Source organism: Rosa chinensis, chromosome 5, assembly GCF_002994745.2.
Source record: "Rosa chinensis cultivar Old Blush chromosome 5, RchiOBHm-V2, whole genome shotgun sequence".
Lineage (NCBI taxonomy): Eukaryota > Viridiplantae > Streptophyta > Magnoliopsida > Rosales > Rosaceae > Rosa > Rosa chinensis.
The window spans coordinates 88,112,173-88,173,120 of record NC_037092.1 but is presented as its reverse complement, the minus strand read 5'-3'; the positions used below and the strand labels follow the sequence as shown (position 1 = coordinate 88,173,120).

The window sequence follows — 60,948 nt, the reverse complement described above, 5'->3', positions numbered from 1 at the left end:
TTATCTCGCTGATGAGACTTAGGCCCACTGCACTCAGCGAGTGCCGCTTCCTCGACCTTGGCGAAGGGAATTTAGCAATTAGCTTCGCGTAGTCATCTCTCGCTAGAAAAGCGTTTGCAAAAATTTCCTCGCCAACATTCACTTAATATTTGGCCTCCTTCGCGACCCCCCTTCCGCGGCCATTACCTTCTCGGCCCTTAGGAGTTTCGCGGGTGTATGGCCTCACAGCTATTTGCGTCCCCCGTGGCGCTGGAACTTGAAACTCTTTTTGTATTTTTTTTTCAAACTAATTAAAAGAAAGATGTAAACTGAAAATTGACAGAAAATTAAATGCAAAGAAAGAACGAAGCTAGCGGCGATTCATTTGACTAACCTCTAGAAGGCCACGGGAGAGGCCACCTATGCTTCACTCCAAGCTCTGATGCATCAAAATTTATATCATGAAAACCCCTCTTGTGAGAGCTTGCAGGAAAGCAACAAAGATACTTCGCGTTAAAAACTTGGAAGAAATTTGGCTCGTGGGAGGAGTATTGCCCCCAAGTATCTTTGTTGGTTGACGAAGCATGATCTTCAATTGCAATTTTGGAGATGACGGTATCCCAAGATTGGCTTTGTCGCCAACTACCATGTCATAGAACATGGTGTCTTCAGAATAAGCCACGAATTGGCTTTTATATTTGACCACTTGTTGGTTTGAATTCTCATGATCAAGAGCTTCAAAGAACTTGAACTCCTGCATATGAATTTTGGAACCAATAATTAAATTATAATTATCATCATATTCATCATAGATCGGCTCCATGTTGAGATCATATTTAGAATCACCAAAGACAGGTGAATTGATCTCTTCTGCAAAGATAGGCATATCTAATAATTGTTTGCCTCTATTTTCTTTCCAGGCATCATATTGAGATGCCTCTATGGGCTGTATAGTATCATCATGGATAAATTTCTTTTGAAAGAAATTTGAATAATTGTAAACAAGAGTTAACTTATATTGATGATACTCAAATTTGCAGTCACGAAGTACAAATTGGCCACTAGAATAATTGTTCTGGCCATTCTTGTAACGTGGGCTGCAGATGTATCCTCCACCTATATCAAAGCCACCACTTGGCCTTGAAGCGTATATGAAGATCTTCAAGTTGAATTGATTAATAAAGCCACAAATTGGCTTTCCAAGACCACAACTTAATTGATAATTAAGTTGGCCATGATTGTGGCCACCTTCACCATGACATCCAGTAGCATGGCCAAAGCGTAATTGATGATAGTAAGGTGGGCCATGCCTCAATTGATAATTAAGTGGATCATGCTTTTGACCCCTTGCATAGCCATGACGTTCAGTAGCATGATCATAATTAAATAGATAATTATGCATCTGCTTCTGGTTATTAGGGGGATGAACCGGGGCACTATCATGCCCCTCAGGCATCTGATCAGTAGCCATGTATTTGGCCTAATCAGTGGAGAAATTAGATATTTGTTTAGAGACAATTATATTATCAGAAGAAGAATCTCGTGGATCATCTTCTCCATGCATAGCCTCTATGTAAGGCTGTGACTCATCAGTGAGGCATTTAGGTTTATTGCCACCTATAGGCAATTCAACCTCAGACACAACTTCCTCGTGTGCAGATTCTTGACTTTCCAATTAGCCTTGCTATGAACCGACTTGAGTGGCCAAGTTGGAACCTTCTTTGCGCAAGGTCGCGCACTCTGATGAGGTCTGCTTGTTTTGGTTCGGGATGGCCTCCATGGCTTGCTTTTGTCGCAAACTCTGCTCATCAGCGATATCTCTAGCATGTGCCCTTACTGCATTCTCTGACTGTGCAATTTGTAGCCTGGTATCCTCAGCACGCTGGGCAATGCGCTCGTCCAGTTCCCGTATGAGCTGGTTTGTCCTTGCGATTTCCTTGTCGAAGTCAGCAGCTACCTTTTTACGATGTCTCTCGTTATTCTCCATGATGATCGCGAGCTTTTCCTCGAAAGTCGCTCCCTCTGGAATAGGCTTCGGAACGAAGGCCTCTCTTGTCATAGTGTCGCCAATGGTGGCAACATTGGCCATCTTTTCAATTTAGGAGTTCCTTCGGTAAAGATATTCCCCTGGCATCCCAATGATGGTGAATACAAAAGACTCTAGTGTGGTCCTACCAGGTGTGCCAAAATGTTTGGCTCCAAAACTAGTTGGCGTACAAACTGTCTCTTTTGAGCGTGTGCGCAGATGTGCTAGCACCATAGGGTGCAGTTGTCGGGAATCCCTTGACCTGACTTCTTGAATCAAGCGCTGTGGACGAGGAGAGCACCAACCTCGTCACAAGGCTTTTTTCTCTGCCTTCTCGAAAAAGACTTCTTGCCTTATGGGTAAGGGCTTTGATTGTGATCTCTTCGCGTCACCGAATCGATACTCAACGTTGTAGGTTGAGCAGAGCAATCACTGGGAAGTTCTGAGAAAGCACAGGTTTTGCTAAAGCGTGACTTTAGCTTTACTGGGTTGCGAGGGCGTTACCCTTGCTTCGCTGCTGGTATCGGTGGCAGTGATACTGGCAGTCGGCTCCTGGGGACACTAGGACTGGAAGTACGGTCGCCGGGTTTCAACTAGGTTGAAGGTTTGCTCCTGGGAGGCCTGATAATCTATGCCATTAGTTGAGTTGAGAGTTGTTGTTGTGTCTTCTATATCGTCTTTAGCCTCTATATATAGGATGCCCGTAGATTCTCCTTCCTAATAGGAATAAAATACTATATTTTAGGCCACAGTTATTGGCCTTGAATCAAATCAAAACTCTAAATAGTTTTGATAGCTATCATAGGCAATAAGAGATTAACTCTGTCGTAGCTAGAATGTAGGCAAGGTTAATTGCCTTTTGAAGTCTTTGACGTAATCTTCTTGAATGCAGTAGGATATGCACATATATTAATTGCGAATATATCGTAGCGAGGACTCTGTAGCTTGCGGCATGCAATCATGAATGGTACTGAAAGAATAAGGGATGACACAATTAAGGATAGTTATCCTTCCATCCGCTCCACGTCCACTACACATTAATTGCATGGATAGCTTTGATTCCTTTTATATATATATATATATATATATATTGATAGCGAAGGCTGATGGCCTTCCTTAATTGTCTTTCCATGCTGAGCTACCATATATGCATTACATATATGTTCCTTCATTATTGCAATTTAAGGATGATTGATTACTTCCATACGCTGCACGTGCATGCCATCTTAATTGCATGGGATACTTGGTCAACTTGATATTCGCGAGCAAACCAACATGATCGCGCTCGCGTGCTTGATTATATATCTTCGCGAGGACTCATATGCACGTAACTTTAATTGCATGTATATATACATCCCTTTGATTCCTTAATCAATAAGAGCCCCTGCTTTTACGTCCACAACCTTCCCTCCTGCTCAATCTTAGTAAGCAAACCAGCTATCCTTAATTATCAAATATTTGATAATTAATAGTAGATCAAGGAATATTCAGATTTGCTTCAAGATTGCTTGGCTTCCAAGTAGGCTTTATTTAGCCTCTAAGCAATATTTTCCGAACTTGTCAGAAATAAATAGCTTGGGCCACCGATATTGGCCCGGTTTTTCCGAGTCCCCTTCGTCGGGAAAAAATGTTAATTTTGGTTCAAACAGTTCTTTCTTCTTTTTTTATTTTATTTTATTTTTTTAAGCCCAATTTTATTTCAAAGGCCTCACATTTTAGTTCTTTATTTATCTAATTATTTACTTATTTTTCAGTAGTTATGAATACATATATTTTGGTCAAAATAACGGATAACCTTTACTTGAGGAGATTGAGACCAAAGTATATATGTTTATTGATTTTTATAACATGCATTTAAGGGACAAAAGACATAAACCCGTAGCCGTAGCATCGCGCGCGGGCTTCATGTCTAGTGATTTCACTATTCATCTAAACTTCCTATAGACGGCAGAAGATGGGGCCGATTACTTTTTTGGTCTTTTGGAAATGGAGCTGATAACGTTCCTCCTGAATTGAACCCACACATACTGAACAATTAGATCATGGAAAAAGGATTAGAGCAACCATTGCAAGCCATAGGTCAAGTGCCAAGATTAAAATTGCCTCCCAAAATTAAAATTCCCGATAATTGCCCTTTTCGTACTCTAAATTGGGAATCCATTGATCATGTTTTTCTCCACTGTCCCTATTCGTCTGAACTCTGAAAATCATTATCCTGTTTTATTCCTAATATTCCTTCTATCAGATGCTATCTTTCCTTGGCTTCTTTCTAACTGATCAATCATATTCATAGAGTGCCTTGGAGAATCTTCACTCTTTTGGAAGATATTAGCTAGTCATCTTTCCGCTTATTTTGTCAATCCTTCCCTCACATTGACTCAACAGTAGCAGGCAATTTCTTGGAAAGAGCCCCAACGTAAAACTCAATGAATCAGACCTTGTTCCATACGCATCCCTGTCACGGAAACCCAAAGAAATAGCTTCTTGGCTTGAATCCCCGACACATCGGAAACAGAGTCGAAACTCAGCTTTCCTTGAATGTTCTTGTTCACTAGATGTAGTACACCAACTAATCAAAGTGAACATAATTCAACTGATCAAGGCACAATTCGTTTTTTTCTTAAAAAAAATTCTTCTTTATTTTTTTATTATTTTTATTTTTTTCAATATTAAGGCTATGTACTCTCTAAGTTAACAGTGACCAGTAGATAATTATATGAGCAAAGGAAGACAAGCTGAAAATGATGGCCTCTATCTTTCTTAGCCGTTCGGACTGGGTTATGGACTTGCTGATCCTTCTGGGAACCTATGCATGTGGTCATCAATTAAAGTGGCAATGCTGATCGACCTCATTTTAGTTCAATATAAATACATGAGTGAAATCTAATCTAAACAACAAACAGACTTGCTAGTGCAGCTTTATCACCAAATGGCTAATGCATTCCTTTTCTTGTTGCTCTTGATATTCTATTCCAATATCACATTTGAAAACATTCATGCTTGCAACCAAAGCGAACGCAGCTCTCTGCTGTCCTTCGCTCTTACTTTGTCTTCTCCTCAGTTGAATTGGACTTCCGCTGATTGCTGCAATTGGGAGGGCGTCACATGTAATCAGGGTGGTTGGATCACCCATTTGCAGTTACCTTCCAAAGGACTTAAACTCAAAGAAGGTACTTTTCTATCATCGTCACTCGGAAATCTCAGACATCTCACCCACTTGAATCTCTCCTACAATTCATTCTTTGGTTCTCTAGATCAAACTGAATTCTTCTTGTCCTTGAATGATCTCGAAATCCTAGATTTGAGCTTTAACCTTCTTTTTGGAGTGTTACCATCTTCTCTACCATCCAGTCATATTCGGATGGTGGATCTTTCCAGCAATCGTTTACATGGTGCAGTTCCATATTCTTTTTTCCAACAAGCTTGGAATTTGACTAGTTTCAATGTCAGTAACAACACCTTTTCAGGTCCTATCCCATCCTCTATTTGTCGTTCTTTTTCTTCCTCGTTACGACACCTTGATTTTTCATTCAATAATTTCACTGGTAGTATATCTTCTGGATTAGGGAAGTGTTCCAAACTGCAGGTCTTCCGTGCTGGTCACAATTACCTCTCAGGATCGCTTCCAGAAGATATGTTTAATTCTACCACTCTTGAAGAGATTTCACTACCTCTGAATTCATTGAATGGAGCAATGAGCGATGGAATTGCCAACCTCACCAACCTCACAACCCTTGACCTCTCCTATAACCAATTGAGTGGTGTGCTCCCTCTCCATCTTGAGAAGCTCTCAAAGTTGAAATACATACTCCTTGATTTCAACTATCTGGAAGGTTCATTGCCCCTATCTTTGATGAATTGCACAAACCTCGTTGAACTACGTATGGGAAACAACAACTTGGGAGGTGATATCTCCATGCTTAATTTTTCCAAACTTAGCCAACTTAGTAAACTTGACTTGCGGAAAAATAACTTCTTTGGTATCTTGCCGAGAAGCATCTACTCGTGCAAGTTCTTGAAAGCAATTCGATTGAACTATAATAATCTAGAGGTTCAAATACACCCTGAAATTCTTTCCTTGAAATACTTGTCCTTCCTCTCACTTGGTTGTAACAAACGTCTGACCGATGTGACAGGGTCCATAAAGATACTAATGGGTTGCAAACGCCTTGCATACCTATCATTAGCATCTAGTTTTTTAGGTGAGGAAATGCCGAACGGTGTTGAAATGGCCGATTTTCATGGATTTCGGTATCTTCAGATTTTAGATTTGAATTCATGTAACCTTAGTGGTATAATTCCTTCATGGCTATCGAAGCTGAAGAAGTTACAGATCTTGGATCTGGAACACAACAGAATCACTGGCACAATTCCAAGTTGGCTGGGGACTCTTCCAAGGCTGAATTCTTTAATGATGCAATTCAACCTACTTTCTGGAGAAATTCCAAAGGAATTGTGCACACTACCTATGTTAGTATCTGGACAAACTGCAGCTCAAGTAGGTCGTATTTATCTTGAACTACCTATTTACTACAGTCCTAGTGGTCATGCAAAACTTTTACAGTACAATTATATATTTTATACCCCATTTATACACCTAGGACACAATTGCCTTAGTGGGAATATACCTATTGAGATTGGCCAATTGCAGCTTCTCCACCAGCTGGATCTTAGTGCTAACAACTTCTCCGGCAACATTCCAGACCAGATATCTAACCTAAAGTACATGGAGATACTGGATCTCTCCATGAACCATTTGTCTGGAAAAATCCCGGCATCATTCAGAGGTCTTAATTTCTTATCAAGGTTCAATGTCTCGTACAATAATCTCCGAGGACCAATTCCATCAAGCACTCAGCTCCAAAGTTTCAATGCTTCTGCATTTGAGGGGAATCGGAAACTTTGTGGTGCCCCACTTCCAAATAAGTGTCAGAGAACAACTGGTGCTGATGCACCTGATATGAGCCCCCAAGATGCAGACACTAAGGAGCATCAAATTCCATGGTTTTATGTTTCTGTTGCACTTGGGTTCATTACAGGATTTTGGGGGGTCTGTGGTCCCTTGGTGCTTATGAGAAAGTGAAGGTATGCATATTACCATTTCCCTGACTATGTACAAGACAGCTTCCATGTGATGATAGCAAACTGTATGGCAAGCATGAGGAGAAAGTTTGTTTAGAAGTTAGATAGTAGACATAGTACTCTGCTACTCTTATTGTAATAATCATAATAAAACATTCCCACAAATTTTCATTAACAAGCACGAAATTTTCACATATATTTACTTATAATTCATAAGGTGTAGATCAGTGCCTGTAGTTGGCACAGAGGAAATAACAATACATTATTTCTTTTTGTGGCAACTAACAAGAAATTCATATGCACATATATTTGCTTCTGTACGCCACTTGTGTGGAGAGAACTTGAGAGCAACGAGCATAAAATTCTTGCAACAGATAGAAACATATGCACACATTATTCTTCTTCCAATGCCAACTCCATTTAGTTCTTTCCGCCTGCATCACCATTAAGGAAACTACATTAGTCCACCAAAGATTAGCATAATTCATTCAAGCCTAATCACACAAAGGAAGATGATAGGAGCCAAAAAAAAAAAGCACTTCTAACTTTTAAATGGGAACATATTCTCCAGTGTAAATTTGGGTTAAAGAATTTTCTTCAAACAGAAAACACTCGGCTAAGAAGCTGGGTGTTCATGCAAGAGCCTTCTACTCACAGCAAACAGCAACACGATAAAGAAGGTTTAGAGCTTAAAAATTGCAAAGTTGGTTTTGGTTTCACTTCAAAGGCATTCCGATCTACATATGAATATGAACCCTTGAAGAATTTGCTGATTATGCATGCTGCCAAAGTTTATAAACTCATAATTGTCTGCTCAGTGTTTAACAAAGGATCAATGACAAAATAACAATTTCAAGAACTGTTGGCATCATTATTTTTTGTCTTTTGGAGGGTAAAAATGGGGCTGATAACCATCCTCCTAACCCTGAACCCACCCATATGAGCATTGGCCTCAAGAATTAGATCATAGATGGAGTGAAAGTGTGATACCAAGTGAAATAGGATTTGACTATTCAAGCAACCATTTCAATACATAGGTCAAGTGCCTTTCTATGGCCTTCATAAAAAAATGCACACAGACATACATGATGCAAGTACGAAACCTGAGATTCCAAACCTTCAGACATGCATGGCTGGAGTAAAACACTACAAACTTCTCACAGACATTATCTTTATCAAAGCAAACAAGTTTTTGATTGGAAAGGAAAATGGAAAAACTTCTTTTCATCATAACCTCAGAAATATGGAAAGGAAAGACATAACATAGGTTCAACAAGATGATTTTAGCAAATAATTCATCAGAATTCTCCTATTAAAAATTTAAAATGACTACAAGAATCTCTTGGTCCTGCAATTGTTGCTCTAAATAACCTAAAAAAAAATTCGAAAACATTATCTTCCTTTTCCTTTGTTTTGATACTTTGATTTGGTTATCAACACAAATGGCATAAACATTTCAGACAAGTTCAAGCACTCAGAAGACCAAAATTTTTCAAACTTTCAAAGTTCCTAACTAACAGAATATGGACATAATTAAAACCTAAGCTCATTCTTCATGTACAATAACAACTTTTGTACAAAAAGAAACTCAGTCTTTAACTTGAAGTAGAAGTAAATGTTGGCTGTGGTTTCTTTGCTTATTTTGCCCAACCCTTCAAAGTAAAATTAGAAATCTTAGAAACACAAAATCCAGTCTTTCCCATATAATTCACACTCAAACAGCAAAGACATTATTTTTCTTTCGAAGTAAAAATCCAAATTTACCTCACATTGACTCCACACTAGGTCCTCCTTGACAAGCCTTAATTGCTCTTACATACAGGAATGTCCTCGAACTGTTTAGCAGGCAATTTCTCGGACAGAGCCCCAACGTAAAACTCAACTAAATCAGACCCTTGTTCCATATGCATCCCCGTCACGGAAACCCAAATAAATAGCTTCTTGGCTTGAATCCCCGACACATCGGAAACAGAGCCGAAACTCAGCTTCCCTTTGATGTTCTTGTTGTAGTACACCAACTGATCAAAGTGAACATAACATGGGTTTTCGAGATGGATCTCAAAGGTTCCATCGTCAGATAGAGTGTAGGATCTTACGTTGTCGGGTAACAGACCCCTTGGGAGGCCGTACTTGGGGAGGAGGTCATGGACGTCTGTGATTGATTGGAGCGAGGTGGATGGACGGTTGGGGTTTGGGTTTGAGGTCTCTGAGGGATTGAGATAATTGGCTTTCTGAGAAGAGGGTTAGGAGTAGAAGGTAGAGAGAGATTTGGGCGATGGATGAGCTATAGGAGAAGAAGAGAGGGGGGAATTTTTTTTTTTTGAGACAAAAGGAATTATATTAATGAATACGATTCAAATCGTACATGAGGGCATTCAGTAATAAGTCTGGAGCATTGACAAACCATTCATGATTGACATTAGACTCAAATCCGTAACTTGCTAACCTATGAGCTACTGTATTGGCCTGCCTAGAGACAAACCTGATACTAGTATCTGCACTAGCAGCTATTAATCCTTGCACTTCGACCACCAAGGCCCTGAGTGGAGATAAATCCTCAAGTTCACTGTGAATAGCCACCACTGCGACCTGACAATCGCTTTCAATGACAGCGTTAGTAACTTCCAGAATTTGCAATAGCTGTAAACCATGCTTCAGGGCCAGCAGCTCAGAATGTAAAGAAGAGCTTACAAACTCCACCTTATGTGCAAAAGCAGCAAGGAAGTGCCCTTGCGTGTTATGAACAACTCCACCTGTACCCCCATATGGAACATTCGGTAAGAAGGCCCCGTCTACATTCAGTTTCACGGTATCGCCGACAGGAGGATCCCATTGCTTCTTTATCTTCTGTCGACTACGAACTGGGCTAGCTACCAAATTAGCTTGCAGGTACTCATCATACCAGGCTAAAGCTGATGCCACTACACCTGAGCTAGACTGGGACTGATTCCTCCAAAGAATGGCATTGCGGTTTCTCCACAGACTCCATAAAAGAATGAGCAGCTTATCAAAAAGAGATGAAGATAACGAGATTGCTCTCTCCAACAACCAATCTTTCCAGGATAAGCTAGAGGGAGAATTAGAGAAGGGAGGGGCTTGCCATATCTCCCTAGCAATGGAGCATTCGCGAAACAGATGGTCAATAGACTCGGCAGCATGATTGCATACCACACATTGGATCTCACCTATATACCCCTTCCTTGTCAAAGCCATCCTAGTGGGAAGAAGATTGTGTGCTGCACGCCAGCCAAATATAGCCACCTTTTTTGGAACATTGGCCTTCCACAATGACTGCCAAAGTTGAATATAGGGATCTCCACTTGAAGGTGCAGCAAATACATGTCCAATGGAAAACTCTCGGGCTATCATATAAGCAGACTTTACCGAGAACCATCCCCTTTTATCATACTTCCAAGCAACCTTGTCGGAGCCGAACCTCCTGCTGAGGGGAATGGAGAGTACATGTATGGTGGTCTCAACGTCAAAACATGCATAAACTGCCGCTTGGTCCCATGACCCAGTACTAACCTCAATCAAATCCGAAACAAATTCAAAAATAGTGTCTGGTGGTCGAACTATGGAGTGAGCAGCCACATTAGGGATCCATTCATCTTCCCAAATATTAACTGAAAGACCATTACCAATGCGCCAAAATAAGCCAGATTGAAGTATTGGTCTGGCTTCCATTATACTACGCCAAGAATAGGACGGTCGATCTCCCAAACTAGCTGTGAGAAAGGAACCAGTAGGATAGTAAAGAGCCTTGAATACCTGAGCCACAAGGGAGCTAGGGTTGGACAGAAGCCTCCACCCTTGTTTTGATAACATGGCAAGATTATGAGCATAAAGGTGTTTAAAACCTAAGCCCCCACGTTTCTTTGGTATACACATGCGTTCCCACGACCTCCAGTGAATCTTGCGTTTGTCATCAGTGCCTCCCCAAAAAAACTGAGCACATAGTTGCTGTAGATCATCACAGAGGGATTTGGGGAGTAAATAACAATTCATAACATAATTTGGAAGAGCCTGAGCCACAACTTTAAGAAGAATTTCCTTCCCCCCTGCACTAAGAATCTTGGATCTCCAACTGATCAACTTCTTAGTAAGCCTTTCCTTCAAGTAAGCAAATATAGATGTTTTATCATGCCCCACGTGAATAGATAGGCCTAGGTACAGACCGTGTTCCTTAACACATTTAACTCCGAGAATAGATGCCAGATGATTTCGGGGACGGAAACCCACATTACCACTAAAAACCACGCTAGATTTCTCCAGGTTTATCTTCTGACCTGAAGCCCGAGCGTAGATTGAGACAATATTCTTAAAGGCTTGACATTCTCGAAAAGAAGCTTCCCCAAACAGAAAACAGTCATCAGTAAAAAGTAGATGATGAATGGTTGGGGCTGAAGGTGACATTTTAAGACCCCGAATTGCCCCAGTCTGCACAGCTGAAGAAATCAAAGCAGAAAGACCATCTGCACAGAGAATAAACAGATATGGGGAAAGAGGATCCCCTTGTCTAATGCCCCTTGTTGGTAAAATAAATCCAGTAGGGTTACCATTAATGAGAATAGAGTAACTTACTGACTTGATAGAAGCCATAATCACATCCACCCAAGCTCGGCAGAAACCGAGTTTCGCTAAGATAGCCTCCAGATAACACCACTCTAGCCTGTCATCGGCTTTTGAGATATCCAACTTCAAAGAAAAGAAACCCTCCGTCTGACAGCGAAGCTTTTTCATAAAATGAGCTACCTCCCTGGCAACTAACGTATTATCCGAGATGAGTCGACCAGGGACAAAAGCACTTTGGAGTGGAGAAATAATACTCAGGAGAAGCTTTTTCAACCTGTTAGCAAGCACTTTGGAAGCTATTTTGTAGACCACATTACAGAGAGCGATTGGACGCAAATCTGACGCAAACTTCGGCTCTTTGATCTTCGGAAGTAAAACAAGATGGGTGAAATTAGATTCCTGAGAAATCACTCCAGTATTAAGCACTTCTCAGACTGCTTTGCAGACGTCGAACTCCACCACGTCCCAAAAACGCTGAAAAAAACAGGGAGACATGCCATCCGGTCCCGGAGATTTTGATGGATGCATCTGGAACAAGGCTCGCTTTATCTCATCATCCGAGTAAGGAGCCATGAGTTCTGCATTCATGCTCTCTGTGACTCGAGGTTGAAAGCTATCCAATATCAAACCCGTAGCCACCTGATCAGACTGCTCAGCCTGGAAAATGTTCTCATAATAACTAAGAAGGGTATTTTCCACATCACTAGGATCACAGGTCCATTGGCCATCCTTGGTCATTATACCTTTGACTCTATTTTTGCTTCTTCGATTCGATGCTCGTCGATGAAAAAAACTAGTATTCCGATCACCCTCCTGAAGCCACTGAACTTTGGAGCGTTGTCTCCAATATGTTTCGTTGCTCGAAAGTAATTCATTAAGTCTAAACTGGAGGTTCCTAATCTCATCAAAGTGGGAATTTTGGTGATCTGTTTGCATAAGCACCTCCAACTTGCTTTGAACTAGCCTCATCTCAACCTGTCGTTGTTGGAAAGTCCCTTCATGCCAGTTGAGGAACAAGGTCCCCGTTTGTTTGATCTTACGACCTACTTGGGCCATCGTCTCACCCGTTGTAGGCAACATCCAACCTGTCTTGACAACGTTCCCACAATCTGCATGACTCAGCCACATTTCCTCAAACCGAAAGAGTTGAGGAGGGCGACCCACTGGAGGCCGTTCAGGATTAACCTCAATGAGTAAAGGGTAGTGATTCGACCGACTGAGAGGCAGAGTGATCACAAGGGAGAAAGGGTACAGTTCTCTCCACTGGAAATTCTGACATGCCCTGTCTAGGCGTTCTTTGGTGAATCGATTGGCCCATGTAAATCGAGAACCCATAAATCCCATATCCATTAAACCACTATCCACCAGAGCTTGACGGAATCGGTTCATTTGGTGGACACTCCATGCAGGGCCACCTGACTTGTCTTCCAGGCACAAGATTTCATTGAAGTCCCCCGCAATTAACCAGGGAAGGTGAACCTGTGCTGCTAGGGTTCTAAGTAGATTCCAGGTAGTTCTCCGATTTGCCGTTGTTGCCACTCCATATATGCCAGTGAAACGAAACACACCTTCTGAACCAACCTCTCCTACTTCTGCATCGATGTGGTTGTTCGAGTAATTCCGGAGACGTACAGGGATTTCATTCCTCCAGAAGAGACCCAGGCCCCGACAATAATCATCCCTTGGTGAACAGAGTACACCATTGAAACCTATACGGCTACGAATATCATTGAGGAGACATGGTGTAGCTAGGGTTTCAGACAAAAAAACAAGACTGGGGTTTCACTGGCGTACAATATTGACTAGGGCATCTTGGGTCTTGATATTGTTAAGACCCCGGCAGTTCCAAGTTAGAATTTTGAAACTCTGCATGGAGGACTCAATGCGGTAGAGGTTGGAGAAAACTAGGGTTTTGCTCGAGTCAAGAGGGAGGCTCTCTCTAGGTTTAGTCTGTTTGGATCTAAGAGAGGTGGGAATTGACTTTGGGAAGAACAGTGGAATAGAAGCGAAGTAATTTAGATGAGTAGGGAAGGGTAAAGATGGGAAGAAAATTATTTCATTGTTGGTAGGTACTCCTTGTTGGAGGGAAATTTCCAATAGAGAGCATATATGATGTAATAAAAGATTTTTTTTTTCAGTCAATTATATTTCACTAAAATTAAAATTTGGTTCTGTCTTGGTCATCCAATATCCAAATGATACATAGAAAGAGATCTGAATAATTTGCATTGAGGCAATTTGAAAGTTTGAAGTCTAGCTAAATAAGACCCCATCTAAATTCAAATTTTTTTGAACGCAAATAGGTCAGCCCTTTCATTAGATTCAGCAAGCAGTACAAAAACGAAACACCCCTATGGGGTCAACAGAAAGCAATCGTTCCTTAGAACCACCAAAACCCTATTCTAACAAATAGCATCCTAGATAGTCCCTAGTACACCCACCTTTTAGGAAATCCACGCACCATTATTCTAACAAAAACCAGAAACCTCGAAGCAGACATAAAAAGGGTAACAACTAAGGCACTGGTTTTTGCGACCCAAACAAAATTTAAAAAGTACTATATGCCAGGGAGACCGAAACAATCCAGCCCCGTGGCAAAAAGATAAGCCGTCCCACTTGAAACACTAGACCGGTGAGCCCAAAACTGAAGCCCACCGACCAGATCAAGGCCCAATAAGCCCCTCCACTCCAGATGCAGGCCCAATGAGTAGGGTAAACCAAATCCGTAACCCATTGAGCCCACATGTGTCTTTTCAACCCAAATCCATCAGCCGCACCGCCGCCGACATTCGCCGTCAGAGCCGCCGCTCCAACATCTTCGTCCTTCCCACAAAGGCTACCGAATACAGCCGTGTCCACAGTAATTCCTCGGCCTGAACCCGATCCCGATCTAGCACAGCCTCCGGGACGACGCACAACCCCTTCAGAGACTGCTCGATCCCAGCAATCCATCACTTCCAGAGAGCCCCCTCTCGGATCTGAAACCAGATAGCCTTGACCACAACCATCAACGAAACCCCATCCGACCTCGCCCAGAGAGAAAAGCCCAGCACCGCTTAACACCAGCAAAATGAAATCTTGAGTTTTCGCAGCCAAACTGACTGCCATCATGGGACATCGTCGAAGCCAATCGCCGACGTTGCCAAATAGGGGAGAAGAAAGACGAGCGCCGCCACCCTTCCAACTCCAAATTACCGAGCCACCAAGTGGCCGGACAACCTCTCTTTCGAGAGTCAAGACATTTGCAGAGCCACCGCCGCCCAGTAAGGCATGTTGCGGTCTTAGGGTTTTTCTCTCGAGAGAAAGAGAGAGCATGGTTTTTTGTCTATTTTCTATTCTTTCTTCCCATCTAAATTCAAATTGAATTTAAGTCTAGCTAAACTCTTGTTACTTTATTTTTATTTTTAAGTGGTTGGCTATTGATTTAGCTGATTTCTTTGATATTTATAATTTATTAGTTTAGTTCAGATGATAAGATCATATAAATAAAATATCTCAAATATGTACAATCCCTTAAATAAAAAAATAAATCTTGAGTAAAAGAACGTAAAAGAGATATGTTTTTAGAATATGATTGTCTTTTACATGTCTACAATATGTACGTATCACTTTTTGTGAGGGTCACATTGACATTGTCGATCTTGCTTCCACATGGTTACAAAACTTGGCTATAGATTCCATGACAATATATGGGCCAAATATCTTCCATAATTTGTCTATATGAAAATGATACCGATATGTCTTGATGCCGTTTGGACTGGGTTATGGACTTGCCGATCCTTCTGGGAACTTATGCATGCGGCCAGTGGAACTAGGCGATCATGGCACAGTTCGTTCTTATAATAATTATACCTTTTCTTTTTTTTTTCAATTTTAAGGCTATGTACCCTGACCAGTAGATAGTTATATGAGCAAAGGAAGACAAGCTACCATATGAAATTAAAACAAAACTTAGATATAGATTCCACTAGATATACGTATCGCGCAGGTTTGCATTTTTTTTTTCTTCCTCAATTTCTTGTATGTATAACTATCAGAACCATAAACTAAGAAACGTTTATTGGTGAATGTCATAACTCTACATATTACAAAAGTTGGTATTTAAGTAGATTTGTATATTTACATATTGCACATATGGAATTTTGGGATAGAAGCTTTGCCATCAACAGTTACGTGTGTATGAATGCTGCAGAAGAATCTCCCATGACTACAGTATTTCCTCATCAACATTCTGAACACAGTTGTGATCAATACACCAATCAAAAGCCATCCCACACGTTTTATTAACAGAATCAAAACAGAAAGTATAATATCAGAATCCTCCCCTGCTTCTGCATTATAAACTGCAAGTTTCATGAGAATGTGTCTTACCTAAATCATCATGTCTCCTGCCGTTCAAGGTTCACTACATAATCTTTGATTAAGATTTTCACAGCTCAATTTTGCTTCCGGCTATGCTTCAGGTAGGTGTCTCTTTTCAATACCAATGAGCATATAAGCCAGGTCAACTCCTAGAATGAAAAACCAGCTTAATTGCTGAAGTTGTAACAAAGAATTTGGACAGCAGGTCAACACAACAATTACCTCAATGCCTGCATTGTAACAAAAAAAATTTCAGCCACCAAGACCCGAGACCAACTCCATAAGTCATAACTGATAAGAAAAGAAGAATACACCTTTTGAAAAGTCCACAGCAGGATCAAAGATTGAGCCAATAATAAGTGGGTATTGTTTATCTTGTACGTCATCCCTAATTTTCATGTTATTCATCTCACTGGGCAACCGTATTTCCACTGCCGTCTCCTAATCCAGATGAAGGAGCCACACTTACAGAGGCCATGAGCACTATCAAGAACTGAGATAATTGTCTTCTAGATTCCCTCTCACCTCAATCAAAATAAATCAATAGCATCCCTACAGAAAACATATAAACATATTAGCATTAATGTTAAACGATACAAATTATGTTAAACCATTGATTACAGTGAACTCTTTAGATGCTTCACATTTCACAATTCAAATGTATGATCAATTTTATTGAATTTAGGTTTGGGATTGAAAAACCCTGGAGCAATTCCAGCGTTCCAGGGTTCTCTGAGTACGTCCTAGAACACACAAATAATATCGCACATAATTTCAATCTAATGAGCAAGGAACCATTACATCTGTACAAATTCTATCCCTATGATGGAGTTAAATTCCAAGGTTTTTGCATTCGATATAACAGAAGAATCTAGAAAAGTAAAATAGTCATAAATTTTCTAAGCATTTTCGATAAGCTGTGGTATAGTCTGGCTTACTTGGACATCCATCTCTGGAAAAGCTTATTTCTTTGGTTGTTCACTGATGTCCACATGTCGTCGTCCTACTTATTCTCAGCTTCCTCGATTAAAATCCTCCACTGCATTCTTTTCTGCCATCTTAATTAAGCAGAGGTCTTATATATTACAAGTTCAGCAGTAGGAAAAAAGCCAAATGTTATTTTCACAGCTAGGTTAAAACCCAATAAATAAAGATTTAATGTTACATTAAAAGATAAACAGACTTCATGTTTAACCCCAATCTGTGGAAAAAAAAAAATGATGTCAATAAGACCACTGTGCAACACAGCAATATTGAAGCACATTAGAGAAGAATCGATCACATTTGACATTGTGAGTATTTTGAGAAATGAAAGAAGAACGCATCACATTTGACACTGTATTTTGGCTAAATGCAACACAGCAATATTGTATAGTTGTATAGATCCTCGTCAACTTAAATTTTTTGAGTTTAGATAAGTTGCTGACTAAAATCAATACTGTGTAAGCTTGCTGGTATTTTGATATTGCCGTGAATTTGGTAAGGACAATGGGTTCCATTTGTCAGATCCCATCTGCAGAAGCAAAATAAGTTGCTGACTAAATATTGTTTAAGCTTGCTGGTTTGTGCTGGTTTTGGGTGAAATATAAACATTAAAATCAAAGAAATAAGCAGATTAGATCAGATTTCATATAATGCAACACATCAATATTGAAGCACATTAGTGAAGAATCCATCACATTTGACATTGTGAGTATCTCGGTTAGTTAGTTTACAGAATGGTCAAGATTGTGACAAATGAAAGAAGGGTCCATTTCGAGAAAGAGAACAATACTTGGTTTGCAGGAAGACAATTAAACTTAATAAACAGGATCTTAATCCTAACAAAAATGATCAAATAACAGACAATTGAGATAACCATATCATTTTTTTTTTGTCAGACAAATCATTTAATTGTGGGTGCTTTCATAATGAGCATGCCTATCATCAAAGATGTAAACCTTAGTGTGCAGATATGAGAGAGGAAGCATACTTGAATATGGTGTCAATGTGGGTCACATCATTGTTCCCTCATCCTTCAGAAAAAGTTTAGCTCTGTATATCCATGTGAATATGGCTGAAGCTCCTCTACTTCAATCATACTTGTGCTTCCATTTTTGGTCTATTGACCCATCTCCCATAGTTGGCGCTACATTGTTCAGATGAACACCAAAATTAAGCATGAACATTCAACTCATTAGATTGAGATTTCTAAGTAACAAAATAAGAGAACAAATCAAAGTTACCAATAGAAAGCGGATTTCCCCGTAAATTTTTTATGTCGTCGGCAGCTGAATTTCCATTTTCATCCTACAGTTTGATCAGATTGGAATCAAAAGTTCCACAATTTTAGGTTTATTGAAGAAATTCGATGATGTCATGATGCTATAAAGAAAAAGAAAATACCTGATCTTTGAGCTTCCTGTACTCCATGTTCACACTCACTCATCTTTTTCTCGTAAAATCTTGGGTCTTTTCAGACCTTGCCTTAAATTAAGATATTATTGTATAGGAAGTAAACCCAGAAACTGGGAAGCCGAAGAACATTCGAGGAAAGTGAGATTAGATTCCAGAATAATAGATCAACCAAAAAATTCATCAAATTTCATAGATAAAAAAGATTTCAGCAGAAAAAGAGGAGCATAGTTTATGCCAAATGCAGAAATTGAAGAAGCAGGAAGTGAATTACTTTACTGATAGAGAACGCAAACAATACTTCAAAAGTGTGCAGAGCAAGAATTCAAAGGATTACCTTTCTTGGTAAGCAGTGTCTCCAAATTGAGGTTTGGTTACCAATGTAGGCAAGTCCTACTTCAGTTAAATGAAATGGTTATCATCTGCACTATTTTGCAATTCTTTTTTTTCTGAACCAATTTTGTTTTACTTAAACTACAGATTGACAGTAGCTACTACTTATATGTTGTTCACATACAAATACACCAGCCTAACAGCAGTTTCAGATAGCAACACTGTAGCCTGAAGGCATTTGCTCTCTCAGCTATGGTGGCCTGTTTCAACACACAAAATCAACAGCGTCAGCTACTATATTCTATGACAAATAAAGATTAAACCTTTTGTGGACAATAAATACAGATTCCCAGAAGGCCAAAATGGGTTGGAGTGGGGGTGAATTATACAATTAATCCATATCGTGAATCGAACTTTCCCACATGTATAAAACTATCAAAATTATAACCATAAATCTAATGTTATATACAATGGTAGCAAGTCAAAGACATACTCACCTTGATAGATTGAACAGCCCGAACATAATCTTTCAGGGGTTGACATCGAAGGCTGGAGAAAGATTTGAGAGGTTTTGCTGTTGAATGATGCAGGAGAAACTCAAACTAAGAGAAGAGGAAGCGGTGGGTTCCAAGTCTTGGTGCAAACTTGGTGTTGCTGTACAGGTGAAACGGAACATCTTCCAAAACAAACCCAACCCTCGATTGTTTCTTCGCTCTCAGAGTTGCTGTGTGTCTATCTCGATCACCGTCTCTCTCTCTCTCTCTCTCTCTCTATCACTGTCTCTCGAAGCCTCCAGCGTCTTATCGCAAAATCGTAGTTGAGGCAAATAGTAAGGGCAAAACAGTCGCTCCATTTCTGACCAAGATGAACACTGACATACTATTGATTCATAAACAATATACAGTGCCAACCCAGCTATAATAATAATTGACAAAGTATCTTCTTAGAGGTAGATTCCATGACAAAATATATTCAATGTTTAGGTATAATGTATTTGAGAGAGATTGATGAGAGAGATGTGTTCTTATTATTGAGAATAGGAGCCCTATATATAGGGATTACAAAGTGCTAGTTCTAATGTTACAAGGAATACCAATCCGTGTAGGATTGAGAAATCTAGAACCTTCTCTCCTATTGCTACTCCTAGTTTGATAAGGCACACTAAATCGATATTCCTTCAACACTCCCCCTTGTGCCGCTTCAAACTTGGTGGTGACGCTTCATCCGTTGCCTCGTTAAAAACCTTGCCAGGTAACAAAAACCCTGTGGGATAAAAATAACCCTGGTCGAAGGACAAAAAGAGCACAACACGTCATTCACTCTTCGAGATCGAACATGTAGACATCATAACTCCCCCTGATGTCGATATCTCCCCCTGATTGCTATAATCGTGGGAGTTCGGATAACTTTCTCAATCCGATGCTCTTCACATGTTTCTCGAAGGTGGATTTAGGTAACGACTTAGTGAATAAGTCCGCTACATTATCCTCTGATCGGATTTGATTCACTTCAATCTTTAGAAGTGATTGTTGTTGCTGATTATAAAAGAACTTAGGCGATATATGCTTGGTGTTGTCGCCCTTGATGAAACCTAACTTCATTTGTTCAATACAAGCTGCATTATCCTCATAAATGCATGTAGGTTCATTTGTGGTAGACTTCAAACCACAACTTCCTTGAATGTGTCGAATTACGGACCTTAGCCATACACATTCACGTACAGCTTCATGTAGAGCAATAATCTCTGCATGATTTGAGGAAGTAGCAACAAGGGTCTGTTTTGTAGACCTCCAAGATATCGCAGTGCTTCCCATGGTAAAGACATAACCAGTTTGGGAGCGACCTTTGTGAGGGTCAGAGAGGTACCCTGCATCAGCAAAACCCATCAAGACATCATTGTCGTTTTGATGGAGGGAGATAGGAGAATGCCGGCCACCATGAGCGGTGGCGGCGCCGGCGGCGGCAACATGGCCGGCGGCCATTCCATAGACGGGGGCGTTTTGCCTCTTGGGGTCCAATCCCAATTTTCCGTCATTCCTTTTCTCTCTGTAGGGATAGAATAGGCCCATATCAATCGTACCTCTTAGGTATCGAAAGATTGTCTTTATACCAATCCAATGGCGGCGTGTTGGCGCAGAGCTATGTCGAGCTAACAAGTTCACTGCGAATGAGATATCCGGTCTTGTGCATTGAGCTAAGTACAATAATGCGCCTATTGCACTCAAATAGGGCACCTCGGCCTCTAATGGTTCTTCGTCCTCATCCCTTGGACGAAACGGATCTTTTCCGGGCTCAAGACTACGGCCGATCATGGGAGTACTCGTAGGCTTTGCTTTATCTTCATTAAAGCGCCTTAGGATTTTCTGAGTATATGCAGACTGATGGATCAAGATTCCATCACTACGGTGCTCGAGTTCTAAACCGAGACAAAACCGTGTTTTCCCAAGATCTTTCATCTCAAATTCGGATTTCAAGTATTTAGCAGTTTCCTTCAACTCATCTAGAGTTCCAATTAGGTTCATGTCATCGACATAAACTGCTACGATTGCAAATCCGGAACTTGTTCTTTTAATGAACACGCATGGGCATATTTCATTGTTAATATATCCCTTCCCAATCAAGTAGTCACTTAGACGGTTATACCACATCCGTCCGGATTGTTTAAATCCATATAGTGAGCGTTTTAACCTTATTGAAAACGCGCTCCGTGGTTTAGAGCCACTTGATTTGGGTAATTGAAGTCCATCTGGAACCTTCATATATATCTCTGAATCTAGATCCCCATAGAGATATGCTGTAACCACATCCATAAGCTGCATGTCAAGTTTTTCGGAAACTACCAAACTGACGAGGTAGCGGAACGTTATAACGTCCATTACGGGAGAATATGTCTCCTCGTAGTCAATTCCAGGGCGTTGTGAGAAACCTTGCGCCACAAGGCGGGCTTTGTATCTAACAACCTCATTTTTCTCATTACGCTTTCTAACAAAGACCCATTTATGGCCAACAGGCTTTACACTTGGGGGTGTCTGCGTTACAGGCCCAAATACCTGTCTCTTTGTTAGTGAATCCAATTCAACCTGGATTGCATCTTTCCATTTAGGCCAATCCGCTCTTTGTTGACATTCTTCAACAGAGCGAGGTTCGATATCATCATATTCTATGATTCCTTTTGCAATATGATATGCAAATGCATCATCAATCGCCATAGAATTTCTATCCATCATCTCATGTACACTAGTGTAATTTATGGAGATCTCTCTATTCTCTGGAGTTGGTTCTGACATTGGAGCGTCCCCCAATGATGTCTCTTGGACATAACCATAATCCGGAATATTCTCATGAGATGGATTATTTACATCGATGATTAATGGATTATTTTGTGCCGAACTCGCTTTCTTTCTTGGGCGAGAATCCATCGAACCTATGGGCCTCCCGCGCTTCTTGGCGGGAGCCGTGGGCCTAGCCACAACGTCACCATCATTGAGAGATGGGACGTTGGCGCCATGCTCATGCATTCTTGAGTTGGCGTCATGTCCTCTACTTTTAGGGACATCAATCCTTGCAGGCACGTTTGCAGCAGGTATGTGTGATTTCGTCACTTTAGCGATATCAGAAAACGCATCAGGCATCGAATCTGCTACGTTCTGAAGATCGAAAATTCTCCGCACTTCAATTTCTGACTGTGCGGTTCGGGGATCAAGATGAGACAGAGTGGGGACAGACCACGACAATTCCTGTCGTTCCTGTTGAACATTGATGTTCTTATCTCCCCCTAACGACGGGAAGACTGTCTCATCGAAGTGACAATCCGCAAATCTAGCGGTAAAGAGATCGCCTGTCAAGGGTTCTATGTAGCGGATAATCGTTGGAGAATCATATCCAACATAAAGGCCTAATCGTCTTGAGGACCCATTTTGGTGCGCTGTGGCGGCGCAATAGGCACATAGACTGCACACCCAAATATGCGTAAGTGTGAGACATCAGGCTCATACCCAGTAACCATCTGGGACGCAGAGAAGGGTTGAGTGGCAGTGGGCCTCAAACGAATAAGCACAGCTGCATGCAATATTGCATAGCCCCAAGCAGAAATAGGGAGATTGGTGCGCATCACCAATGCTCGAGCAACCATTTGTAGTCGTTTAATGGTGGCTTCTGCGAGACCATTTTGGGTATGAACATGAGGAACAGGATGTTCAACATCAATCCCAATGGACATGCAATAATCATCAAAAGTCTTTGATGTAAACTCCCCAGCATTGTCTAATCTTATAGACTTAATGGGATGATCAGGGTGGTGAGCCCGTAACTTAATTATTTGTGCTAGGAGTTTAGCAAATGCAGCGTTCCTTGTGGACAATAGCATGACATGTGACCAGCGTGTCGATGCATCAACCAACACCATAAAATATCTAAATGGTCCGCATGGTGGTTGAATAGGTCCACAAATATCACCTTGGATTCTTTGCAAGAATGGTATATTTTCTTTGGTGTCCTTTGCATAGGATGGTCTCGATCCTAACTTTGCTAAAGAGCAGGCTTTGCAGAACGAATGATGGGCTTTGGAAACAACCAATGAGGATTTTGGTTGAGCCATGAAGTCACAATGGACTTTAGAAGTCGAAATTTGAGTCAGAGGAGCAGAGGTGGCGTCAAAGCCACCCTTGAGCCGCAGGGGGATGGCGGCGCCGGCTAGTGGTGGCCGGACTTGAAGGGGGAAGGCACCGTGAGGCGCAGGTGCTCCTCCTTGATCCAAATTTCGAGTTTTACTTCCTTTCGTTCTGAAAAAGGGATGTCCGGGTGAAGTCTTTAATATACGGATCATCATGTCACGACCTGGGTGTCCCAAACGGTCGTGCCAAAGCCTATACGTGTCGGAATCCCATAAATCATCTCTCATGACATGGTTGGATTCAATGACTCGAATAGTGGTTGCATACAACCCACTAGAGCGACACATAAGTTTCTCTAATACTCGTTTATGTCCGTAGTCATTAGAGGTGATGCAAAGGAACTCTTGTCCATTCTCACAATGTGTTTCCACATGAAAACCATTGGCTCTTATATCTTTGAAATAATAAAGTTCGAAAAACATGTCTACGACATGAGATAAAATAAATCGATACTTTATTAATAATATCCAATGATGACACCAAAGTTTCGTGACCATAATCTAATCCAATATAAAAATCAAATTGATTTAAGGCATAATTGCCATGACATAATTCTTGGAAAAATAAAAGACTATAAATAAAAATCTGCGGTATTTTGTCTTCATCGCCAGATTTAAAGTCTTTGTGAACTCGAAGTCTTGATCACCATGATGCGACTACCTTCGTAGGTACATTGCAAATTCAGGTCCATTGATCAGACGTTCCATATCAGAAATAGACACTATAAAGAGGATTCTCCCTTGATTGAGGCGCATTGGCGCAATATGCATAGTCCCTAGGACTGGTGGCGTTGGAAAGTGGTGCCCATGGCCAACGTTGGTTCCATGGTTTCCAACCCTATTTCCCTCAAAATCACGCCTCCTACGGTCGTGGGATTGTCGCCTTGAGCGATTACCTTCTTGAGCATTTCGATCGTATGGATCATGACGTCGATGGCGACTTTCTCTAGCCATAGGACGATGCTCTTGATAGCTATCTTGAAGCCTATCAAATCTTCTTTTCACAAGTTCATTGCCATGTCTTTCAGTAGTGACCATAGCTTCAATAAGCTGTTGAAAACTTGTGATTCGCCTTGCATTTACATGAGTCCGGAATAAGTCAGAGGACCTCATAGCATAGACGGGGAAGGTATTGAGGGTTTTCTCAATCAATTGGTCTTCTGTGATTGTTTTTCCACAGAGACACATCATTGCTTTGATGCTGAGAGCTTCCGAATAAAATTGCATGACAGTGTCAAATTCAGAAAAGCGAAGATGTTTCCATTCTGCTTCTGTATTCGGAAGGATGGAGTCACGAACATTGCCATATCGTTCGCGAAGCGCATGCCAAAGCTTTATGGCGCTATCCTCATTTATGAACTCAAACTGGAGGTCACTATCCATGTGACGTTTCATAAAGGCAAGTGCCTTGGAATTATCTTTCTCAGTTTGAGGGTCTGGAGCTGTTTCTATAAGACAAAGCTCTTGGATTGTATGCAATAAATCACGGGCAATGAGGTGGATCTCGACATCAGTGACCCAAATTAAGTACCTTTTGCCTGCATAATCCAATGGAACAAAATCGAGTTTGTTTGTGTTTGACATCCAGAAAGATGAAACAAAAACAAGTTAGTTTCGGAGTCAATGCTTCCACGAAAACTAAATAAGATTTCCGAGCTATGCTACCAAGAAATCGATTTCCAAGAATAATTGGATTAGACCGAAACAATGATGTTTAAATGGTCAAAATCTATGCTCACGAACGCTCTTAGTCCGTAGCTTACGAACGCTCTTAGTTCGTTAAATCGATGCTTACGGACGCTCTTAGTCCGAAGTCTTACGAACGCTCTTAGTTCGTTAATTGCGTGAATCCCCACGATTCCGCTTTTCTCAAAAATCGAACCCACGTTATAAGAAAGGTGGGATGTAGAAGAAGGGAGGTTTTCAAGTCCCCGAGAAAAGAAGAAGAAATATAAATTCTGAAATTATAGGAACTTCAAAACTTACTCTTTTGAATACTTACTTGTATTTGGATCACGCGCGTGTCGATGCAGGCGTGATGGAGCGAAGCAATCCGAGTAGATTCTGTTCTGAACAGCTTGTACCTCGATTGGTGTACAGATCTCAATATGACTCCGATAAGGCTGAAATTCGGAGGTTAGATGGAGGAGACAGAGACGAACAACTTTGATGAAGAAAGTTTTTCGATCTGAGCTTCCGAACTAGACGTTTCGAGGCTTGCAAGAAGACGGATGTGCACAGGAACGGGAAAAAGATGCAGTGGGTGTGCGTTGGCTTGTTTGCGCAGCAGGGATGCTTCGGTGGCAGCAGGCTGGAACGCAGGGCTGCAGGGAGGGGGAAGCAGGGGCTGCTGTGCAAGGTTGCAAGCGCACGGGCGCTCGGGCTGCAGCGAAGGCTCGGCTAGCTCGGGCTAGGGGCTGATTTGTGAATGAGTTTTGGTTTTCTGTTTTGTGGTTAGAGTCGTGCTGATAACGTGTTTAAGTATAATGTATTTGAGAGAGATTGATGAGAGAGATGTGTTCTTATTATTGAGAATAGGAGCCCTATATATAGGGATTACAAAGTGCTAGTTCTAATGTTACAAGGAATACCAATCCGTGTAGGATTGGGAAATCTAGAACCTTCTCTCCTATTGCTACTCCTAGTTTGATAAGGCACACTAAATCGATATTCCTTCAACATTCAATAATTTGTCTAGCTATATCAAAATGATACTTATCTTTCTTAGTGCCGGTCAGACTGGGTTACTAATTTTCTAGTAACTTAAGTGATCATCAATTAATTTGGCAATGCTGACCGACCTGATTTTAGTTCAATATAAATACAAACGTGAGTGAAATCTGATCTGACCAACGAACAGACATGCTAGTTCAGCTTTATCACCAAATGACTAATGCATTCATTTTCTTCTTACTCTTGATATTCTCTTCCAATATCATATTTGAAAACATTCATGCTTGCAACCAAAGCGAACGCAGCTCTCTGCTGTTCTTAGCTCTCACTCTGTCTTCTCCTCAGTTGAATTGGACTTCCGCTGATTGTTGCAATTGGGAAGGCATTACTTGTAATCGAGATGGTTGGGTCACCTATTTGCAGTTACCCTCCAAAGGGCTCAAACTAAAAGGAGGTATTTTCCCCTCATCATCACTTGCAAATCTCACACATCTCACTCACTTGAATCTCTCCCATAATTCACTCTCTGGTTCTCTAGATCAAACTGAGTTCTTCTTGTCCTTGAATGATCTCGAAATCCTAGATTTGAGCTATAACCTTCTTTTTGGAGTGTTACCATCTTCTCTACCATCCAGTCATATTCGGATGGTGGATCTTTCCAGCAATCGTTTACATGGTACAGTTCCACCTTCTTTTTTCCAACAATCTTGGAATTTAACTAGTTTCAATGTTAGTAACAACACCTTTTCCGGTCCTATCCCATCCTCCATTTGTCATCCTTCTTCTTCTTCGTTACGACACCTTGATTTTTCCTTCAATAAGTTCAATGGTAGTATATCTTCTGGATTGGGGAAGTGTTCCAAACTGCAGGTCTTCCGTGCTGGTTACAATTACCTGTCAGGATCGCTTCCAGAAGATATCTTTAATGCTACCACACTTGAATAGATTTCACTACTTCGGAATTCATTGTATGGAGCAGTGAGTGATAGAATTTCCAACCTCACCAACCTTACAACCCTTGACCTCTCCTATAACCAGTTGAGTGGTGTGCTCCCTCTCCATCTTGGGAAGCTCTCCAAGTTGAAATACATTCTCCTTGATTTCAACCATCTGGAAGGTGCATTCCCCCTGTCTCTGATGAATTGCACAAACCTTGTTGAACTACGTATGGGAGCCAACAACTTGGGAGGTGATATCTCCATGCTCAATTTTTCCAAACTTAGCCAACTTAGTAAACTCGACTTGCGACAAAATAACTTCTTTGGTATCTTGCCGAGAAGCCTCTACTCGTGCAAGTTCTTGAAAGCAATTCGAGTGGCCTACAATAATCTAGAGGTTCAAATAGAGCCTGAAATTCTTTCATTGAAATCCCTGTCCTTCCTCTCACTTAGTATGAACAAACGTTTGACAAATATCAAAGAGGCAATGAGGATACTAATGGGTTGCAAACGCCTTGCAGTCCTATGATTACAATCCAGTTTTTTAGGTGAGGAAATGCCGAACAGTGTTGAAATGGCGGATTTTAATGGATTTCAAAATCTTCTACTTTTAGATTTGAATTCATGTAACCTTAGTGGTATAATTCCTTCATGGTTATCGAAGCTGAAAAAGTTACTGGTCTTGGAACTGAATAACAACAGAATCACTGGCTCAATTCCAAGTTGGCTGGGGACTCTTCCAAGCTTGTATTTCTTAAACATGCAATTCAACCAACTTTCTGGAGAATTTCCAAAGGAATTGTGCACACTACCTATGTTAGCATCTGGACAAGCTGAAGCTCAAGTAGGTCGTATTTATCTTGAATTGCCTATTTACTACAGTACTAGTGCTCATGCAGAACTTTTACAGTACAATTATATATTTTATACCCCATTTATACACCTAGGTCACAATTGCCTTAGTGGGAATATACCTATAGAGATTGGCCAAATGCAATATCTCCACCAGCTGGATCTTAGTGCTAACAACTTCTCCGGCAACATTCCAGACCAGATTTCTAACCTGAAGTATATTGAGGTACTGGATCTCTCCATGAACGATTTGTCTGGAAAAATCCCGGCGTCATTCACAGGTCTTAATTTCTTATCAAGATTTAATGTCTCGTACAATAATCTTGGAGGACCAATACCATCAAGCACTCAACTCCAAAGTTTCGATGCTTCTGCATTTGAGGGGAATCAACTTTGTGGTGCCCCACTTCAAAATAAGTGTCAGACAACAGAGGGTGCTGATGCACCTGATATGAGCACCCAAGATGCAGACACCAAGGAGCATCAAATTCCATGGTTTTATGTTTCTGTTGCACTTGGGTTCATTACAGGATTTTGGGGAGTCTGTGGTCCCTTGGTGCTTATGAGAAGTGGAGGTATGCATATTACCATTTCCTAGACAATGAACAAGACAGGTTCATTGTGATGAGAGAAAAGTGTATGGCAAGCATGAGGAGAAAGTTTGTTTAGAAGTTAGATAGTAGACATAGTACTCTACTACTCCTATTGTAATAATCATAATAAAACACTCCCACAAATTTTCATTGACAAGCATGAAATTTTCACATATATTTACTTATAATTCATTCGGTGTAGATCAGTGCCTGTAGTTGGCACATAGAGGAAATAACAATACATTATTTTATTTCTTTTTGTGGCAACTAACAAGAAATTCATATGCACATACATTTGCTTCTGTAGGCCACTTGTGTGGACAGAACTTGAGAGAAACAAGCATAAAATTCTTGCAACAGATAGAAACATTTGCACATTTTATTCTTCTTCCAATGCCAACTCCATTTAGTTCTTTCTACCTGCAACACCATTAAGGAAACTACATTAGTCCACCAAAGATTAGCATAATTCATTCAAGCCTAATCACACAAAGGAAGATGATAGGAGCCAAAAAAAAAGAAAAAAGAAGAAGCACTTTTAACTTTTAAATGGGAACATATTCTCCGGTGTAAATTTGGGTTAAAGAATTTTCTTCAAACAGAAAACATTCGGCTAAGAAGCTGGGTGTTCATGCAAGAGCCTTCTACTCACAGCAAATAGCAACACGATATAGAAGGTTTAGAGCTTAAAAATTGCAAATTTGGTCTTGGTTTCACTTCAAAGGCATTCCTATCTAAATATGAATATGAACCCTTGAAGAATTTGCTGATTATGCCTGCTGCCAAAGTTTATTAACTCAGAATTGTCTGCTCAGTGTTTAATAAAGGATCAATGACAAATAACAATTTCAAGAACTATTGGCATCATTTTTTTATTTTATTTTTTGTGATAAGACTATCAGCTTAAATTACTGTTGATTATTATTATTATTATTATTTTTTAATAAGAATATCTGCTCCACTTTATCTTGCTTAAAAAGGACAAAGGAAATTGCAATTTCATTCTTTACTAAACAATTAATTTAGAGAAACAATGACTAATAGTACAAAGAGCATAACGACACACCAGATATAATTTCACTAATCACCTAAACTTCCTAGACAGGGCACAAGATGGGGCTGATAACTTTTTTATCTTTGGAGGGTAAAAATGGGGCTGATAACTATCCTCCTAACCCTGAACCCACCCATATGAGCATTGGCCTCAAGAATTAGATCATAGACCGAGTGAAAGTGTGATACCAAGTGAAATAGGATTCGACTATTCAAGCAACCGTTTCAATACATAGGTCAAGTGCCTTTCTATGGCCTTCATAAAAAAATGCACACAGACATACATGATGCAAGTACGAAACTTGAGATTCCAAACCTTCAGACATGCAGGGTTGGAGTAAAACACTACAAACTTCTCACAGACATTATCTTTATCAAAGCAAACAAGTTTTTGATTGGAAAGGAAAATGGAAAAACTTCTTTTCATCATAACCTCAGAAATATGGAAAGGAAAGACATAACATAGGTTCAACAAGATGATTTTAGCAAATAATTCATCAGAATTCTCCTATTAAAAATTTAAAATGACTACAAGAATCTCTTGGTCCTGCAATTGTTGCTCTAAATAACCTAAAAAAAAAACATTATCTTCCTTTTCCTTTGTTTGATACTTTGATTTGGTTATCAACACAAATGGCATAAACATATTCCACATTCAAGTTCAATCACTCAGAAAACCAGATTTTTTCAAACTTTCAAAGTTCTTAACTAACAGAATATGGACATAATTAAAACCCAAGCTCATTCTTAATGTACAATAACAAATTTTCTACAAAAAGAAACTCAGTCTTTAACTTGAAGTAAAAGTAAATGTTGGCTGTGGTTTCTTCAAAGTAAAATTAGAAATCTCAGAAACACAAAATCCAGTCTTTCCCATATAATTCACACTAAAACAGCAAAGGCATTATTTTTCTTTCGAAGTAAAAAATCCAAATTTACCTCACATTGACTCAACACTAGCTCCTCCTCGGCAAGCCTTGCTCTTACATACAGGAACATCCTCGAACTGTTTAGCAGGCAATTTCTCGGACAGAGCCCCAACGTAAAACTCAACTGAATCAGACCCTTGTTCCATATGCATCCCCGTAACGGAAACCCAAATAAATAGCTTCTTGGCTTGAATCCCCGACACATCGGAAACAGAGCCGAAACTCAGCTTCCCTTTGATGTTCTTGTTGTAGTACACCAACTGATCAAAGTGAACATAACATGGGTTTTCGAGATGGATCTCGAAGGTTCCATCGTCGGAGAGAGTGTAGGATCTTACGTTGTTGGGTAACAGACCCTTTGGGAGGCCATACTTGGGGAGGAGGTCATGGACGTCTGTGATTGATTGGAGCGAGGTGGATGGGCCGTTGGGGTTGGGTTTGAGGTCTCTGAGGGATTGAGATAATTGGGTTTCTGAGAAGAGGGATAGGAGTAGAAGGTAGAGAGAAATTTGGATGATGGACGAGGCCATTGATGACGAGCTATAGGAGAAGACGAGGGAAAATTCTACGATGTGTTAACGTATGACATGCAAACAATTACATTAAAAGTGGTAAAATGAGTTCTCAAAATAGTAATATTAGTCCTCAAAGTAGTAACATGAGTCCTTAAAGTGGTAAATTTTCTTATACTACATGAGTCCTCAAAATAGTAATATTAGTCCTTAAAATGGTAACATGGGTCCTTAAAGTGGGAAATTTTCTTAGTTTACCATATGAGTTCTGAAAATAGTAATATTAGTCCTCAAAGTGATAACATGAGTCCTTAGAGGGGTAAAAATAGTTTATGTATGAGAAATGTTAACATACCATAGCTTTACCCGAAGACGAGAGGTGGGAATTGACTTTGGGAAGAACAGGGGAACAGAAGCGAAGTAATTTAGATGAGTAGGGAAGGGTAAAGATGGGAAGAAAATTGTTTCTTTGCTGGTAGGTACTCCTTGTTGGAGGGAAATTTCCAATAGAGAGCATATATGGTGTAATAAAAGATTTTTTTTTTCAGTCAATTAAATTTCGCTAAAATCAAAATTTGGCTCCGTCTTGGTCATCCAATATCCAAATGATAGTATGATACATAGAAATAGATCTAAATAATTTGCATTGAGGCAATTTGAAAGTTTGAAGTCTAGCTAAATAAGACCCCATTCAAATTCAATTTGAAGTCTAGCTAAACCCTCGTTACTTTATTTTTAAGTGGTTGGCTACCGATTTAGCTGATTTCTTTGATATTTATAATTTTTTTGAGGGCAACGGAAGGCTAATTCATTGATAGAAATCATGACGACCTCGCTCGGTCAAGCATGAAGGGTACTCATATTACAATACATGCTCATAAGAGTGCTAAAACCAAAAGGAAATCCAAAAAAACTAAAAGTCCAAAAAGAAAACTACTAGCCAAAGCAATAAAAAACTACAAAAACTACGAAGACCTACGCCATCTAGCGTGAGACACTTCCTTGATCACTTTGACGCCTAAGACCCTTCTGGTGTACGTCTCCATCACCAAGCATGACACATCACACCCTAGATGACCCAGGAATCACCTCCTACCCAGACTGGGAAATGGGCACTGAATCCTGCCCATCCTGCACCCCATGTATACCATCAGCCCCTTCAGCAACAGACCCCGACATCATGGCCACAGAACCACCACAAATGGATGCTGCCTTCGAAGTTTTTACCTTGTTGCGCTGTCCCCAAGGCCTACCCTTCTTCTTGTAGACCTTGGGAGCTTGAGTCACTGTCACTTCAACCAGACCTTCAAGAGAAAGTTCGAAACCCAGATTTTCTGGCTGCAGGTTAGTCGGAACAAGATCCAAGCTATGTTTAGCGCGCTTGCCTTCCTCTGAAGCCTCCTCCTCCCTGGGACGACGTACCCCTACCATCGGTGTAGAAGCAGAAGTGCCCTCAGTCCCAGAGCTCGTAACAAGTTTCGGAAGCGATCGAATATGCACGGATTTCTTCTTCATCATGCTAGGAACCCTGAAAGCAGAGAGAAGTGAAGGAGAAATAGTTGGTTGGGTGTTTGCCCTAAAGACAATGGCTGGAATGATCGACCCCGTCGCCGGCTGTGACCCTGTCTCCACCACAATATCAGTCTCCGATTCCTCCTCCCTAGGGCATTGCTGACCACCATGATTGAGCAGAGAACCCTGAAAGCAGAGAGAAGTGAAGGAGAAATAGTTGGTTGGGTGTTTGCCCTAAAGACAATGGCTGGAATGATCGACCCCGTCGCCGGCTGTGACCCTGTCTCCACCACAATATCAGTCTCTGATTCCTCCTCCCTAGGGCATCGCTGCCCACCATGATTGAGCAGAGAACAAGAGCGACACTGACCTAGGAGCCTTTCATACTTAAAACGAAGGGTTAGGACGTCAATAGAAGAAACCCTAACCCTGCGGTCCAGCCTTACCAGATCATTGATGGAGAGAACAAGCTGGACACGAGCTTCACTCATGCGCAGCGCCAACCGATCCACCTCCAGAACCTCTCCAATCGTCCCCCCAACCAACCAGACGGTACGTTCCGTCAAAATACCTGGAGGGATGCCCTGCAGTGTAGCCCAGATCCAAACAAAATCCAGCTTCACGGCAGAGATCTCTGAGAAGCCATCATAGTAGTTCAGAAGGATCATAGCGTGCTGAAAGCCCCACGGACCACCCTTTTTCACACGAGCAACATCCCTTTCATGAGTGAACGTAAACAGAAACCGTTCACCCCGTGGTTGGACCTCCACTGTCCCTGACAGCCTCCACATTGACCGCACAGCACTCTTGAAAGACTCCATCACCACTGCCCTACAAGTGTTCAATCTGCCCACCAAGTAAAAGTTGCGAGCCAAAAATTCCTTCCCCGGAACCCTGAGATTCCCCAAGTCCACTGGTTCTTCTCCTTCTCTGAGCGACAGTTTGGTCGCTAGTCTGGCCGTCATGGATGCAATAGCAGCAGCCATGAAGTTGGGTCGCCGCACAACTCAAAAATACTCAAAAAACCCTAACCCTAGCAGAGAGAGAGAGAGGGGGAGCAAAAGTCGCGGTATATTCCGTCGTCTCCTCAATCACTCCTTTGATATTTATAATTTATCAGGTTAGTTCAGATGATAAGATGAAATTAAATAAAATATCTCAAATATGTACAATATGGGTGAGTCTAGTTAGACCTCCCAATTTGCTATTTGGACCTCCTCTAGTTTTTGTAAAAATTTAATCACTATTTTACCCCTCTTATAGAAAATACAAGCTTTTGGCCCTCATATATATATATAAAAAAACTACAAGTGAATATTCAGCCGTCTGCTGTAATGCCCCGTTCCTTCAAATTTTTATTAGTTACATCTTTACCGTTATTGACTAAGGAGTTGACTTTTTCTTTGTCCGTTGAGTTAAGAAAATTCTTTGAGAATGTCGTAGTATACGAAAAATCGAGTTTGTGGACACCTAGTTTGTTTAAATCGGAATTATATCGGGAAAGTTGTGACCAAAAGGGAAATTTACTATTCATGGTTGATATTTTAAGTGGAAGGTGGGTAAAAAAGTGTGAGAGAGAGAGAGAGTGAAATCGGGAGAACCCGACTCTAGCCCCCCCCTCGTCTTTCTCTTTTTCTTCTCTTCGGACCCGGAACCCATTTCCGGTGAAACCACCACCGCCGGCCTCATCACCGGCCATTTGAGGATCCTCTCTTTCTCCTCTTGCATCTAAGGTAAGATTTTTGAATTGGATAGCTTTGATTTGTGGAAAAATTGAAGAGGAAATTTCTAGGAAAAGGGAAAATCGGAGATTGCTTCAATCTCCGGTTTCCGGCGGGATTTCTTTGGGGTTTTTGTTGCTGAGTCGAAGCTAATTTTCATCCCTAACCTCTTGCAGCTTCTCATGATCGGTGGAGGAAGAATTGAAGGTGTTTGAGAGTGTGAACAGTAACTGACAAAATCTTGATTTTGGGATAAAATTTTTGACCCCTTCTACTTGGTTTTGGTTGTTGTTGCAGGTATAAAGATTGTTGGGTTTGTTGTGGAGATGAATTTGAGCTAGATAGGTTGACCGGAATTGGGGATTGGTGTGGTGGTGCGTGAAGCCACGCGCCGCTGCTAGTGGTGGTGGTGAGGAGGCTCAGTCAGCCCTCCGAAACCCATATATTAATTTAATCTTTGAGTTATGTTTTAGATTTGAGGTGGTTTGGGTATTGAAATTGCTTAAAATTTTGATGTTGGACATAGTTTATAAATTTTATGGTTTAAATCTCTTGGTTAAATGCTAATGGTGATGAGTCGGTATTGAATTATTGTATTGGGAAATTGGAGTGATGATTGTGAATCAAAAAGGAAAATTTAGAGAAAATTTGGAAATCTCGAAAAGGGAATTATGTTATAATTTTGGTGGTTAATTATGGTTAAGGAATTGGAATTTAATTGGCTAAGTTACAGAAACAATCCTTGTGAAGATTTAAGATTAAGTGAGGGTGTTGAATCGTTAAGGAAATTCCGTATTGAAGAATTTAAATCCCAAAATGAAGTGTGAGATTTTTATAAGCATTTATGAGTAATGAGTACTAATTCCAGAGGGAATGAGTTTTGATTTTGAGATTATTTTCTCATTATGGTTAATTATATCATGTCCATTTACTATAGGATGTACTGAGCCCTCGAGCGAGGAGGACACGGGCAGGCAGCAGGATTAGCTGCGAGACTCACTTGTGAGTGGACTTTTATTTTCTTTAAATAATGCATGCAGCACAATATTAAATTTATAATGGATTATTATTTGAGTAAATGTGATTTTCGTGGAAAGAAATGAATTGGCAAGGAGGCTATTTCCGGCGCATGCGTACAGTCGGTAATCCCCTCTAGGTAATAGTCTGGTCGGCAGTCCCCTCCAGACTATATCCCGGTAGGCAGTCCCCTCTGGTGAGTCATCTGGTCGGCAGTCCCCTCCCGATGACATGGGTTAGTTAGTCGGCAATCCCCTCTAACTACATGTGGTTAGTCAACAGTCCTCTCTAACCACCGCCTCCTAAATCCGGTTGGCAGTCCCCTCCAATGAGTCACCTGGGCGGCAATCCCCTCTAGATGGCATGAGATGACTAGACAGCAATCCTCTCTAGTCATCGAACGAGTTTTCTTAAGAAGGATATTTCAAAAAGGAATGAGTTGGAAACGTTTTGTAAATCTCGCTGCATGCCGGATTTTGTTAACAAGAAAATGGGGAAGCATTCAATTAATTGTTCATAACTTGTTTCAGTTTTGTCCACTCACTCTAACGGATTTTAAATGTTTTCCCTTCGGTTTCAAATGCCCAGGTTTCAGATTGGCCGAGATCGCGTTCAGGAACTCGAGGCATAGGAATCAGCGCTTAGTTAATATTTAACCTACTTTGTATGATATCGGCTTAGTTATGTAGTATTGCTCTGATAACCCTTTTTAATTTGGAGAATGTTATTACTTGAGAAGTTGTTATCATTTTGAAGTTGTGATGAATTCGTACCTTCTGGATGTAACTTATACACTTGGAATGTAAATCTTGGATTGTGTCTGTGAGTGTGAGATTAGATGTGATCATGTCCAGGTTTTATGAATTTTTGGGTAGCCCATTTTAGGGGAGGTTCTGCCAATTTTTGGGTAGGATTTCACTTAAAGTGGGTCCTACAGGCTCCTATCCGGGTTTCGGGGTGAAACTTGGGTCGGGTTCTGTCATCTGCAATCCCAATAGAGTTCCAATGCGATATGTTTACACTATTTCTTTGCAGATCCAATATGTTTTCTCTGCGGTCTCTATCAAACTTAAGGAACTATGAATTAATTTATATTAATCTTTCATTTAGCAACAAAGGCAATCCAATGGGTTATTTCTGAATAAATCTGCGCAACGGAGGTAGCGAAAATTAGTATTATACAATCCTTTACTAAAGAAATATAATTTCTATTCTCATTATCAACATGCAAACTTTGTTTTGCAACCAAACAATTAACTCAAACTAATTCCTCTTTTTTTCTTTCTTTTCTTTGCGAATATTTGTTTCTGGTCTTGTGCCGCCGACCAAAGCGCGGAAGCTTTACGGTGAACTTGGTACCCGACAACCAACTCGAGCTGAAGATATAAATGGATGGAATAGGAGGTTGATAAAATAGTATTCAAATATGTAAAATAAAAATAAGGGTAAGTTAGGAAATTTGATGGACAAAAATAAAGGAGGAGGTATAAAAAGAAAATTGGGAGGTCTGAATAGAACCACCCATCCCTTAAATAAAAAAATAAATCTCCAGTAAAAGAATGTAAAAGAGATATATTTTTGGAGTATGGCTGTCGTTTACATGTCTACAACATGTACGTATCACGTTTTGTGAGGGTCACATTGACATTATCAATCTTTCTTCCACATGTCAGAAAACTTGGCTATAGATTCCACTAGGAATGAGATGCGCGATACCATGGGGTAGAATTTATACTTTATGCTTGCTAAATTTATAAACAAACTGTAAAGGAACAATGTTATGCATTTTTCTTAGGCACTCATCATTCCATCTTTCATGATAGTTACAAAATTGAAGACATCAAATAAATTTTGGATTGCGTTACCTATAAAGTGGCTGCTGTATTTCATGATCTCAGCAGATTAGTAGTTGACTCCGTGGCTTTTTCCTCATTTGCTTTGGGCATGAGGGACAGGCTGCATAGAACCATGCATCTTCAGGCACAAATTTGGTTAACGTTGTTATGCAAAATACCAGCTTGTCCTGAAATGTAAAGCAGGGTATATTTAGCGTTGACATATTTATGGATATGAATAGATTGCTGAGAAAAAAAATATAATTAAAAGTTACATAGTTCATCAAGATTGTCAGGCGATGATGCAAATGATTCAGCAATTCGGGTCAAACATACAGAAGCATGCTCCAAACCTATAGCGATAACAAAGCACACATCTTCAATGGCACAAAAACTACTCATGATGGCTATTAACTTTGAAACTCAAAAAAATAGAAGTACCTTAGTGATAGGCTATTTCTATACACCTAAATAGATGCACAAAAATGCCTATAACTTAACCCTACAAGAATGTCGAAAATAGTATAGGTAAGTAGGGATCGTTTCCGCAAGAGATTGTGGTCTAATCACTAATCTAAAGACTCAAAACAAAATAAACCTAAACTGTTCAGTTAGAAAGATCTGACTGGCAGACGACTCTAAACTATTCTAAATGTCATGAAAATTTACAGACAGACTCTAGATATGGTAAACTAACTACTGACAAAGTTTGATAATTTTTTAAAGGTGTTTTGGTTGACGAACTAATTAAATAAAAACAAAACACTAAATGACTCCGAAAATAAAAAGACTTGATTCAAGGTTTTGAAAATCAAAGATAAAACAAGTTAGAGGAATTGCATCCACCACCAATCAATCAACTAAACTAATCATGTTCAACCTAATTTCATTTATCTATGGATGAAGATGCTCAGGTTAACCCAACGCCTGAATTAACCTATTGTTCTTCCTTACTTGTATGCTAGGTGAGAGACGCTCTACACCTAACCTATTTTCTAAAATGCAACCTAGGTTGACGCAACTCTAGATTTAACACATAGAAATCATTAAGATTAAGAAAAACGAGACATCACAAGACATCATGAGTATGACGCGTCTCAATTAATCTAGGAACCTAATCACTCGCCTTATAGACAATTTGCTACTCTAGAACTCTCAACGGAACCCTCGAAACAAGGCACAGGCAATGATCATTCTTAGCAATAGAATCCTAAACATGCAATCTAAGTTGCGCACCAAAGAAAACATGCAAAGGAATCATCAATGTGAAGATAGAAATTAGATTCTCATCCAATAGATAAACAAAACTAATTGAAAGTCATAATAAGTTTACAATCATGATTTGGGGCTTCAAGCAGCCCCCTAACTAAAGAGTTAGTTTCTCATAGAAAGAAAAACAAAAACAAGCTAAAGAGAAAAATAAGAAGTTGCAAGGGTGGGGGCTGTAGATTGATCTCCTTTTATATGCTTAGAGGTTGCCTTCATCTTTCATGTTGTGTAGGAAATCCAAAACCTAAAAGAATTAGGGCTCATGTGCTTAGGTGGAGTTTTCCTATTGGCTCTTGAACTTGATGACTTATTCCAACCATTCACATCGCCCATTAAGTCAGAATATGATGCACAAACTCGTCCTCGGGCTTTTCGGTGTGATTTGGGCTTCAAAACATAAATTCCCGTCCAACCTCAGATTCACGCGCAGCCTGACCTTCTTGTACTAAATCGGCCATAACTTCTTCTAGAAAAATGATATTGACAATCCGTAAAAAGATCTGGAAACTAGACATCCGAAGCTTTCCATCAATATAAAGATCATCCTCTGGATCATTGTGAGCTGGTCTCAGTGATCTGTCGAAGTTGACTGATATGCACAGGCAGATTTGCCGATTTTGCCTTTCAATCCCTCTTTTACTTCTTTTCTCCTTCTTTGCTCAAAATACCTATAAAACAAGTACACAACGTAAATAATGAGAAAATACACTAACTAACAAAGAAAGTATAGAGGTTAACGTTATTAATATCGCATAATTATGCTCCTATCACTTAGCATCATGATATTGCAGAAGATTTGTCAATAATGGGACATCTTCCATCACAATGTCAGCTGCATCTGAAGGAAGTTTTGATCTCTTAACATCTGTCTGCATCATAAAACTCTAGTTTGAAGGTCTTCCGGAACTCTTCCCTGTGATTCATCACAACCACAAAATCAAACACTTCATAAGAATACAATAAAACTAAAGAAGCATTGACACTACAGATATCAGATTCTGATATGAAGCTCAATCATAATTACACAACAACACAGCCTCATTAGCATGTCACCATACAGAACAGTTCTAATTGAAGAATGTTGCAACTGCTAGATAAAGCAAAGAGCAAAGTGTAGGGGACATGCAAGGGAGATGCGCTGCTCCTCCCAGCCAACCAAAAGCTAATCCACCTTCAGGTTAACTGTGGAGGTAAGAAGAAATATCCAATAAATTTATAAACTAATCCAAATCAAAATTTAAACTATGATTGATGCTGAACAATTACTAGTAGAGGAGTTTGTAAGCTATAAAATTTATCTTCCTTTGGCTTGGTGTTTCTTTTATCTTTTTAGAATTAGCAGATTTTTTCATAAAAGAAGAAAACAAACCCAGAAACAATTGCGCCTTAAAATTACCTTCACGTATAGATTTTTGGCGTTTGCAGCTCCACTGTTTTCCCCAATCAGCCCAACCAACCGCCCAGAACCTCTGTTTGCAATCAATCAAATACAAATTCCTCAAAAGAACCAAACTTTCGAATCAAATAGTGGACAATCAAACCAATCAACCCCAACTCTCTGTCAATTCAACTTAGAAACCGATCAAATTAAATAGACCCAGAACAAAAGCTCAGAATATTTGTGCTCTGAAGCTAAAACCCCATCAGAACACACACAATTTTCAACTAATCACTTAAAGAAAGAAAAATACAACCAAATACCATACCTGTTCCACTTGTTTTCAACCCAATCTTCTCGTCACAAATTGGACCCAATCACTACAAAACTGGAGAATACACATAACAAATTCAAGAAAATCAGCTTGAATAAAACACAACCAATACAAAACAGCAAAGCTCAATACCTCTCTCTTTCTACCTGCAACGATGAGGGATCTCTCTCTCTCTCTCTCGATGATTCTGGATTCTCGACAAAAAAAAAAAAAAAACCATTCCGTAGTTGATAAATTTAAGCTACGTCAATAAAAGCAGGGACAGCTACGTCATTTCCCACCCCCCGATCTCAACTCATCTTTAGTACATGCTCTCCCCAAAAACCCCCCACAGCAATTCTCTGACTCCCCAAAAACACCTGCAGCAATTTTGTGATTCAAACCCAAAGCCAGGGACAGCTGTGTCATTTCCCACCCCTGATGAACAATTGAAAACAGTGAACTCAGCGTTAGTATATGTATAAAGACAAAATATGAGCCAAATATCTTCCATAATTTGTCTATATGAAAATGATACCGATATGTCTTAATGTCGTTCGGACTGGGTTATGGACTTGCTAATCCTTTTGGGAACTTATGCATGTGGTCAGTAGAACTTGGCTGATCATGACACAGTTCGTTCTTATAATAATTATACCTTTTATTTATTTTTTATTTTTCAATTTTAAGGCTATGTACTCCATAAGTGAACAGTGACCAGTAGATAGTTATATGAGCAAAGGAAGACAAGCTGCCATATGAAATTAAAACAAAATCAGAAAAAGACATATGAAATTAAAACAAAATCAGAAAAAGAAAGGTCTCTGTCACAATACTTAGATATATAGATTCCATGACAAAATATCTTCAATAATTTGTCTAGCTATATGAAAATGATGCTTATCTTTCTTAGTGCCGGTCAGACTGGGTTATGGACTTATCACCGCTTATGTGGTCATCAATTAATTTGGCAATGCTGATCGATCTCATTTTAGTTCAATATAAATACAAACGTGAGTCAAATCTGATCTAAACAACGAACAGACTTGCTAGTGCAGCTTTATCACCAAATGGCTAATGCATTCCTCTTCCTCTTACTCTTGATATTCTCTTCCAATATCATATTTGAAAACATTCATGCTTGCAACCAAAGCGAACGCAGTTCTCTGTTGTTCTTAGCTCTTACTCTGTCTACTCCTCAGTTGAATTGGACTTCCGCTGATTGTTGCAATTGGGAAGGCATTACTTGTACTCGAGATGGTTGGGTCACTCATTTGCAGTTACCCTCCAAAGGGCTCAAACTAAAAGGAGGTATTTTCCCCTCATCATCGCTTGCAAATCTCATACATCTCACTCACTTGAATCTCTCCCACAATTCACTCTCTGGTTCTCTAGATCAAACTGAATTCTTCTTGTCCTTGAATTATCTCGAAATCCTAGATTTGAGCTATAACCTTCTTTTTGGAGTGTTACCATCTTCTCTACCATCCAGTCATATTCGGATGGTGGATCTTTCCAGCAATCGTTTACATGGTGCAGTTCCACCTTCTTTTTTCCAACAATCTTGGAATTTAACTAGTTTCAATGTTAGTAACAACACCTTTTCAGGTCCTATCCCATCCTCTATTTGTCGTCCTTCTTCTTCCTCGTTGCGACACCTTGATTTTTCCTTCAATAATTTCAGTGGAAGCATATCTTCTGGATTGGGAAAGTGTTCCAAACTGCAGGTGTTTCGTGCTGGTCACAATTACTTGTCAGGATCGCTTCCAGAAGATACGTTTAATTCTACCACTCTTGAAGAGATTTCACTACCTCTGAATTCATTGAATGGATCAGCGAGTGATGGAATTGCCAAACTCACCAACCTCACAATCCTTGACCTCTCCTATAACCAATTGAGTGCTGTGCTCCCACTCCATCTTGGGAAGCTCTCAAAGTTGAAACACATACTCCTTGATCTCAACTATCTGGAAGGTTCATTGCCCCTATCTCTGATGAATTGCACAAACCTCGTTGAACTACGTATGGGAACCAACAACTTGGGAGGTGATATCTCCATGCTCAATTTTTCCAAACTCAGCCAACTTAGTAAACTTGATTTGCGGAAAAATAACTTCTCTGGTATCTTGCCGAGAAGCATCTACTCATGCAAGTTCTTGAAAGCAATTCGAGTGAGCTACAATAATCTAGAGGTTCAAATACAGCCTGAAATTCTTTCATTGAAATCCCTGTCCTTCCTCTCACTTAGTATGAACAAACGTTTGACAAATATGAAAGAGGCAATGAGGATACTGATGGGTTGCAAACGCCTTGCAGTCCTATCATTAGCATCCAGTTTTTTAGGTGAGGAAATGCCAAACGGTGTTGAAATGGCGGCTTTTAATGGATTTCAAAATCTTCTAATTTTAGATTTGAGTTTATGTAACCTTAGTGGTATAATTCCTTCATGGCTATCGAAGCTGAAAAAGTTACAGGTCTTGGATCTGAATCACAACAGAATCACTGGCTCAATTCCAAGTTGGATAGGGACTCTTCCTAGCCTCCGCTCTATAAGCATGGAATTCAACCTACTTTCAGGAAACTTCCAAAGGAAATGTGGACACTCCCTATGTTGGTATCTGAAAAAGCTGCAGCTCAAGTAGATCGTACTGCTATTGATCTGCCTATGTTCTACCCCAGTGTTGATCCCGCAAGACCTTTACAGTACAATTACTTATACCATGCTGCATCTATATCCCTACGAAACAATAACCTACATGGGAACATTCCTTCTGAAATTAGCCTATCGCAGCTCCTCCAAACTTTGGATCTTAGCAACAACAACTTCTCCGGTAACATTCCAGACCAGATATCTAACCTAAAGGACATGGAGATGTTGGATCTCTCCATGAACCATTTGTCTGGAAAAATCCCGGCGTCCTTCACAAGTCTTCATTTCCTATCAAAATTCAACGTCTCGTACAATAATCTTGAAGGGCCAATACCATCAAGCACTCAGCTCCAAAGTTTCGATGCTTCTGTGTTTGAGGGGAATCTGAAACTTTGTGGTGCCCCACTTCCAAATAAGTGTCAGACAACCAAGGGCACTGATGCACATGAGATGAACACCCAAGATGCAGACATGAAGGAGCATCAATTTCCATGGTTTTATGTTTCTGTTGCATTTGGGTTCATAATAGGGTTTTGGGGAGTCTGTGGCCCTCTAGTGCTTAGGACGAAGTGGAGGTATGCATATGACCACTTCCTAGACAATGTACAAGACAAGCTCCGGGTAATGATTGCAACGCGCATGGCCAGAGTGAAGAGAAGGTTTATTAGAAGTTAGATAGTACTCTTATTGTAAGAATCATAATAAAATATTCCATAAATTTCCATTGACAAGCATGAGATTTACACATATTTACTCATAATCCATAAGGTGTAAATCAGTGTCTGTAGCTGGCAAAAGAGGAAATAACAATACATTGTTTCGTTTTGTGGCTCCCAAAAAGAAATTGATATGGCATATATTTGCTTGTGTAGGCCACTTGTGGAGGGACTTGGAGAGCAACTAGCACAAAGTGATTGCAAGATAGAAACATCTGCACACCTTGTCCTTCATCCAATTTCCGACTCCATCGACATTTTTCTGTCTGCAACACCATCAAGGCAACTTCATTATACCTCCAAAGATTAGCATAACTTCGAATTGGCAATTAAATGAGATGTATATAGGTCATGGAGAGCAAGTCCAGCATGGAGTAGACCTCAATGGAGTGGTTAGTTCGAGCCTAATCACACCAATGAAGATGATAGGTGACAAAAAGGGAATTTAACTTTGAACATGGGAATATGGCCTCCATTGTAAAGTTGAAGAAGTGATTCAGACAACAATGAACAATAGTACAAAGAGCATAACAACAAACCAGAGATATTTCACTTATCATCTAAATTTCCTATAGTCGACAGCACAGATGCGGACGATAACTTTTTTACTTTTATCTTTTGGAGGCTAAAAGTCAGGCTGATAACTTTCTTCCTTACCTAAACCCACCCACATGTGAAGACTACATATGAAAACATGTCAATCATATGTAGTGTTCAAAGTGAAAGAGAATTACAGAAAACTTTGCAATTTCAAAGTGATACTTTGTAAGTAAGAAAGAGGATTAGAAGTGAAAGAGGATTACAGAAAACAGAAATTACAAAGTGAAAGACAGAAATTGCAAAGTGATACTTTGTAACTTAAAAGTGTGAAATTTTTATGCCATTTTGCTGATAACATGTCAATCATATGTAGTGTTCACATGTGGGTGGGTTCAGGTAAGGAAGAAAGTTATCAGCCTGCGATTTTTATGCCATTTTGATGATAACCAAATCTTAGTATCAAACAAAGGAAAAGGAAGATAACGTTTTTGATTGGTTTTTTAGGCTAATTAGAGCAACAATTGAAGGATCAAAAGATTCTTGTAGTCATTTTAATAGGAGATGCCTGATGAACTATTCGCTAAAATCATCTTGTTGAACCTATGCTATGTCTTTGCTTTCCATATTTCTGAGCTTATGATGAATAAGGAGTTTTTCCATTATTTTTTTAATCTAAAACTTGCTCTTTGATAAAGAAAATATCCATGAGAAGTTTGTAGGCGTGTTGCTCCAATCCTGCATTTCTGAAGGTTTGGAATCTCAAGTTTCTTACTTGCATCATGTATGTCTGTGTGCATGTTTCTGTGAAATTGCAAAGTTTTCTGTAATCCTCTTCCACTTTGTATCACTCCCATCTGTGTTGATAACATGTGGGTATCAGAAAACTTTGCAATTTCTGTCTTTCACTTTGTATCACTTTGAATCATATGCTTGATACTATGATTTGGTTATCATCAAAATGACATAAAAATTTCACACTTTTAAGTTCAATCACTTGGAAAAAACAGAAATTTCCAACCTTTCAAAGTCCTTCACTAGCTAAGAATATGGACACAATTAAAACCTAGCCCATTCTTTATGTACAATAACAAATTCTCTACGTACAAAAACAAATTCTCTACAAAGAGAAACTCAGTCTTTTAGCCTCAACTTGAAGTAGAAGTAAGTGTTGGCTGTGGTTTCTATGCTTATTTGCCCAACTCTTCAAAGTAAAATTAGAAACCTCAGAAACACAGAATCCAGTCTTTCCCACAAAAAATCACCCAAAAACAGTAGCGAATCAATGTCAATTTCAATGCAAGATATGTACTGCCCATAAATAAAAACTCTTTTAAGTCCTTTAACTTAACTAGGAATATGGACATAATAAAAAACTTGTAAGCTGATTCTTTATGTACAATAAGTCAATAACACATTCTCTACCAAAAGAAACTCAATCTTTACCCTTAACTTGAAGCAGAAGTAAATATTGGCTGTAGTTTTTAGCTTTGTTTGCCCCAACTATAAGCAAAAGGAAACTCAGAAACAAAAAAAAATCCAGTCTTTCTCATATAATTCACATAAAAGCAGTATAGGCATTATTTTTCTTCCGAAGTAAAAATCCAAATTTACCTCATTGACTCAACACTAGCTCCTCCTCGGCAAGCATTACTCTTACAAATAGGAATATCAATGAACTGTTTAGCAGGCAATTTCTCGGACAAAGCCCCAACGTAAAACTCAACTGAATCAGACCCTTGTTCCATATGCATCCCCTGTTACGTGAGCTGCTCAGCACACCAAGTCACCAACCTTGACAAAGAGATCTGCTCTATATCAGCATATCTCCACCATTGACAAAGTTGTCCATACTACATTAATGCCTTGACTTATTTGTCTGTACCTTAATGATGTATCAGTAAACTTCCAAATAATATTGGCAGAATTGTAAACTTGTAAGAACGTGCTTGAATATACAGAAATACATTACCAGATTTGACATGGTGTCAGAGCAGTTTTGCTCTTGAGACCGATACCCATCTCTAGAAATCTAGATTACCCATACCCATATTCCGCTGCCAGAAATACCAAGAGAAGAACTCTGTTCTTCATCTTACCCAAGTACCCAGAAAGTACCAGCACCAGAAACTCTAAACCATACCAGTACCAGACACAGAAGAACTGTGTTTCTTCATTTTTACCAGAAAATATATCCATACCAATATCATACCCAGGAAGCTTATTTCTTACCCGTATCCATTCTCAGACAAAATCAACTGATCATAAACTGATCTTGATTATTTTCTGAACAAACCCAGATCATACCCATAACCCATAACCAAGTTTTCTGGTCAAGATCGAGCACAAACTCATACCCAGAAAACCACGAACAATTTCGGTTCTTCAATATACTCAGTACCCATACTATACTTGGGAAGACAATCGAAGACTCAAAGTACCTTGATTACTTTCTCACCATTCCCAGACCATACCCATTCCGGATCAGTCTTAGAGGTCCATTCTTTTTAGAAATTCCAAATTGATCGTGAAGCTGTTGCTTCATCAGGCCAGTGAAGATCGATCTAGGCTGACCACGAAGCAAATATACCCACCCCCTCCGGGCCGACCCGTTCACTGAGGCCCAAGCCAAATCCGGCCCTTCTAACTCTTTGAGTTACCAAGACCCAATCAGTTCTGACCCGACCAACTCCAATACCTAGCTGATTACAAAAGTTGGCCGAGAAAAGAAGGAAAAAAATCAAAGTAAATTAGATTAGAAATTTTATCCTTATAATGTCAAGCTTACAAGCTCAACACGATTAGGTCCATCTAATTATACCATGTCTAGGCCAAAGATCGAATAAGAGAAAGGTAACCAAAAGGTTGGAATGTGAGCATTGCTCCACCAAAATATTAATCCTCCTTATCTGGTCACATTAAAAAGAGTTACAGAAAGGTTGCGCAATAGGCAACACCTAAGGATCAAATTCCTCTTCTCTTTACTTAGTAAGTACCGAACCATGGTTCTCGATGAATTACACACTTATTCAATCCACACATTAGCAACCAACTCCGAAGCATCTTCTCAATATAAAGGCGATCGTCATCCAATGATCATGGCCCTATTGCTCCAGAAAAATGGGATAGCACCAATTTTATTTCTTGGTCTAAACATGTCGAGTTGAACATCACTGCCCAATGCTGATACACATTTATGCAAGCGTACGTATCATTGTCAAGATAGGGAAATGTTAAGCCCAAAGTTTATCGTACCATGGGGATTAGTGGCTAACCCACAATCCTTGGGTAATCGGAACTAAAGTCACTTGCAAAGAAAAGAAAAAAATAAAATAAAAATAGTAATCTAAGGCACTAAGCCTTAGTAATGCTCGGCTTTAATTTGCATCAAAAACCCAATCAAAACTAAGAACCTAGTGATGGATAATTACAATGAGATAGATTTGTCACCGAAAATTACAAATTGAGTTTCTAATAACTAAATTTTAAGAATTTAAATGAAAACTTTAACCAACAACTAAATTAAATAAAGGAAAAAAAAATAAGAAAATGGAAATTAGGTCACTAGGGTATCCTCCTAGCCAAATTCAATGCACAAATATGTTCCGACAATGGTCGTTCAATTCATAATAGCATCAAGAACAGTATCCAAGGCTTTTCAAGGCTCATGGGTCATTAGATTCCTTAAAGGGTATTCCTATTCCGGATCAAGGGACGTAAAAACTCAATTGGCATGGGACAATCTAGAGCCTTGTTAGGGCCTCTAATTGCACCCAAAGGCTAAGAGTCATAGAATTATGGTTCCCAAGCTAGCCAATACGACAATAGAAATTAGTATTGTAACTAACCATGTTCTAAACAAGTGTCCTAGCCATAAATTGGATAAGTGATTAGGTTCCCTAATTCGTTCTAGACATGCTCATCTACACATTTAAGAGTTAATCAAGCTCCTAATCATGCATCTAGGCCATATATTATAGAATAGAACATATGCTAAACAAAAAATTGAAAACCATTAAATCAAAACATATTTATTATATTAAATCCATGCTAGGGTTCAAACCTTAATTTCCTAATAGACTACTCACAACCCATTAACAAATCCACAACAAAATTCATCAAATCACAATACATTAAGAGAGTATAGAGTTGATAAAAGAGAGAGAAACCAACACTAGTCACAACAACACTAGAGAGTGAGCATCACTAGCTTGGAATTATACTTTCTCTATACCTAGCTAAACCTAAATTCTTGGAGAAGATGATGAAAATTGATTGGTGTGAGATACTTGTGGTCTCGATGGGTATAGGAGAAGAGAAAGAATGGTGGTGGTCAGTTGTGGGAAGAAGGGAAGGAATGGGTTTGATGGGAAAGGGCAAAGCCCTTCCTTTTTACATTGTGGCTCCCCCGTCTAAGAGGAAGGAAGAGGAATTTATATGAGTCATGTTGATCTGCTTCAACGAGAGGATAGATTGAATGGGTGGCTGTGATTGCAAGAGAAAGAAAATGGAGTCACGTGGGCTAGGCCTTAATTGTGAGAACCATCGGCAACCATTTTCACTTTCTAGAGTGAATGAAGATGAGAAAAGAAAGCTTAATGCCAAGTGTCATGGGCCTATCAGATAAGCCAAACAATTAGAGCACGTGCATGCATGCTTAAAGACTTAATTAACTAAATAAGTCATTGATCAGTTAATTAAGCACCCCCCCATTCCATATTTAATTAAATGAATAATTAAATATCATGGATGGTTGGCTTCTCTCATTTGCTGCATTGATCATTGTTGACCAGAGCTGCTATTTCTTCTTATTCTCGAAAATTCCATTTTAGTTTCATTTTCGCATCATTTTGTCTTGTTTCAGCAATTCCGCTTATTTCATATAAAATAAATAAATAAAAATAATTACATAATAATTGACTTGAGGACTAACCTAATTAGAGTGTTTTAGATATAATTATACACAAAGAAATGCGTGTAATCAGATGCAATCTTGGTTATCTCACTAGCAAAAAGAAATCCCCATCTAAAGAAGAAGATGAAGAGGGTTATGAAATATGGTCGAATGTAAGTGAATTGGACTATTCTATTCAACACATGACTTTTCTAAAGCTACTAGAAAATCAGAAGTTGCAAAGCATTAGGAGAGTATTTCTCCTACTTGTTTGGAGACTCAAGGGAACTAAATGAAGATTACAGAATCGTATCAAGGAGAGAAAAAATCAAGGAAGATAACTCTCACTGATCTTAAGATAAAGGTGTCTTTTAATCCATATCATTTTGATGATTCTAAATTGATATGCATTGCTTTTAATTGATCTGAAAAAATCTCATTTGTTCAAAATTGCATATCCGATAGAGATTTGATCACATGTTTGATTGCATACTCAAAACAGTTTAAAACCTTTCTATATTCTTTTTATTTGGTGATTAAGAAAAGATTTGATTGAGGGGGAGTCTTGCTCCTCTATAAAAGGTTTTGAATCTGCGTTTTATGTGTAGAGTTTTTGTGTGTTAGTTATTTTTGTTTTTGTGTGTTGCTTAGTCTTCACAAATTGATTTCTGGAAAAACTCTCCCTTATACTTACTTATTCATTTCACTGCATCCTTTCTCATACATCGTATTTGAGATTAGTGTGTCCTTGATACAAGGTGAAAGGGAAAGATTGATTCTGTAAAGCTCACCTGACTTTGAGATATTTGAGTTTGCAGTATAGGTTATTCAAATTGTATACAAGTTAGCGTTGTTGCTTGTAACGTTGTTGTATTGAATACCACGACTTGTGATCTGTAACAATTTGATTCATATTAGATTTGTTCCTCGTGTTGGCTACGTTAAAAGCCACGCAGTGAAGTTTCCTCAATGGTGAGGTTTACACTGCTTAAGCAATTCATGAGTTCTTCATTCTTGAGTAGTTAAATCACAAAACTTCGTTCACTACTTAAAACCATCTAGTTATTATTCCATTTGCTGATTACAATTAGCATTAGAGCAGGTTCTAGAACTTTCTAGTGATCCCGAGAAACATGGAACATTCACATGATAGGGCTGCTGGTGGATCTATAAACAGTCCTCCATGGTTCGATGGTGGATGTGAAAAATATACTCAGTGGAAGATATATATGAAATCATATCTCTATGCTCAAGATGAACATGTGTGGAACATTGTAGAAAATGGCTGGACTGTACCTATGGTAAAAGCAAAAGGAGAGAGCTCTTCCACTGCCACTCCTAAACCAAGGAAGGACTAGACTGAGGAAGAAGTCCGTGATCTGCAAGCAGATTTCAAAGCCAAGAACAGCATTTTCACAGCCTTATCTGAATGGGAAAAATTGAGGATCAGCCATTGCGATACTGCCAAGCAGGCTTGGGATCTGTTACAGACTACATATGAAGGAAATAAAAAGGTACATGCACAAAAATTACAAGCACTGATCTTTGAGTTCGAAACTATGACTATGGGAGATGATGAAACTGTGGATGATTTTCATGGTAGAATTCTTAAAATTTCCGGTCAGTGTCGTAGTCTGGGAGCACCTATTGATGAAGATAAGATTGTCAAAAAGATACTAAGAGCCTTGCCAGAAATGTTTCATTCAAAGGTCACTAGTATAGAGGACTCCTTTGATATTGATGAGTATCCACTCGATGAGCACATCAGAAATCTCAAAACCTATGAGATGAGGTTAAAGCCTGAGAAGAAATCTAAGGGTGTAGCTTTCAAGGCAGTGAAAGAAGTAGAAGAAGAAGAAGAAGAAACACTTGACCTTACTCTCTTAACAAAGAAATTCAAAAAATTTCTCAAAAGCAAAAACTCTATGAGGAATCCCAATGCCTCCCGGAAGAACTTTCACAGTAGCAGTAATGGAAATAGTGATTACAATGGGAAAAATGGAAAAGGTAGCTTCAAAGGAACTCATTCAGGAAAAACCAAGTGTTATGAATGTGGGGGTTATGGCCATATTTCCACTGACTGTGGGAATAGAAAACATGGGAACAGTACAGTCAAAATAAGTCACTACTCTCGACTTGGAGTGATGATGAAACTCAGGAAGTTGAAAATGTGGCATTTGTATCATCTTTAACTGTGATGAGATATTCTCAGATGATGAAACTACAATCCGCTGTAAACAACTCTACAAGGTATCAAAAGCCACATTGATCAAGAACACGGAACTGGAAAGAGAAGTTGAGATGTTAAAGGCTGAAAAAGGAGAGATGCATCGCCTGTTAAAGGAATCTCAAACCCTGTTGGATCAAGAAAGGAATAGATTCACTGATGAATCAACAAATGTGTCAAATGAGGAAGAAGTATCAGCATGGAAGAGTGAGCATCTGGAACTAAATAACCAAATCAAAGTGCTGGAACTTGAGGTAAAAGGGCAACATGCTTTGAACTTAAATTTGTTAACAGAAATTGATTCCTTGCAGGATGAACTAAAGATCACCCAAGAAAAATTTACCAAGTTTGACATCAGCTCAGGAGCTGTATCCAAACTGTTTGGATCAGGAAAAGCTCCACATGACACTTCTGGACTTGGCTACTATGGTGAAAGTTCCAAAGGTACAAAAATTTTTTAAAGAATCTCGACAAACTGTTGAGAAAGACGAATCCAGCACTGAATCCTTCAAAAGGATCAAGGAGCATAAATATGCTCAACAGGTAAAGGTTGACCAAGAAACTGCTACTGGTCAAAACAGGTATCTCAATTCTAAAAGTTTTATTCCTACCTGTCATTACTGTGGTAAGATAGGACATATTAGACCTAAATGTAATGAGAGAATTCATAAGGCACACCCTACTCAAGAAAGATGTAGTGTAGAATCACTGCAAATTGAACTTAGAGAACAAAAGGAGCTTATCAATAAGCTGACTGATTTATTCTCTAAAAGCAACTTAAAAATTGCCAAAGATAAACATGTCTGGACTAGGAAAAGCAGTTCTCTTACTCACACTGATGCTACTTGCCTTATCACATGTGTGAAACCAGGTGAAAAAATGACACATATTGGGGCCACCTGTCTAATGGCTCTAACTGCTATGGAGGACAAATGCAAAGATTTCTGGTATGTTGATAGTGGCTGTTCTTGACACATGACTGGAGACAAAGCATGGTTCTCTTCCTTTGAGGATGAATGCACAACAGGGTCTGTCACTTTCGGTGATGGAAGAAAAGCTAGCATACTTGCACGAGGCACTGTCAATACACCTGGTATTCCAAATCTCAAAAATGTGCTCTATGTTGAAAGGCTGACAACTAATTTAATTAGTGTCAGTCACTTGGCTGATGACTATGAAGATGTGTGGTTCAATAAACAACGATGTCTAGTGTTAAATCACAGAGGGGAAGGCATCATGGGAGGTAAGAGATCCTTTGATAACTGTTACCACATTAAAGCTAATGAATCTTCTTCTGCGCAGTCATGTCTTTCTGTGCGATCCACAGAGGAGACATTTGAATTATGGCACAGGAGACTTGGACATGTGAACTATCAAGATCTGTTAAAGATATCTTCCAAGCAATGTGTCAGAGGATTACCATCCCTGAAGGGCAAGACGGATAAGATGTGTGGAGGCTGCAGAATTGGAAAGCAGGTAAAGACTCCTCACAAAGTGGCGAATTCAGCTACAACCACAAAAGTTATGGAACTGCTCCACATGGATCTCATGGAACCAGCTCAAACTAAAAGCTTTGGAGGTAAAATCTACATGTTGGTAGTGGTAGATGATTTCTCAAGATTTACATGGGTAAATTTTCTGAAAGACAAAGCTGAAACATTTGAATCCTTTAAAAGTCTAAGTCAAAAATGTTAATAGAGAAGCAATCATCTAATCTTTGTATGGTAAGAGTCAGATCTGATAATGGAACTGAGTTTAAAAATGCTGCATTCACTAACTATTTCAATGAGCTTGGTGTTTCCCATGATTTTCAGCCCCAATCAGTCCCCAACAAAATGGAATTGTAGAAAGGAAAAATAGAGTCCTGTTGGATATGGCCAGAGTCATGTTACATGATGCAGGTCTTAGTACCAATTTTTGGGCTGAAGCTATAAGCATTGCTTGCTACACCATAAATAGAGTCTTTCTTACACCATGAACTGACAAAACAACATATGAACTTTGGAAAGGTAAAAAACCAAATGTAGGACACTTCCATGTTTTTGGAAGTATCTGCTACATTTTAAGGGATCGAGAACATCTTGGAAAATTCGATGCAAGAAGTGATGAAGGTGTGTTCCTAGGTTACTCACTGAACAGTAGGGCATATCAAGTCTACAACAAGAGAACTCGTGTGGTGATGGAATCTATCAATGTCTCGATTGATGATCAGCTTGTCAAGTAGGAAGAGCCTTATGCAGATACTTCTTCAACCTCAAACACATTGCCAGAATCTAAGTCAAACATGACGAGGAAGAGGAAATAACTGACAGCATTTTTGAACCTGCTCCGACAACACTACTGGAAAAAACACATACAATGACACCAAACAAGGACACATAATTTATGTGGAGTCCACACAGCTTCAAATTGAAATTTTTAAATGGGTGGACAGTTTTTAACGACACCCTAAACCATTTATGCTGTGTCCTAATACCGGGATCCAAAACTAAAATCCAATTGAAATAAAAAAGGGGGAGCTGTAGTACTTGGCGTTTTCGATTCCCTCCCGAAATTTCACTTCCCTCTCCCCAAATTTCACTTCCCTCATTCTCCATTTTCGACTACCCTCCTTCCCCATTTTCGACTTCCCTCTTCAATCGAAAACCTCACCAATTAGAGAAAAGATGTTTCATCCACTCTCTTTTCAGCTTTTAGTTGTAATAGAAAAATAGAAAGAAACTGGAGCTAAAAACATATTCGATCTGTTTCGATTCGGTGGAGGTGGCGGTGACTATTTGAGTCGATTCAACTCGTAGTGAGGTTACTCGGTGTGACATATACTCTGGGTCGACAGATTTTGGCAAGAATTTCAATACAAGGTGAGGTAACACGATTAGAGGTTGCTCGATCCCAAATTTCTTTTGGTTTTGTTTTTGTTTTGTTTTGCTATTGTTGGGTTGAATGTTCTATACTCGGTGACTTCCAGCTATTGTAAGTTGTGGTGTTGGTGATTTCATGTCATCGTATCTAGTGTTGGTGGTTTTATGCCATCGTATATGGTGTTGCTTGTATCTAGTGGTTCTATCGGAGCCCTTTGGCCAAATTTCTAGTAGTGAAGCAATGTTTATGTTAATTGTATATTACTTTCTGGTTCTGTAAAAGTTAAAAAATGCGTTTGCTGTTTAATTCAATCTATGAGTTGGTATGGTAGGCAGAGATGGAATTGTTGCTTATCTTAATGCCCTATATTTATATGGATTTTGTAATGGTTTTCCTTATGTCATTAGTTATGGCTATTGAGAATCCTTGTCTTACTGTAATTTGCCTGCTGGTTCTTTGAGTTAACATGCGGTGAACGATTATAGAATGATTAGCATCAAAATTGTGTATGACTATTGACCCAAACGTTCTTGAAGATTTGATTACTAATCAGTTTAAAAGTAAGGTACGTGGTATTTCTGGCAAATTGATGGTATCATAATCACAAAGCTGAATATGTGTGAGACTTAGGATTTAAATACTGTTTGATTCTAAGGGAGGACTTCATGATGCTGTCGAGCATGATTGTTTTCCATCTGCCGCCACGTGTGGTACTGTGGAAATAAGTTTAAGTATCAATACTTTGGATTTTTATACATTATATCTTCTAGATCTTGCTAAACCTTAAATTTGGTTTATACTGGTTCTAGAAGTTGGACTTTGGCAATGGTGTACCTGTGAAAACTTCAGTGGAACCTAAAGTATCTGAGGAAGGGCTTCTTGATGCTATTCAGCAGGATTACTTCCCATCTGCCTCCATAGAGGTAGCAAAGACAGATTATCAGTACTTTGAATTTTGGATTTTCTTGTTTTAAAATTAAAAAGGGGTTTGGTTTGAAGGAAAGCCACCAGTCATCATTAATGATTGTATAGCTAGGCTCCGTTAAGTTATCACATTACCACTTTCAGAAATTGTATCATATCAATAATCTGAATTTGTATTTAGTTAACCTTTTTTTTTCTTTCCTTTTCAGAGTTTTGAATTACCTCTTTCAGAATCAAAAAGGGTTGGGTCTGAAGGAAAGCCACTAGTCATCATTGATGATTATATAGGCTGCAGTAAGGTATACATTGCCTACTTTCCTTTTCCTGATTTATGGCAACTGGTGGTTCATTTGTGCTATTTATTATGCTAGCAGGAGGTATAGGAATTGCTACTATGATAATTGGCGGACCTCTTGAAAAGGTATTAACTTTCAAGCATACAAGTCTCTTTTTTTCACATTTGCTTTTAGATTGTTAGATAGGAAAAAATATTATAGATTGCTTATTAGATAAGATTGTTTTTCTATTGAATTGTAGGACTTTGTACCATTATTGAATGTGGTATTTGATCAGATGGTTTGTACGCATTTCTGGACTATAAGTGAGTCATTTAATAATTCAATCTATGTGCAGCACATGCAGGAGCTTATCCGTTATCTCCAATTTGGACTATGGTGGCTGGCTCTTGGTGTAGCATCATCAATTGGTCTTGGTAAGTATGAGTTATGTTTAACACCTCTTTGACTCTTTTTGGTATGTTCACTTTTCATTTTCCTAGGGATTGCTTTTGATCTGATCACTTTTGGGTTTATTTCAGTTTCTGTATTCCCTGTTAATTTCAATTCCAATATCTTTTTGGAACAGGGGTTACCAGTAAAACTTTTGTGAATTGAACAAACAATTTCAGTGAACCTTAAAGCTGATTCTTGGTTAGATGAATCTGTTGTATGTGATCTGATCTTGGTTGCCTTTTCCATTACAATCTAAAAGAAGAGGTCTTTGATATCATGCCTTGGTCTGGCGGTTTCATGTTTTGAGTAAATAAAACAAGACATTCCTACAGATATTTGTACTTTTAAAAGTCTGATTTGATAAAGTTTCTTGCTTCTCAATAAAAAGTTTGTATAAAAGATTTCTGTTACCTCATATTAGTTGTTTCTCTTCATCTAATTAGCCAAACCATTGAGGCCATATATAGATTAATTTTCTTGCAGCTTTCACTGGGATCATGTTGCATCGCAGCCTACCTTACATACTTGCAATTCCTGATTCTGGTTTCCCAAGTAATTTTGTTGCTGATGCTTTCCTTTATGTCCAGGTAATTGCTCCTCTTATGCAGCATGCCCCGACCAAGTTTGGGAGGTTAGATTATGTTAAAAGGTCTACTTGACTGGACAGGTAGCTTTTACTTATTCATAATGCCATTAGATATCACATTTTATATATGGCTAGCGTCATCTTGTGTATGTAAATTGATAGTATTCTTGGCTTTTCAGAACTTATATATAGTTATAATGTGTATCTTGTAGCATATATATGAAGCTAGTTGGAAAAATTTTGTTGCTCTTTTAAGTGGAAAATTGTGTTGCCCACCAAGCATGATTCAACCTGGGGCTGTAAAGTTATGAAAGTATTGACTAATCAATTTTAGCTAATCTTATATCTGTTGACTGCACCTCTGCTGAAAGTGTCTACTCCTCTCAGAAAAGAAAGATGCTCTTGTTGAATCATTTTCACAACATCATCACTAGTTCTGTATGCAACTCCGATTACATTAAGGGAAATCTCCAAGAACAGCACCGGGTTGAGCAGGAAGAGTAGAGTTCAGAAGAAGGGAGGTTGGTGGAGGCAATTCTGGTTGCTCCTAAGGCTTGCATGGATGCAGGTAAATTTTTACTAGCATGCTTCATAGTTACTTTCATCAAAATAGAATTCAACATTACTAATATCTTATGCCGATGTACATATGTGAGAAAGACAAGATTTGGTAATCTCAAACAATTATGCTGACGTTTTTTTAACTCACTTTCATTTGTTGATTATTTTCAGCCACTTTATTTTACCATTTCTGACAAAGGTTAAGAGCAGTATAACTCATTATGAACAGTAGCATCCACACTTTTAAGTAACAATTTATCACTTAAAGGTGAAGAGGATATGCATTGTAGTATGGTAGCTTTTCATAATGAATTAGGTTGTAGTTCCATAAATATAATCCAAGTTCCTCGTTTTATCTAATGGCCTTTGAACAACTGACCAGGCTTCTCGTGATGGACCCACAAATAAAGTTCAGGAAAGAATGTCAATTGCATCAGCTCTTATACTTGGGTCAGTTTTTTGGAGAATGGGAAGTTCTCAGACACCAATACAAGACAGAATGGGATTGCTTCAGGTGTGAAAATCTATAAATCTATTGAATTGAATTATTTCATGATTTGAGAGTACTTAGGTTTGATTCAACCTGAAAATAAAACAGTCATTGAATATCTGTGTCTCTTATATAGTTTCAAACCTCTCAGTTGTATTTATGGATATTCTCTGTCAGGACTTGAAGTCTTTCAATTTCAGTTCAAATTCTTTGATGAGCTTATTTACTTGATGTTATGTACTGTTGTTGTTTCCTTAGTGCTTAGATCAATAGTTTACTGTGTTCTTGATTTCTTACTAAGCTTTTCATGATGTAGTGCTATGGAGATGTTTATAGAGTAGAGTGGGCAGAGCAGGTTGATGGATTTTGGTGCAGATGAACTAAAATAGTTAGCATATGTATATGCAGATTGTTTACTTCTGATATGAATCAGATTAGTTATATATATTTGAAGCCTACTTAGTGTAGCAACAACTTTGAATTAAATTGGTCAAAACAATAGAGTAGGAGATTTTGGATCTTTAATCTCCTTTAATGAGATGGACTTATGGTGTTTGTAGATTACTTGTATTGGATGTTTTCTATATCAGTTCTCATATTATAAGGACTTGTTGATATGTCATTTGTATGCAAATTTGATGGGAATGTACAGAAAATAGGGCACAAAATGCATTCCTATGTCCCAGTACAGAAAAGAGGACATATGGGAATGCATATTTTGTGTCCTCTTATTGATTTAAGGACTCTATTTTTAAATCTTTGAGGACACAATTTGTGTGTCCTAGAATAGTAAAGAGGACACATATTAGAGTTTATTTTCTATGTCCTCTTATGGATTTAAGGACTCCATTTTCAGAGTTTTTAGGACACAATTTGTGTGTCCTTGTATAGAAAAGAGGACACATTTCCAGTGTCCTTATTTGGGACTTATGATGACTCCCAAATAGAGGAATCTTTTTTAAAGAGTCCTTGTATGTATTTAAGGACACTGTTTCAATGTCCTTAAATCATGTTTTTTTAGTAGTGCAATGAGACAAGGTTTCAAACAAGTTCGAAAGGATCATTCTAGTCAAGACATCATTGGGAAAGTATCAGATGGTTTAAGGACCAGAAGTCAAGCTATCACATAGGTAAGTCAAGATCAGGTAAGTCATGACAATGTATTGCTTTGTTTTATCTCTGAAAATCTGTTGAACATAAATGTAATATCACAGTTTGGTTTTGTGTAGGGCTGCCACTTGGTTTGGTAGTTACCAAACTGACTGAATACCGACCGATGTTTTAGGTTTGGTAAACCGACTTTTTGGTAACCGAGACTGATAAAACCGAAATCGAAAATTACCGAAAAAGTTGGTTTGGTTTTGGTAAATACCGAATTTACCGATTATCTAAATATTAGATTTATATACTACAGTTTTCAATACACATACATGTTTATTAAGAAATAAACATAAAAACTTTTATAATAGTATTAGTATTACTACATATACTACATTAATAGTACATGTATTTTAAGTAACATAGTCAAAGATGGTTAAGTAACCTAGTTTAGTGAAAATTGCTAAAACTTGATGTCATATATACAAAAGAAAGCTATAATTAGTAGATGAATACAACGTTTATGACTATAAAATTCAAAAATCTAGTTTTGTTCATTCTAATTTATATTATAAAGAATTAGCTGTTCTAAAGTTGGTAATACCGAAAATTGAAATACCGAATTTGGTAGGTATAATTAAAAACCGAAAATTTTGGTTGGTAATTGGTAGCTCAGTTTTGAAACCGAAAGCTTTGGTTTTGAAGTTGGTAATACATATAACCGATTCGAACCGGCCGAGTGACAGCCCTAGTTTTGTGTCACTGATTGAACCAAAAAATGCTAAGGAAGCCTTATTGGATGATCAATGGATTAGTGCTATGCAGGAAGAATTAAATCAGTTTACTAGGAATGATGTGTGGTACTTAGTGCCAAGACCTAGTAATTGCAATGTCATAGGAACCAAGTGGATCTTTAGAAACAAGAGTGATGAAAAGGGAAATGTGGTCAGAAATAAAGCTAGGTTGGTGGCTGAGGGGTATTCACAAGTTGAGGGACTTGATTTTGATGAAACTTTTGCTCCTATTGCATGCTTAGAGTCTGTGAGATTACTTTTGTCTGTGGCCTGTCATCTCAGGTTCAAACTATTCCAAATGGATGTCAAAACTGCATTTCTCAATGGCATCTTACATGAGGAGGTATATGTGGAACAACCTCAGGGTTTTAAAGATCCACATCTCTTGGATCATGTGTTCAGACTTAAGAAAACACTGTATGGACTGAAACAGGCTCCTTGTGCCTGGTACGAAAGGCTTTCTAATTATCTTGTGGAGAAAGGGTATTCTAGGGGTTCCATTGATAAAACATTGTTTGTGAAACATGAAAACTCTGATGTTATTATTGCTCAAGTATATGTTGATGACATTGTTTTTGGCTCTACATCTAAGCACCTAGTTAAAGAATTTCAGTCGATCATGGAATTTGAATTTGAAATGAGCATGTGTGGTGAGCTAACATTTTTTCGTGGATTACAAGTAAAACAGCTTAACACAGGTTTATTCCTTTCTCAAATCAAATATGCTGAAAATCTGATCAAGAAATTTCGGCTTCAATCCAAGAAGGTGGTCAACAATCCCATGAGCACCACTACAAAGTTAAGCGAAGATCAAGATGGAACTTTAGTTGATTCCACACTCTACAGAAGCATGATTGGCAGCCTTCTCTATCTCACTGCCAGTAGGCCTGATATTTCCTACAGTGTGGGAGTGTGTACTTGATTTCAAGCAAATCCTAAAGAATCGCACTTAGAAGCTGTCAAAAGAATCATCCGATATGTTGCGGGTACAGTTAATTGTGGTATTTTCTATACCTTTGACACTAATGTGGAAATTACAGGGTATTCTGATGCTGACTGGGGAGGAAACTTAAAGGATAGAAAGAGCACTTCTGAAGGCTGTTTCTTTATTGGAAACAATCTTGGGGCTTGGCACAGCAAGAAACAAAACTGCATTTCACTATCTACTGCAGAAGCTGAGTATGTTGCAGCTGGGAGTTGCTGCACACAAATGCTGTGGATGAAGCAAATACTTCATGACTATGGCATCGCTCAAGGTAAGTTGTCTATTTTCTGTGACAACACAAATGCTATCAACATCACAAAAAATCTTGTTCAACACTCTAGAACAAAGCACATTGATCTTCGCTATCACTTTATTAGGGATTTGGTTGAGCAGCATATACTTGAGTTAAGTTTTGTGCCCACTGAAAATCAACTTGCTGATCCGTTCACTAAATCTCTTGACACTGTTAGATTTGAGATGTTGAGAAATGCTCTTGGGACCTGTGCTAAATGTTGAGGCATTCTTGTGGTTGGTCATTGTTGAATGAGAAAGTTGTGATCTCAGTGTACTTTAACCATTATCCTCAGTGATTTGGACATTTCATCAGTTAAGTGTCCATTGTTATTGTGTCTTATTCCGGACAAATAATTGTGTACTCATGTTTCGTCACTGAATCAAGTAACTTTATTATGCACTTCACTTATAGCTTTATGTGGTGGCATGGTTCTTGTTTCGTGTCAAGAGAGAATAGGTGAAGTAGGAGAACTGCCTAACATGCTCAGATTTTTCATTCCCTCTTCTCAAAGTAATCAGGTCCTAGTTGTGGTGAACTTTCTAGGACTTATAAGAAAAGAGAATGAATATATATGTATCCC

General features: G+C 39.1%; 5 protein-coding genes and 3 long non-coding RNA genes across 13 annotated transcripts; 4 read left to right on the top strand and 4 right to left on the bottom strand.

The window, feature by feature from the left end:
- The first annotated feature begins 4,934 nt into the window (after positions 1-4,934).
- On the top strand, positions 4,935-7,088 carry LOC112164414 (receptor-like protein 2). The gene has a single exon (XM_024300608.1). The coding sequence runs from the start codon at positions 4,935-4,937 to the stop codon at positions 7,086-7,088; it is 2,154 nt and encodes a 717-aa protein (XP_024156376.1).
- Positions 7,089-7,375: 287 nt separating this feature from the next.
- LOC112164413 lies at positions 7,376-14,770 on the bottom strand. The gene is made up of 4 exons (XM_024300607.2): positions 14,322-14,770; positions 12,110-13,343; positions 8,852-12,061; positions 7,376-7,521 (listed from the first exon to the last, which is right to left on the bottom strand). Exons 1-3 carry the CDS (start codon positions 14,768-14,770, stop codon positions 9,428-9,430), a joined length of 4,317 nt encoding a protein of 1,438 aa, XP_024156375.1. The 3' UTR covers positions 7,376-7,521; positions 8,852-9,427.
- A 1,548-nt stretch (positions 14,771-16,318) lies between these two features.
- LOC112165347 lies at positions 16,319-19,263 on the bottom strand. 3 transcript variants are annotated; one of them, XR_005810858.1, is made up of 7 exons: positions 19,249-19,263; positions 18,756-19,011; positions 18,410-18,531; positions 18,250-18,313; positions 17,997-18,152; positions 16,963-17,082; positions 16,319-16,576 (listed from the first exon to the last, which is right to left on the bottom strand). It is a non-coding gene; the product is annotated as an uncharacterized LOC112165347 (long non-coding RNA). The 3 variants fall into 3 exon arrangements; XR_005810859.1 differs by lacking the exon at positions 19,249-19,263 and having other exon boundaries at positions 16,320-16,576; positions 16,963-17,099; positions 18,756-19,192; XR_005810857.1 differs by lacking the exon at positions 19,249-19,263 and having other exon boundaries at positions 16,320-16,576; positions 18,756-19,190.
- Positions 19,264-27,608: 8,345 nt separating this feature from the next.
- LOC112164412 (receptor-like protein 2) lies at positions 27,609-28,484 on the top strand. The gene has a single exon (XM_024300606.1). The coding sequence runs from the start codon at positions 27,609-27,611 to the stop codon at positions 28,482-28,484; it is 876 nt and encodes a 291-aa protein (XP_024156374.1).
- Positions 28,485-28,589: 105 nt separating this feature from the next.
- On the bottom strand, positions 28,590-30,918 carry LOC112165350. The gene is made up of 2 exons (XR_002922807.2): positions 30,472-30,918; positions 28,590-28,899 (listed from the first exon to the last, which is right to left on the bottom strand). It is a non-coding gene; the product is annotated as an uncharacterized LOC112165350 (long non-coding RNA).
- A 7,970-nt stretch (positions 30,919-38,888) lies between these two features.
- On the bottom strand, positions 38,889-40,230 carry LOC112167908. 4 transcript variants are annotated; one of them, XR_005800773.1, is made up of 4 exons: positions 40,186-40,229; positions 40,034-40,093; positions 39,724-39,796; positions 38,889-39,240 (listed from the first exon to the last, which is right to left on the bottom strand). It is a non-coding gene; the product is annotated as an uncharacterized LOC112167908 (long non-coding RNA). The 4 variants fall into 4 exon arrangements; XR_005800771.1 differs by having other exon boundaries at positions 39,724-40,093; positions 40,186-40,230; XR_005800772.1 differs by adding an exon at positions 39,386-39,509 and having other exon boundaries at positions 39,724-40,219.
- Positions 40,231-41,088: 858 nt separating this feature from the next.
- On the top strand, positions 41,089-43,343 carry LOC112164411 (tyrosine-sulfated glycopeptide receptor 1). Its single transcript, XM_024300605.1, has 2 exons — positions 41,089-42,485; positions 42,596-43,343. The coding sequence occupies exons 1-2, from the start codon at positions 41,089-41,091 to the stop codon at positions 43,341-43,343; spliced, it is 2,145 nt and encodes a 714-aa protein (XP_024156373.1).
- Positions 43,344-50,374: 7,031 nt separating this feature from the next.
- On the top strand, positions 50,375-51,503 carry LOC112164410. Its single transcript, XM_024300604.1, has 3 exons — positions 50,375-50,921; positions 51,028-51,296; positions 51,354-51,503. Exons 1-3 carry the CDS (start codon positions 50,375-50,377, stop codon positions 51,501-51,503), a joined length of 966 nt encoding a protein of 321 aa, XP_024156372.1.
- The last annotated feature ends 9,445 nt before the right edge of the window (positions 51,504-60,948 follow it).

What these genes read in the sequence shown, in the direction of transcription:
- LOC112164414 (XM_024300608.1), top strand. Translation starts at nt 4,935, where the DNA reads ATGGCTAATGCATTCCTTTTCTTGTTGCTCTTGATATTCTATTCCAAT.
- LOC112164413 (XM_024300607.2), bottom strand. Translation starts at nt 14,770, where the DNA reads ATGGCAGTCAGTTTGGCTGCGAAAACTCAAGATTTCATTTTGCTGGTG. An exon ending in GCTTATTGGGCCTTGATCTG is followed by an intron (nt 13,344 to 14,321) that starts GTCGGTGGGCTT and finishes CTGTTCACCAAG; the next exon opens with GGATGATTATTGTCGGGGCC. An exon ending in GGGACGTGGTGGAGTTCGAC is followed by an intron (nt 12,062 to 12,109) that starts GTCTGCAAAGCA and finishes GTGATTTCTCAG; the next exon opens with GAATCTAATTTCACCCATCT.
- LOC112164412 (XM_024300606.1), top strand. Translation starts at nt 27,609, where the DNA reads ATGGCGGATTTTAATGGATTTCAAAATCTTCTACTTTTAGATTTGAAT.
- LOC112164411 (XM_024300605.1), top strand. Translation starts at nt 41,089, where the DNA reads ATGGCTAATGCATTCCTCTTCCTCTTACTCTTGATATTCTCTTCCAAT. An exon ending in TGGCTATCGAAGCTGAAAAA is followed by an intron (nt 42,486 to 42,595) that starts GTTACAGGTCTT and finishes ACCTACTTTCAG; the next exon opens with GAAACTTCCAAAGGAAATGT.
- LOC112164410 (XM_024300604.1), top strand. Translation starts at nt 50,375, where the DNA reads ATGACTATGGGAGATGATGAAACTGTGGATGATTTTCATGGTAGAATT. An exon ending in GAATAGAAAACATGGGAACA is followed by an intron (nt 50,922 to 51,027) that starts GTACAGTCAAAA and finishes AGATATTCTCAG; the next exon opens with ATGATGAAACTACAATCCGC. An exon ending in TCAAAGTGCTGGAACTTGAG is followed by an intron (nt 51,297 to 51,353) that starts GTAAAAGGGCAA and finishes GATTCCTTGCAG; the next exon opens with GATGAACTAAAGATCACCCA.